This window comes from Rhamphochromis longiceps, linkage group LG15 (genome assembly GCF_057381845.1).
Source record: "Rhamphochromis longiceps isolate RC_006_pf linkage group LG15, R_longiceps_female_GT1.1, whole genome shotgun sequence".
Lineage (NCBI taxonomy): Eukaryota > Metazoa > Chordata > Actinopteri > Cichliformes > Cichlidae > Rhamphochromis > Rhamphochromis longiceps.
The window spans coordinates 37252366-37321879 of NC_140571.1; the positions used below are offsets into that span (position 1 = coordinate 37252366).

The 69514-nt window shown below is 41.3% G+C and overlaps 6 protein-coding genes across 17 annotated transcripts in view; 2 read left to right on the forward strand and 4 right to left on the reverse strand.

The window, feature by feature from the left end:
- The first annotated feature begins 2874 nt into the window (after positions 1-2874).
- LOC146653103 (angiopoietin-related protein 4-like) lies at positions 2875-6604 on the forward strand. Its single transcript, XM_085382966.1, has 5 exons — positions 2875-3356; positions 4642-5179; positions 5413-5520; positions 5614-5701; positions 6097-6604. The coding sequence occupies exons 2-5, from the start codon at positions 4739-4741 to the stop codon at positions 6273-6275; spliced, it is 816 nt and encodes a 271-aa protein (XP_085239092.1). The 5' UTR covers positions 2875-3356; positions 4642-4738; the 3' UTR covers positions 6276-6604.
- A 2362-nt stretch (positions 6605-8966) lies between these two features.
- LOC146653104 (dipeptidyl peptidase 9-like) lies at positions 8967-23364 on the reverse strand. 4 transcript variants are annotated; one of them, XM_085382123.1, is made up of 21 exons: positions 23204-23364; positions 20871-20956; positions 19587-19831; positions 17895-18007; positions 16556-16729; positions 15783-15951; positions 15307-15417; positions 14990-15118; positions 14776-14837; positions 14583-14683; positions 14296-14473; positions 13960-14119; positions 13677-13756; positions 12459-12629; positions 11971-12106; positions 11672-11817; positions 11248-11394; positions 10938-11090; positions 10354-10496; positions 9996-10107; positions 8967-9875 (listed from the first exon to the last, which is right to left on the reverse strand). In XM_085382123.1, exons 3-21 carry the CDS (start codon positions 19807-19809, stop codon positions 9783-9785), a joined length of 2601 nt encoding a protein of 866 aa, XP_085238249.1. In that variant the 5' UTR covers positions 19810-19831; positions 20871-20956; positions 23204-23364; the 3' UTR covers positions 8967-9782. The 4 variants fall into 4 exon arrangements, with proteins under 4 accessions (XP_085238249.1, XP_085238248.1, XP_085238250.1 ...); XM_085382122.1 differs by having other exon boundaries at positions 20866-20956; positions 23204-23363; XM_085382124.1 differs by lacking the exon at positions 23204-23364 and adding an exon at positions 21130-21241 and having other exon boundaries at positions 20866-20956.
- A 365-nt stretch (positions 23365-23729) lies between these two features.
- On the reverse strand, positions 23730-41765 carry dazap1 (DAZ associated protein 1). 6 transcript variants are annotated; one of them, XM_085381577.1, is made up of 14 exons: positions 41588-41744; positions 40427-40467; positions 38588-38754; positions 38118-38183; positions 36872-36979; positions 36592-36640; positions 32790-32872; positions 29832-29979; positions 29612-29644; positions 28928-29077; positions 28281-28445; positions 26047-26139; positions 25547-25594; positions 23730-24613 (listed from the first exon to the last, which is right to left on the reverse strand). In XM_085381577.1, exons 1-14 carry the CDS (start codon positions 41617-41619, stop codon positions 24441-24443), a joined length of 1356 nt encoding a protein of 451 aa, XP_085237703.1. In that variant the 5' UTR covers positions 41620-41744; the 3' UTR covers positions 23730-24440. The 6 variants fall into 6 exon arrangements, with proteins under 6 accessions (XP_085237703.1, XP_085237705.1, XP_085237701.1 ...); XM_085381579.1 differs by lacking the exon at positions 41588-41744 and adding an exon at positions 40916-41529; XM_085381575.1 differs by lacking the exon at positions 25547-25594 and having other exon boundaries at positions 28928-28987; positions 41588-41765.
- An 8165-nt stretch (positions 41766-49930) lies between these two features.
- On the forward strand, positions 49931-52954 carry gamt (guanidinoacetate N-methyltransferase). Of its 2 annotated transcripts, none has more exons than XM_085382732.1 (6): positions 49931-50207; positions 51472-51617; positions 51738-51801; positions 51925-51992; positions 52223-52333; positions 52799-52954. In XM_085382732.1, the coding sequence occupies exons 1-6, from the start codon at positions 50030-50032 to the stop codon at positions 52937-52939; spliced, it is 708 nt and encodes a 235-aa protein (XP_085238858.1). In that variant the 5' UTR covers positions 49931-50029; the 3' UTR covers positions 52940-52954. The 2 variants fall into 2 exon arrangements, with proteins under 2 accessions (XP_085238858.1, XP_085238859.1); XM_085382733.1 differs by lacking the exon at positions 49931-50207 and adding an exon at positions 50290-50430.
- Positions 52955-58026: 5072 nt separating this feature from the next.
- Positions 58027-65267, reverse strand: ndufs7 (NADH:ubiquinone oxidoreductase core subunit S7). Its single transcript, XM_085382460.1, has 8 exons — positions 65211-65267; positions 64331-64367; positions 62027-62098; positions 61808-61928; positions 60610-60789; positions 60248-60294; positions 59086-59174; positions 58027-58412 (listed from the first exon to the last, which is right to left on the reverse strand). The coding sequence occupies exons 1-8, from the start codon at positions 65224-65226 to the stop codon at positions 58315-58317; spliced, it is 660 nt and encodes a 219-aa protein (XP_085238586.1). The 5' UTR covers positions 65227-65267; the 3' UTR covers positions 58027-58314.
- A 1501-nt stretch (positions 65268-66768) lies between these two features.
- Positions 66769-69514, reverse strand: part of LOC146653108 (uncharacterized) — a 10198-nt gene continuing 7452 nt past the window's right edge. For all 3 annotated transcript variants that reach the window (XM_085382791.1, XM_085382792.1, XM_085382793.1), the window contains exon 5: positions 66769-69005. In XM_085382791.1, the coding sequence (XP_085238917.1) occupies positions 68774-69005 (232 nt within the window). In that variant the 3' untranslated portion in view covers positions 66769-68773. The remainder of the gene's footprint in view (positions 69006-69514) is intronic.

The window sequence follows — 69514 nt, forward strand, 5'->3', positions numbered from 1 at the left end:
TAAACAAAAAGTGAAATCAGACTTGATTTTTATGATGGAGATTTATCTTCTTCAGAAACAAATCGACGTTTTAATAAAGAGAGGTGCAGGTGAATAGACTGTTCTTGTACGTCTCGGTTTAACGGCATTATCTACGTCTCCTCATCTGCCACTCTGTCCTATGGTGTACCTCAAGGTTCTGGTTTGGCGCCCGTACTGTTTGAACTGTATTTATTATCTTCTGCACCTTTCATATCAACGTTAAGTGGATGATATCTAATTGTAAATGTCTTTTCTAAATATATCTATCCTTAAGAACTGGATGGCTGCTAATTATCTTTTACTTAACACTGGGAAACTGACTGGTCCAACTCATTGTTGAACTATTGTAATTCACTGTATCTGGGCGTCAGGATTTCATTGTTGGATCGGTTACAAAATCCAGCTGCGAAGGTACCTACCAAGTCCTCCGAGTGGTCCCAGGTGACACCTAATTTGTCGTTTTTGCGCTGGCTCCCCATAAAGTTCAGACTTCAATTTAAGATCTTGGTGATCCCTGTTCAAATGTCTGCAGACTCCTATGAAAATGCAGGCAACTGATGCCTTCTTACAGAAACCTGTATGCGTTTTGTATTATTTGTATAGGCTTGGCTTTAACTAGTGGATGTTGGCATCAGTTTAACTCCCTGCATATATATCAAATTTCAAGCTATTTCAGTAAAGTAAATTCATTGTGTAGGTCAGCATCAAGGTAAGGATAATAAATCTGGGGGGACTTCTGGTTACAGCCAAGTAAGAAAGAGCTCTTAACACATTTGACATGAAAATGGAAGAAACAGACCATATCCCAGGAGTGGAGGAGAATACCTTGAAATCTCTGAGCTTCATGGAATGATGGCAGCCATAGCACAATATGATAAAGAAAATAAAGGACTGGGTTTACCAAGCTGCAAATGGACAGCGCTTATTTAGGCTTCTTGTCTCATCTTTATGCCACTTACCTGACACCTGACCAGGGATTAAGACCCTTGTAATTGGCCACCACCATCAGATTATTTTAAAGTCTGAAAGCTTCCTTTCAGAGTTCTATGAATAACACTTTGCTGAGGTTGGTTGTTCGAGAATTTCCTTGTTTGAGTTTCCTGATAATTACTAAACAAGATAATGGTTACATGCTGATCCAGCTGCTGTGCCTCTGCCTGTTTTTAGAGGCTTTGGTTCAGAGTCCCGGCTCTTCCTCTGGGTCTCCCGCTGTGCATGTCTGGGCTCAAACAGAGCTCAGGGGGAATAGTATGGGAATAGTTCATGCCCGCTAGAGGCTGATGCAACATACCAGACATGTAGCAACATCCTGACCTTTCACACACTAACCCACTGGTGCCTGAGGACACCGTCTTCCTGCGATCCCCCGCTCTGGAAACTCATGCACTGTACATGTGCAGATCTGACGGGACATGCTGTGTGGCTGTAATCTGCACAGTTACCGTGCCCTCGTGGGTAATAAACAAAGGAAGGAGGTTTCAGGGCTTATTTTAGACAACAGAAGCTGTTTTGACTTCCTACAAGTTTGAGATTTTAAAACGACAGATGAACAGAGCCTGATGTTTGTGTTTTTTTGTAATCAGACAGACAGCGCTATCCAACCCTGTGATGATGGAGGTCCTTTCAAAGATAGACACAGTAAATTACACATCATGTAACAATTTTATCTTTACACAGCATTGATTTTTATGGGGGTGTCGTCATATAAAAGCCTAAAAAGAAATACACAGGGAGGCGATTACACTCTAGATTTGAACTCTGCCACAGTACCAAATTAAATACATGACGAAAGTGAAGTGTGCTATATTTAGTAATGATTGTAGCATTAAAATGTAAGAATTTTAACCAAATATCTGTGCTAAACTTACAAGCTCATAAACAAGATGCAATCATTTTTAATTAAATAGAAGTGAAATATAAAAAAATCAAAGGTTTATTTATTTAAATTATTATTCATTAAGGAAAAAATGTTTGGTATAAACTGAATATAAAGCAATCAAGAAAATTTAATTTCACCAGAGTCCATTAAATTAAATTAAACATTTTACATTCTACTTATGTAAATTTAAAAAGAATTACATCAAATTCGAGCATTTTTCACATAAATATGTTTTTGAGTCTAGATTGTGATTGTCCTTCAAAACAAATAACCTGGTAACTTTGACCCAAAGTAGTCTGTGATCAGCAGTGTGCTGTGTTTCATCTCATCATTTCTTGGTCACAATAATTTCTAGAACTCACACTTAAGCTCAGATCAAAAAAACCTACAAATGAAAAATAAATAACAAATCAAAGTCAAAAAGTTTAGTCAAGAATTTCATTTTATTTTGAAAAATCAAACTTGAGAAGTAGTGATACTATATGTGTAATTACAGTTTTTCTTATGAATGGTGATTTTTGAACATAAAAACAAAACTGTTTGACATGAAAGGAACACCACATGCGGCTTAAATCGAGGTGCAGCCTTTGAATTGCATTTCAAAGCGAGTCATCTCCCGTGCTGAAACATTAAATGTAACAGCACTAAAAAGCACATTTACCTCCTGGTACAAAACACAGTTTTGGTCTCTGTGGTTATACCTATTATTTTATAACTCATCCACCTGGAAAACAAAGTCAGGGGCGTAACCATGATGACTGTCAGGTGTCTGCTACTGGAGCCTTCTGGAGCGTTTGAATGGATTATCTGACTGATATCAGGAGTCGCTGTGTGGTACAGAAGCTTGTTCTTGAGTTTGGGTGAGTGAGTAGCTTATTAGTCCGTTACTTGTAACTTCTGGCTTCAAGAAACTAACGTGGTGGTGGCCAAAATACAAATGTGCGAGGCTTCAAGTACTTTCATTTTTACAGATGATTGCCTGCTAACTAACAGAAGTCGGAAAGCTTGGCCTCTTTTGTATACAGTCTGTTTTAGTTCCCAAAACGCTGAGTGAGTCATTCCAAAGTGAAGCACAGACTGACTGGAAAAACTGGTTCCCAGTTTACGCAGGTCCTCCTCCTGTGTCTGCTGGCTGTGCTGACCCTCCTGCAGCTCCCTGCATCACGCAGGGTCACATTTATCTCCTCACGGGACATGAGCTACATGCAAGCAGCACAGCCTCATGTTTAATGCGAACATAGTGTTCGGATAGAGCTGAGTAAGGACGGAGACCCGCCTGTGCATCCGACTGAGGACAATGGTCTGGTTCACGTAAGCTGAGTGCAGCGGGTTCGGAGGATACGTGCAGAACAGCAGCCTGCAGCGGGAGGGAGGCCTACGTGCACCGGGTGTCCAGCATCCAGGAAGTACCCTGCTCCCTGCAGAGGTTCATCATGTAAAAACTCAAATCCTGCTGGTACGAGAAGTGCACCTCTGCATAATGACACATGTGGATAAACAACAATTTTAAGGGTTTAAAAGAGGCTAAAGGAGAAACGCGTCTTTTTTATGATTGGACAGAATGTACAGTGGAAATGCAAGTTTGCTCTTCTGAGTCAGAGCGAGGGTTTCTTTCACTTTTACATGCAAGTAATTTTTTTCAGTATTAATTTTCCACCATAACAACATATTGTTACTTAGTGACTCCAGTCAAACATTAACCACACTGACCTTTTAGTTAAACGTGTAGTTGTTTGTTGTTGGCTGACTCTCTTATCCCTCTACAATACTCGCTGTCATTACATTTTCCAGCCTTTCTCTTCCCCGCAGCATGAAACCTCCCAAGTTTACTCTAATCCAGTGATACCTTAACATACAGTGAGTGTAGAAACATTTGGACATGTGCATTTCATCATATTTCTCGGATGGCTGCTTAGCGCTTTGAGAGAAGTACAGTATCTGAGCCTAATGTGTGATTAAATGTGAAACAGGAGCCGTGAGCCGCTGACACGTGCGTGTGTGAGTCTGAGCGCCTGGCAGGACATCAGCATCACGTTCCTCATGTCTGCGTGAGCGGGGTTTCTGTTGTCGGGAACGAGTGTGTAAAAGGGCCCGAAGGCTTGAACTTTCCCCTACTTCTCACAGTGACTCCTCAGCCTCTGTTGTTCACCAGCATTCCTGATTCAGCAACTGGCTGTCTTCACCCACTGAGGTCATTAAGCTCAGCTATCAGGGCTTTAGTCTTAAACGTGAAAAAATCCAAAAGGAATCATTGGTTTTTGGGTGAAACTGTTTTAGGGACAGCTTAAAAGCCAATCAGATGTGAAAATAGGGACTTTAAAGGACTTTTAAGATTTAATAAAACAGCCATCAAAAGAAAAAGAAATAACTGCTTTTAATGGCACATGCATCTGTGGGTCATTTCAAGGGAACATTTTATAGCCCTGAGCTGTTGGAAATTATCTGCACTTATTCAGATGTTACAGAAATAATAAAACAAATAGTTGATTTGTAAACGAATCAGCAGTGAGAACAGCGGGGAGTCAAAGTGTTTTTGTAGCAAATGAAACCAACAGAGTGGGAATAAGAGGCAAAAATATGACATCATCAGCATAAGACTAAACTAAGCCTCAAAACTAAAACTGTAAACATGTCATTTTTCTGCATCAGTGAGTGTATAACCAGAAATTCAGGCCCTCGTTGCATCATGTTGCTCACTGTGAGACTTTCCCCGCCCCCTCTTCCTCCTCCTCTCCTACCAGAGCTATAAAAAGCCTCAGTGCCTCTCAGTGAGCAGCACACACAACAGACAGAGACAGATTTCAGACGCAGCACTGACACCAGATCGGACCTACAAAGATGAAGATGCCTCAACTTCTCATCCTCCTCGTGACCATTTTGGTGCACGCAGCAGTTGGTTTCCCCACTGACAGGAGGGGCCGGGAGAAACAGGCCTCGTGGGACGATGTGAACGTGGTGGCCCACGGCCTCCTCCAGCTCGGCCTGGGGCTCAAGGAGCACGTGGACAAGGCCAAAGTCCAGATGAGCGACATCAACACCAAACTGAAGACCTTCAACGGCACGGTGGCCGAGCTGGAGAGGAAACAGCGGGAGCAAGATGAAGCTCTGAAGGCCAGAAGTGAGGGACCGGAGGAGAGTCAGAGGCTGGCGGAGCTGGCTGAGGAGGTGAAGAAGCAGACAGCGGATTTAAACTCCAGGATGGACTGGCTGCAGGGAGCGCTTACAGAAAGGATGCTGGACAGCAACGACAGCGGTCACTCAGGAGTCCCAGTGATCCAGGTGAGAAGGGGGAAAGAGGGCTTTTGTAGCTGCTCTTTAACCAGGTAGACACATGAGAGCAGTGCACGCCCATTTTAATAGACCTGAATAGCCCCTTTAAACCTTTTAGCGGCAGCCACTAAGAGTTCTCTCTTTAAATAATAGTTCATTCCAAATTTAAGCACCTCCCATCGCAGACCGGTGGATGTTGTACGTTGCATAAAGCTGATGATGTTTCTCCCTGTTGTATCCAGCTGCTGCTGGCTCAGGACAAACGCGTGGACCAGCTGGAGGAGAAACTCAAGCTGCAGCAAGACAAACTGGAGAAGCAGAGTCTGCAACTACAAGCACTGCAGAACAAGGTGAGCCGCACCACATCCACGAATTCACCCGTTCCCCAGCACCTGAGACGTTAAAGCAAAAAAACTTTAACGAGAAGTTTCTGTGTCCTGCAGATTTCGCATAAGAGAGTAAAGGCGCACAGGAGGAAACACGAAGAGATGGCACTGAGGGGCGAGGCTCAGCAGATCCACACAGAATCAGGTAAGATTTGTGCTATTGAAGTTTAAAGCCGTGCGTGTGTCTGTGCTGCTTTCAGAAGAGTTTAGACCCTCAGAGCACTTTCAGACATCAAGTCTCTTTTAAACAAAACCGGCAGCCTTGAGCGCAGACACGCATGAACTACATATGAATCATAACAAGTGACATAAGAAGTTCACCTTTGCGCCTGAGTTTATAGCGCTGACTTGTTGGCAGATCTGTGCGAGCACAGTCCAAAGATCAAGGAAAAGGAGGGCAGCAGCTTTAAAAACATGTTGACTGCACATACTTTTATTTCCAAGGCAGAGAAAGTTTCCCAAAGATTAATAACGAACGCCAAACTGTGAGCAGAAATGCAAAGTGCAGCCTCAAACTCATCACTCTTCTCTTCCTCTCAGGTTTGACCGGAGACGGTGATGATCTCCTCCTACGTGGGCAGCGAGCCAGCAGAGACAGGAGAAGCAGGAGGGAGCAGCTCAAGAAGCAGGCGGCATCCTTCTCCACGGCCACAGAGCAAGAGAGCAACTCTCTGAACGCCGGTCATCTAAAAATGACACCGCCATCCCCAAACCATTAAAGCAGAGCGCTAAAGAGAGAATGACTTTAACTTAAACGCTGAACTACTGAAGGACTGAAACCAGACTGAGTGTTTACACGCACATCATTGCTCTCTGCTGATTCACTGCAGGGTCAGACACATGGATGCTATGCCATGCTATAACTCATTGTCTCATTGGACATGTTCAGTCATATTGACGGGTGTAACTTTATTCCCTTTGTAAGGGATTTATCCATTTGTTTTGTTTTGTACTTAAATAATGTGAAGTTTCTTATTTTATAGATTTGTACAAAACTTTGAATATTTTATATGAAGTGGATGGAAATAAAACTTTTAAGTTTACCTTACCAGGACGTCCTGGCTCTTTGTTTGTGGTTGAAGAGGCTGAATGACATGACTCCAGGAAGACAGTCTAGACTTTGCTCTTTATTTTATATTTCAGTGTGATAAACAAATAGAATTATTCACTTATGAGGCATTCATTTCTGTCATTGTGTGTGTCTGTATGCAGTGAAACTTGGCTCCACAAATGAGCAGCTATTAAACTGCATTTAAACCCGACTATAAAAGTGAAGTTGAAGCCAAATTGAATTGAGGCCAAACAATTGGAGCTACACAAGTTTTTATGCCACCTAGAGGTGGGAGCAAAGATTTGGCCACTTTACACATTGCTAGAAGCAGGTTGGACACCAGATTTCCTTCAGAACGGCTCAAATTCAACAAGCTGCTGAAACCATTCCTCAGAGATTTGGTCCATGTTGTCCTGGCAGCATCACACAGTTACTGCTTGTTAGTTGCACATCCATGGTGTAAATTTCCAGTTCAGCAACATCACAACAGATGTGGGATTGGAATGAGATCTGGGGACTGTTGAGGTTATTTGAGTTCAGCGTATTTAGTGTCATGATCAAGAAACAAGTTTGCGATGACCTCAGCTTTGTGTCACAGTGTGTTATCCTGCTGGAAGCAGTGTGGTCATAAAGGGACATGATCGGACACAAGACTCAGGTAGGCTGTGGTGTTTAAACAGGGCCCAGTTGATACTAAGGAAGAATATTCCCCTCACCATTACAGCAGCAGCCTGAACCGCTGATACAAGTTGGGATGGATCCATGTTTTCATGCTGTTTAGTGCAAACTGTGACCACCACCCAAATGTCAGACCGGGCAACATTTCATCAATCCTTTGTTGTCCAATTTGTGTGAGCTGGTGTGACCCAAAGCCCCAGTTTCCTGTAGCCCATCAGCTTCAGCACGTGTCCGACACGTGCATCCAGAGGTGCTCATCTGTATACCTTCCCAGTAACAAGTGGTTATCTGGAGTCACTGTTGCCTTCATATCAGCTCGCAGCAGTCTGGCTATTCTCCTCTTACCTCTGATATCAAAGCAACAAGATATTTTCTCCCAGAGAACTGCTGCTCACTCGATATTTTGCTCCTTTTCAGGCCATTTTCTGTAAACCCCAGAGAAGGTCGAGTAATACTCAGACCAAGCACCAACAACCATGTGCAAAATCACTTAAAGTCACCGTTCTCATGCTCACTTCGAACATCACTGGGTTGCCTTGACCATGCCTACATGCCTAAATGGATTAGGTTGATGCCATGTGATTGGCTGGTTAGATATTTGCAGTAATAGGTGTCCCTAATAAAGTGGCCAGAGAGTTAATATTGACAATCCTGTCACCTGGGAGACTGAACAATGACCTTTTAAAGGTTTATTTTTCTTATCAGAGTATTATCTAATTATTACAGAATTGGAAAGTAAGCTAAATCACTCTGCAGCTCTGTAATAATGAAGCTGTCCTGCATTAGGTCTTCATGAACACATTTAAATTCAGTTTACTTAAAAATACCCAATGCACTGTTTAAGTTACTGTTTTAAGTGTTTTTAGTCCATTTTAATAATTGCATCCTAAGTTTAATAATGAACTGCCTTAAATAATATTCACTCTGCTTTGTGTGATGACTTTAATACAATATAGTTAAAATGGTGCTATGGAGTGCCAAGGTGGTGCTCTGGTTGAAAGCAACAGTCCTAACGTAGGTGTGGATATGAGTTGACAGCTGTTAGCCACACTGATCACAGTATAATAGGATGACTGAGGCAGCTCCTGTGTGTGTGTGTAACTGTGGGAGTGTTGAGGTTCTGCCTGTCTATCTGATGAAAGCTGGGCAGATCTCGTAATCACTCAGTCAGCAAAAATTATTTCAGCAGCACTTTAAGTGGCGAGTGCTGGAGCTGTTTTTAACTAATTTTTATACGAGTATATTCTATAAATTCAATTTCGCACTAAACGATCAACGAAACTCCTTTAAAAACACATTTAATCCGGTGAGAAGAGTTTGGAAAAGATTGTTCACTTCTGTTTATTTCTTCAATATCTGAGAGTACATTTAACCATGTACAGATACCATGTCATGGCAGCTCATCTTACAGATGTTCATCAGACACTTGAGGTACTCTAACAGGTTCCCTGATATGGGTGATGTGAGCGGGCGCTCTTAAACTCTTGCAAGGCACCTCAGATTGCCAACGGCTCTGCCAGTCATCATGCAGGTCAGCTTGTCGGCACCAAGGCAAACATGTACTGTGCAAAAGTCCTCAGCAGCAGAAGAAAAAGAAGCTCCAGAGAAAAGTTAAAGCACGTGACTGAGGGAAGCAGTGAAGGGTCGCTACGCATTCCCATTATGAATGATTAGATAACAATAAAAGTATAAATTTTATTAATACACAATAAAAATGTGGCATTTGGCTTGGCATGCCACACAAAAATCATCTCTGACAGCACATGAGAAAGAAATCTCAAAGCACAAAAAGACTACAAAGTGTGTGACAAGGAGGGTTAAGCGCTGTTTTGTTTGCTCTTTCAGAGCTTTACATTTACTAGCTTCACATCAGTGTTTATTCACATGGGGGGAAAGTGATATCTCTGTCAGTTGATACCCAGAAAAGCAGAACTTTAAAAAAAAAAAAAAAAAAAAAAAGGCACCAAAAAGAAAAAAAATAGACAAACCAGGTTCAAAAACTGGGCACTGCAGGTCCATTTATGCACTTTTTGCATTGCTGATGAATTGATTGTGTTGGTGCAGCATGTTCAGCATCAATCATCATTACTGTGACACTCTCTCACTCCACTGTGACTACAAACCCCAAAGCTACATTTCTTTCTGGCGAATAGCGCCCCCTGCTTGTTTTGTGGCTCAAAGCAACCGATCGTTCTCTCCCCAAAGCCTCCGTCAGCCTGAAGGCTACAAGAGGTCTCCTCAGTGCCGGGCAGTACCTGCCCATCGTACTGACATCTGCATATGATCCCTGTAATGATTTATTGATGCTAAAATGCTGAAGTGCCTTTAAGACAGATATCTGTCAAGGTGTGATGAGATTTGGCATAGCTTGCATTCAACAGATTATAAAAATCTAGGAGGCGACGCGGAGGTGGACAAATGGAGGAATGTGAAAGAGGAGAAAAGGGGAGGAAGGACAGGAAGCGAGGAGGGAAGGTTGCTGCGTCAAAAGGCTTTATCAGAGGTTCTGCTGGAGGAAGTGCAGCAGTGTAATCTCATAATGCTCTCCAGACTCTGGACATCTGATGCTGTGTCGTTCGTTGGGGTAAACCTGGAAAAAACAGAAACAACAAACAAGCGTTTCAAAGCTGCCGCTTCTTCAAACGTGCCGGTCTCATCGTTAAACAGTGCGCAGGTTTGAACCCCGCGAGACATCAGTCAGCGGCCATACCTGCAGGCTGTACGGTTTCCCTGCTCGGATGAGTTGAGACACGAGGAAGTTAGTGTGGAAAAAGTGCACGTTCTCGTCTAAGAATCCATGCAGGATCAGCAACCTGTTGGGCCTGTATTAATCACAGAGAGGGCATATAAAACACTGATGTGTTGCACCACTCGGAGAAATCAAACACCGAATAGCGAGTCTCTTCCTGTGCTGCTTCATACAGAATTTTATGAATAACTCAAAGTATAATATGGTACTGCCAGAGGTAATAGTGCATTATAGTCTCAGCTGCCTGATGGATGCAGCAACATACAATAACTGAATAATAATGTGTCATAAATGCACTAAAGCAGTAACTGTTTCTCACTCATTGGGAAGCTTGTCGACGTGCAGAGCGACAGAACAAGCTTCGTATCCCCTCTGGTTTTTTTCGGGGGTGTCCAAATATCGCTCCGTGTAGCCGGTGTCATAGGCCATCCACAACGTCACCGGAGCGCCCGCGATAGCAACCTAACCAACAAAGAGATCACACGGGAGACGGCGTCATCATTTCTGCCTTTCACTGAAAGTGAAGTTCCAGGTCTGTTCTCTAACAGAGGCGGCAATCACTCTGCATGAAATGTAATTATAGAAACTGCCTAAAGCACCAGGATTATCAACATCCATACAGCTTTTTTATTTTTGTAACGCTCACATCCTTAGAAAAGATACGGTAAATGTATCTGATGGAACAAATAATTTACTCTTAGGGCTTTAAAGAGTTATTTATCAGGTGATGGAGACCTATTTTTTTAATTAAACAACAAAGAGAGAGTTTTACAAATGTGTGTTTACATTTTTTAATGGGTATTTCTGTTTCCTGGAGCAAAGAGGAAAAACTGAACTGACACATCAAACTTCTAGTTTTCGGCTTGTTGGCTGATCTAAATCTGACAGTAAATGTTTTTTCACCTTAAAGATGTCGGGTCTGTGGATGAGGCCCATGAGGGACAGGAAGCCGCCGTACGACCAGCCGTGGATGGCGACGCGACTCAGGTCTACAAACTTGTACTTGTCTGCGATGTAGTGCAAACCCTCCACCTGGTCTTCAATCTCCACCTGACCCTGGACAGAGGAGAAAAGATTGAACTTGGCTGTTTTGTTTCTACAGAAGAAAACTAAGAAAAGAGGCTAATGTGTTCCTGAATTTTAGGAAACCTAGGAGAGTTTGGAGGGAGCATCTTCATCTTTAACCCGTACACGTTTGTCTCGAGACATTTACCATTCTGTCCTTCACAGCTCCTTCAAACTTGAGGCCTCGCTGGCAGGAGCCCCGCCCATCGATAACAAGCACAACGTAGCCCAAAGAGGCCAGCGTGCTCAGCCGTAGGTACTTCACCCCTTTATAAGAATTGTTCACTAATTGCACCTGGAAGAAAATAAACTTGTGTTTATGTCACTGTGACATGACAAAATGTGGAACAAATGAAGTGCTGTGAATACTTTCTGGATAAGTTGTGAGCATTTTTGTGGAGTTCCTTTGTTAACGTTGAAAAGAAATTAAGGATCAGGTCATATAAATGAAGCGTGCAAACTGATTTACTAGCATCTGCAACAGGCAGTTTATTGCTAACTGCACTCACACACCATTTTGACTCGTTTAGTAAATCTGGCCCTATGAATGGGGTGGGAGTTGGAGGGCAAACCTGAGGACCACCATAGACAAAGACGACGGTGGGGTGCTTCCTCCCGGGGACTAGCTTCTCCGGTTTGTACAGCATGCCGTACAGCTCGAAACCCGACTTGCCCGTGAAGCTAAAGATCTCTGGAGGTGTGCCGTCAAGTGGGAAAGCTGGAGACGACAAAAAACCCCAAAACAAAATCTTTAAGTTGTTGTCCATCTTTAATGAGCAGAACAGGAAAACTAAACAAACAGGGAGGCAAGGGTGTCAAACCATCTGATAAAAGTGTAAAAATCTGTTTGATTTTAAGGGGAATTCAGTACCAGAAGATTCCATCATGCTCGCCCAAAACTGGGGCTCTTTGTGCAGAGGGTCGCTGTCTGAGCCATTCAGCTTGTAAATGTGGACACACGGTGCAGTGGTCAGGCTGCTGTAATGGCTGATAAACATGTCAAAGGTCTGTGTGAAAGAAAACAGATGAGGCAGAGTTAGAAAGCATCGCCAAGGTGTACACAAACACTTCATACACATATCTGAATGTGAAGTTTACTGCATTGGGTCATGCTCTCTCATGTGCATTAAACTATTGAATACTGTTAAAGCCTCGCTCACTTAAGAGAGCTATTCAAATGATAAAACAGGAAAAAGCAGGCGATACATAATTTGTGAAAATTTCTACAGGAAACAGCAAAAAAGGAACGATGAGACAGTAACTGCTTGTACTCTTAGATTTTAAAAAAGTAAAATCAGTTGACAGGTGTAGAAAGGTCAGAGGAGATTTGGCGAGGAACACGAGTGTGTATTCAGGTACCTGGCTCACAGAGCAGCTGTGGGAGAAGCCAGGTTTGGTGAGTCGGACGATTTCACCCGGCGAGTCGTAGCTCACCACGTAGAGGTGATGCTCCAGAGGAGAGTCTTTGGTTCCCTGAAAGTAAACCAGCTTGGCTGCCTCATCCACCCAAATCTGAGGGCTGGATGAACGCTGCACAAACAAGAAAAAAACACTGTTGGAACATTTTGTTTACACACAAACAAAAAGACAGCTGAGCTATGACACCAAACAGTAAGTAAGTATCTCCTTTATTAGGTTGTTCTAATCTGCATGAGAGTCTGTGTGTTATTAGTCTTTTTTAAGCAAAATGTAGAAATATTACTCTCATATTCAGATACATGCTGATGCAACAGTACAAGAGAGGTGAGGAAGAGAGCACAGGCAGGGTGGAGCAGGCCCGAGTGTCGAGGTGACAGAAGGGAGAGCAAGAGTGAAAGGGAAGGTTTACGAGGTTTGGAGACGGTGCGGCTGACAAGACGACAAGAGGATTTGTGTTCGGAGTGACCAGGATGGACAAGATTAGAAATGAGTAAATCGGCTGAGCTCGATCAGGGGGTGATTTTGGAGACAAGTATGAGAGGCGAGGCTGGGATGGCTTTGTGTGTGTGCAGAGAGAGTGGATCAATTAGACAGAAGATGCTGAATATGGAGCTGCCAGGCTGGAGGAAAAGAGGAAGAACAGACAGACAGAGGTTTGGTGTATCATTGGTGCGATGGAGGAGAATGCTAGGGATAGGATGAGATGGAGGAAGATGATCCACTCTGGCGACCCCGAAACAGAGCAGAGAGCAGCAGCAGTAGAAGAAGATGCGACATAACAGTTACAGGAGCAAAAAAACATAAAGACGACCAACTCTGCTCACAGCGCTTAATTAACCGACTACTTATGTGCTTACATGTGACGTATGCTGTGTCACTACTGTTACATTAATGCTGCTGGTACCTTGTTTCAAATTAGGCTGTGTGTCGTCAATGACAGCAGCTCATTGTAAAAGAAGGAAAATGCCCTTCATTTACTTGCACTTATAAAACCTTCAGTATTTTTATTCTATATCATTGATTATATATCACATTAATATATAATAGTGACACTACATTGCCTACCTCTACTCTATGTACTCAGCACAAGTTATTTTGTATAAAACTATAGTTTTAAGTGGCTGCTGTGAATGTGGGAACCCATGTACAGGGCTTTACCTTTGCGCCATGATTGGCCAGCACCTCCCACTCCCCGCTGGTCACCATCACCTCCTCTTTGACTGGACACTTGAAATCATCTGATGACAGAGGAGCAAATGTGTCACATAGGTCGTGTGAGTGGCACGGTAAGAACAACACAGTAAAACTATGTTACAAACCCAGAAACATCCCAGGAATACAGAATTGTTCATAAAATAAATAAATCTCACTTAAAACCATGTCAAAGATGTTCTGCATGAACAGTACAGATGAGTTAGTGTGTGTCTGCACGTGGTGCTACCTTCAGAGTGCGTGTAGCCTTTGGCCCAGTGATGGCTGCCCCGCTGTAACACTGAGGTGATCTTATACAGGTGGCAGAAGCCAGTTTTGGACTCGTTTACTGTGATGAATGTGATCTCGTCCTCAGTGGTTTGGATGAAAGGATGGAAGATGTCATGGACCTGTGTAGGAAAGGCAAACAAAATGTTTTTGATCCAAGTCCAGAGTAGGATTATATTGTATATTGTAAACTTCACAGCAAACATCTGCCTCTGTGCCACTCGGGCTGATTGAAACATGAGGGGAAACTAATCTGAGAAACAACCAGGCTCGCTAAAGACGTGCTGCTGGTGCTCACATTGATCCAGATGTCGCTGGTCTCTTGGTAAACGATGAAAGGGTGGACCGAGTCTCCGAGGGCCTCCAGGCTCTCCTGTCTTTTGGCTTCGTCCTGATGCGCTGGGATGAAGAGTTCAGGAGGCAGCAGGACCAGCTGGAGATTCTGCTGCCGTCGGTCCATCATCACCGCCCACGCGCTGACACACAAACACAGGAGAGCTGTGATGCAACGAGAACATGTGCCCTCTACTGACAAGTTTACTTCTGGGCTTCCTGTTTTTAACTATTTATTATTTTCTGGCTTACAATCGCCCGTCTTTAGACCATCCGGCTCTGGTAATGTACTCTGTACGTGGGAACAGGCTGGTGAAGGGAACAGGTAGCTCCTTTTCCTGTGTGCTGACAATCTGAAGAGAGAAAAACACCAATCAGACCAGCTCACATCAGTGCTGCGTTCACTGTGGGGGGGAAACCCACTGAACTCTGAATGAGCACTCACTTTGCCTTGACTGTCTGTTCGTATTTCTGCTATTTTGAGGGTGATATCAGGATTTTTGCTGCCTGAAAAAGAAAGTAAGCTGATTTATGTACCAAAATATAAGCAAACATTTTACAGGAGCACATGTATAAACACAGGCTACACCCAGCATTAGGAGTTAAGCCATGTAGAAGTATATGTAGAACTTTTGTGTAAGTTTCTGCTGATTTGATACCTGCGTGTGGGTATCTGTACACATCTGTCTTGCGCTCTTCCAAAGCCGGAGACGGAACGTGGATGATCTCTACCTCAGACTCATCCACCTCCTCGTAGAGAATCTGTAGAGTTTTCCCGCCGTCTGCCTCTAAACCAATGAGAACAGCCAGAAAAGTAAGCAGCTGTGAGGATTATTTAAAGGTCTTTGGAAGAAACTGAACATGAAAGCTTGTAGAAATAATTTCATGACGAAGCGACCGGGCTCACAAAAACTGTATTAATAAATATTGTGAGTCATTTTCTAATGAATGATAACTACGAAATCAATGTACTCACCTTCTTGAGCAGCCGGACACCACCAGTATCCAGTGAAGCGATCAAACTCTTCCTGGGTGACAAAAGTGGCTACGCCGGCAGATTTAGGATCCTCTTTGGGGTTATCGATACCTACAATAAAAACACCCGAGAGACAAAACACGAGAGTGAGCTTACATTAGGCAACCTGTGCCATCCCTACCAGGGTTTGACCTCCAATTTAAGTTTACGGTGCTGTGGCTGACTTGAACAGCCGCTGTTATGCTTCTGTAAATATCTGGTGCCATCACTGGCTTCATGCACCACAACTAACAACGACTTATTTAATAACTAATATAAACGACTGTCTCACAGTCCCAAACATACCATAAACAAAGAAAGAGAGAAAAGGATGAATTAAAGATGCTTTTGAGTCTATTTAGTTGGTTTAAGGGAACCATTTCAACTACAAGAAAGGAAAAAGTTGAAGGGAACTTGATAAATGTCACAGTTCACACCTTTGTGGCAGAAGGTGAGTCTCTTCTCTTCCCCCGTCTCAATACTAGTCACCCAAATGTCATTGTTGTTGATGAACCCGATGAAGCTGGGGTCACCGGGGCAGATCTTGGGGTCCATACGTGTGCCTGAATTCTGGCTCGTAATCTCTGTGGGATTCATCGGAGAAGTCTGGGGAAGAAAAAGAAAACATTAATTATAAGATGCAGAGCCACCTCTTCTTCCTGTGGCAGCTGAGGTCTTTTGGTGTGTGTGTGAGGAGATGCTGCATATATTTTAATCACACTGTGGTGGCCAGTGCTTTCTTTTATGCTGCTGTGTGTCGGGGGTAAAGCCGGAGGTTGGACTTAAGACTGTGGTGGAGAAGGGCACATCTCAACTTGTCCCCACTGGAATAGGACTTTTTTCCTGTTTATATTGTATTTTTATCACTATTACTAACATTATTTAATTAGATGATTTTGTATTTTTGGCCAGAGGGATGTTTTTTGGTTTTTTTTAAATAAAGATGCTGGATATTTGAATTTCCGCTTGGGGAAAAGTAAAGTATCGATCTGTCTATTATCATGGATTTATTTGATCCCTGCTGATGCTTTGCAGGGTTGAGGGGGATGGAGAAAACTTCAAGATACATGGAGTGAAGGGAGACTTCAACTTTTTATATTTAGTGATGCACAAAAATCAGATGTCTTTCCCAACTAGCCTCATCGGGTCTGTAATTTTCAGCCTGTGCTCTGCAGCAGTGAGAGTCCTACTTAACTGGCCTTTAACTCACAATGAAGCTGCTGTTCCCACCATCACGGCAGTAGTACAGGCTGCTGTTGGCCTGGAACAGGAAGAGGCCGCTGGGTCGGTGGTAGTCATAGGAGGTGATGCCAGACACCCCCAAACGCTTCCTCTCTCGCAGCAGCTCTTCTTCCCGAGAGAAGCCTCCGTGGTGAGGGCTGGCCTGAGGTCAGGAGTGACAAGAGAACACACAACGTGACAGTGACCAAAGTCAAGGTCAAAGAAAGTCGTTCACGCCGTGGAAAAACAAAAACATACAAACAAAACATGACCAAATTTCTAAATTACAGAGAGCATCTCTGAGGACCAGGAAATAAAAGCTGTTCTCTCGCTTCAGCAGGAACACGCTTTGTTTGTGAAATCAGTGCAGACCAGCTGGATAGCAATTAACATCAATCATGTGGTCTCATGTGACCTGAGTGTTCGAGTTAATTTGTCTTCAGGAGAAGATTTACAACAGCAGTTTTAAGCTCCATAAGGAGAAGTGCAATTATTTAGGAAATGGCTCACAATAAACCTCTAAATAATTAAATGGTCCTAAAGGGGAAATATCAAACACATTTCCAGGTCTATAGTTTTATTCAGGGGAAATTAAAAAACACATCACATTAATATTTCACAGGTCCTTTACACAGCCTCTCAGACCAGACGCCGTCTGATAAAGAGTCCGTTTCATCCAGCATTCCCTCAGCTGACAACAGCAACATACAGCTCTAGTCAGACTCATTCATTATATTATGACCGTTTTTTAATCAAATGTAAATTCCGCTGCACATTCCCTCAGTTGTAGCTGGCCCTGTGACACCAGTGACCATCCCTCTGCTTTCTGGCTGCACTTGCTGCTAACTGAGAAGGTGCACGGTCAAACCCAGCGGATCAGTGGATTCACCTGGTTGGTGCTTGACTTGAGCCCGACATGAAGCTTCCATGCATTCACACTGTAAAGTTTTATGCAAGTTAATGGTGTTTATGAGGTCAGACAGTCTTTGCTCTCAACTTTTAAGAAATATTTTTATATAAATTCACCTGTAATTCTTAAACGTTTTACCAAGTACAAACTTTAAAATCATCACTGTAAATAAAAGGCAAAAAAATCAGTAAGTCCCTTTAACCTCCTGCGACCCTGCATCCTCATTTGGGGACATTACCTTTTGGCTCTTTTGCACCTTCTACTTCATTCTGCTCAACAGTGTTTTATATTTTGTTAAAGAATGCCAATGTTATTAAATAAATGCACTGTTCAAATGACGGTGCACAAAAACACGTCTGAAACGAATGTCAAAACATCCGATTGGACAGCAAGATGAGGACTAAAAATTCTTCCTCACCTGAAAGTGATCCAGCATTGGTTTCCAAGACAAAACCAACAGGGCATCTTTGCGGATCTTCTTGGGAATGTCTGAGTAGAGTAACGCATTTTCCCTGCTGGCGTAAGGCATTCCTGTCAGGAAACATACCACAGAAGGCATCAGACGAAGCAAGGCGAGCTGGTCTTTTTGTAGGCGCTCTGGTTCGGCCGGCATTCGCAGCAGTAGTGTTGGCTTACACAAGCTTCTTACTGAGGAACATACCGCACAGAGTGCCAAGATGAGCAGGCAACCCTTGGGCCATAGGGCTAATGCAAAGGCCCAGGTTCAATTCCGCCCTGAGGCAATTCACAGCACGTCTTCCCCTGTGCCTGCAGTAAGGTCTTAAACAGAGACAGGTTTAAGACTGAATTCAATTCAGTTTTATTTATATAGCACCAAATCACAACAACAGTCACCTCAAAGTGTTTTATATTGTAAGGTAAAGACCCTACAACAATACAGAGAACACCCCAACAATCAGATGACCCCTTTAAGCAAGCACTTGGTGACAGTGGGGAGGAAAAACACCCACAGTGAAGGCTAAGGGAGGGTCCGCCATCTGCTGCGACCGGTTGGAGGTGAGGGGAGGGAGACAGGATAATAATAACAAGACAAGACCCTTACTGTCTTGTCTTACATGATCACTCTTCAAAAAGGTTTGTCCATGTAAGTGCACAGTTTGCTTTTTGTGTGCAGCTGTCTTGTGGCTGCATAAAAAAAAAAGAAAAATGGCAGCTGATGTTTGCCATCACAGATGTTTGACAAAGACAACACATTTGTGTGCTATAAAATGTTCTAATAATCCAACTATGCAGTTCACAGAAAGGAAGGAATAAAACATGGGTAAGAAGCTATTTTAAAAGCATGAGGTAGGTGTTTTTGGTTTGTTTTTTGTGCGGCTAGCTATATTTGAGACTGAACAACAAATCTATTAAATCAGTTTGGGAAGGCTCTACAGCAAAACTATGTAACTTCAGCTAAATGACAGTCAGGGGAGGCAAACAGCAATTAAAGGATGATGGCCAATGCAGCATAAATACACCACGAAGATAAAAAAAACAGGCATGAGATCAACATGTACCACACACTTCTGGTCACAGTGAAGGTCTAAATATAAAAAGAGCATTCAGACCAGGCGGTAACTGTTAAGGTCTGACTGGTTATAACGGACAAAATAACCAAACCATCAGCTATGGTTAGCAGTTATAGCTGACTAAATTAGTCAACATTACACAGCTTACTATAGCCAGGTATCAAAATGTAAAACTCAGAGCAACAAAAACTAGCAGCCATTTTACAAGAATCCTGTGTGCTACAGCTGCAAGACGAGGGGGGGGGGGAAAAAGCAGAAATATGTCCACAATGCAAAATGTTGTTCCACATTTTTTTCCAGCACACACTAAAGCCAGTGCAGCTCTGTGGAAATCAAATGAGCTCGAAAACAGGTGCAGGCTGGCAGCTCTGACTCACCAGCTGCATCCACAGATTTTTCACAGACGTGTGCTACCTTTCAAAGAGACTGAACGGAAGCCACTGAATCTGCAAGCCAACAAGTCACGGCCGCTAAAAAATGCCTCTGTGAGCTCGGGCTTCTTACAGCGCTTGTAGAAAATGACATGTTATTTCAGCCATTCATGTGTCAGACCTCAGGTTTCAGTAACCGCCGCTCACCAAGGTAGTAGATGCGGTGAGAGTGCGGGCTGCTCTCGTCTTTCTGGATGAACTGGAAGTCGTGCGGTGCCTTGTTGATAACCACGCCGGTGTTTTTGCGGCTGTTGTGGATGATCTTCCGCAGGCCGTCCCACGTATGTTTCTCCACCTGGAACTGGGTGGAATTCACGTCCTCCATCTCCACCACCTCTGTGCTGTCTGAGAGCTCGTCCACCCCGGTCATGCCTGCCAGTGCTGCTCTCACACTGTCGACAGACATTTATAACGATTAGTGTGATCTGCCTACGCTCAGCCCACAAATAAAACAAAACCATTAGGCTCCTAAATATATGAAACACTCTAAACCACAGATGTGAAATTCACCTTACATCATGGGCCCTACACAGACCCCTTTGATTGTAAGTGGGCCAGATCACTAAAACTCCCCTTTCTAAAGATATTAAACTAAGCATTTAATCCCTGAATAATCTCAATGTAAGAAAAATAAATGTAATTTCTACGGGCCCGTTCTTTAAACGACCATAACTCTGCTACCGCTTGTACTAGAGACAAAATTCAGGAGAAGAAGAGAGTATCGGGGTTATTTGGGAAATCATGGTGGAGTAAAACATTCACAAGGCACTGCTGCCTGAACACAGACAGAAAATTTGGCTCCTCCTAGATTTTATCATGTATGCTTCCCAACTTCTCCTGAATGATTTGAATAATTTTGTAATTTTACAGCCCAAATTACATAAGTCCAAGCAGCCTGTGTGATACTTGGGTGATAATGATTACATGAATGAAAATCCTAATCAGCTGCAAAACCTACAGTAAAGTTAAACAACTACGGACTGCTTCACGTCTTCCAAAGCTAACCAGGGGGCTGGACTGGATCGCTTTGCCAGGCCGATTTTAGCCCCCAGGCCTTATGTTTGACACCCATGGTTTAAGCAGTTGAAATAAATCCTCTAAGAGATCTTTTAAAGTCAACAAATGCTGCTATTAATTGGCATGAAATTCAGCACCGACGTTAAAGACTTTGGTGTTTACTGGTCCATTTACCCCACCAGCAGGTCAGTATTTTAGCTTGTGAGATAATTCAGTCTGTGATCAAATATCTACAAAGCTAATTAAATTAGTCAGAAAATACTTCTATTCTAATGATGAACATGTTAATCTTAATACTAGTTTTAAGCTATTTTAAACTTTTTGTTCATTAAACCTGTGAAAATGGTTACAAAATGATTTGACTGAGCTGAAAATTCAAACCAAATGACAGTCAGATAGCTTCACCTACCTTACCTCGCCGTCTTCTGTTTTGTCTTCAATTTTCGGCCTCTTTACTCTGTGCATTAACTGTTCAACCAGACTGAACCAGACCTGACACCCTGTAAAACACCAGGCAACCGAATAAAAACTGGGAAACTTTCTTTCCAGATCACAGAAATTCAACAGCATGGCGACAGCTCGTCTAACTCGGTCTAATAACAGAAGCAAACAGAAACGACAGCAATCCATAAGCTAAGCTAAGCTCACAGGCTATGAACAGTGAAACTGTTACTGGGGTTGAGGCCCCGCTCTTCTCCCACATCTCTGCACTTCTTCATGGAGAAGCTGCTGTTCTTCAGCTTGCCATATTCCAGCTGAGCATTTCTCATGTGAAGCCTCACCGAGTGTGACTCAGCTGCATGACTCGAACACTACAGCGTCTGTGTCATAAGTGTGGCAAATTTCACACCGCAACTCCGCATTTTACTGCAGCACTGTAGGCTGTTCTGCTGCCTGGATCCTTAACATAGTGTACAGCACACACGGCAGTATTTTTCCAGAAGTTAGCCAACTTCAGGGATTTTGCCACACTGGGAATAGTAAGAATGATATACAGTCACTGGACACCTTTTCAGGTACACTTGTTAAACTGCTTGTTGACACTAATCAGCCAATAACATGGCAGCAACTCAGACCATCAGAATGTGGAAGAAAGGGGATTTAAGTGACTCTGAACATAGCATGGTTACTGGTGTCAAACAGGCTGGTGTGACGATTTCAGATATTGGTGATCTACTGGGATTTTCCTCCTGTGTGGAAAATCCCCACACAACCTCAACTGGGGGTTACCAGAGAATGATCTAAAAAAAGAGAAGATATCCAATGAGCAGCAATTCTCTGTGTCAGAGGTCAGAGGAGAAGGACCAGACTGTTTCATAAACGAAGGCAACGGGAACTCAAAAAACAAACAAACAAAAACAAACAAAGGTTATAGTGCAGTAGAGCATTTCTGGATTCACAACCCCTTGAAGCAGAAGGACTACAGCAGTAGAAGACCACACATTTACCACTCCTGTCAGCTAAGAATAGGAAACTGAGGCTTGAATTTAAATGAGCGCAACAAAATTGCACAACATAATATTGGAAAAACATTGCCTGGTCCGATGATTCTTGACTGTGGAAGAAAGCATCGATCCTTCATGCCTTGTAGCAATGCCTCTTGCTGGTGGTAGCCTAATGGTGTGGCAGATTTTTCCTTGGCACATTTAGGGCCAATTTGGTACTATTTGACCATTGTTTAAACACCACAGCCTACCTCAGTGCTGTCGCTGAGCATGTCCATCAGTGTACCTGCTCTACCAGGATAATGCACTGTGTCACAAACTTCTAATTATCTCATATTGGTTTCTTGAACATGAGTTCACTGTACTCAAATGGCCTCCACAGTCACAGATCTCCAATAGAGTGCTTTTGGGATGTGGTGAAAGACTTGCATCATGGATGTGCAGCTGACAATTTCAGTCATGTCAATATGGACCAATAATATCTGAGAAGTATTTCCAACACCTTGTTGAGTCTATACCATAAAGATTTTAGGTAGTCTTGAAGGCAAAAGGGAGTCCAACTAGCCCGGTGTACCTAAATAAATGTCCAGTGAGAGTATACAAGTCAAGAAAAAATAACATAGCTTGATGATGTAAACATGTATTACATATGGTTAAAAAAAACCCAAAAAACTTTAGTGCCTGATAAATGGAGACAATGAGGTGCTTAAAATACCAATTACACGTTTACAGTCCTCAGGCTAAAATGTTACTGAATATTCCCCAACACCTGTCAGGGCATCAAGAAAGTGTTGTGTCACTGTATTTAACTTCTGACTGCTAGCTTAAATGTAGATTAGACTCATTTGACTCCACAAAAGACACCGTGAGAACCTCGCGTTTCATTTTTGACATCCGTGTCCTCTACATCTGTACATTTTTATGTTTCACTGACACCATAAAAACGCAGATTCGCGTTAGAAACAGCGACTCAGTTTCACTATTTCTGCCCAGGCTGACACTTATGCTAGTAAACTTAAAAGGTCTAAGCTAATAACAGGCTAACAGAAAACTTCTGGCAGAGTGTGTCCTAAGCGCCAAACTTTGCAAAGCCTAACCATCCAATAATTATATGCATATATATATTATATCCAATAACAAAACTCACTGTGGCTGTGATGCGCTGCTGGGAGCTAACATGTTAGCCACCCATTAAACAGAACAGAAACGAGCAAGCTAGCTATTGGGTAAACCAGAAGAGCACAAAACAGAAAACGTAAGAAACAAAGCAAAACAAAATGTAACCACTCGCTTCCATCTTACACTTTCTGCCCGGAGACCTTGAAGCTGTATCTCCTTTTGTCGAATAGACGTCTGTGTTGAAAAGTCGTGATTAATTAGAGTTAACTACTTTTCAGAGACCAGGTAGCTTGATGCTAAAACGATAGCAACGCGGAAATAGACTGTGAATCAAACCCGAGCAACGTTAGAAAATTACTACCTTTAACCCGGATATACTCGATCCGTTTGTTTTTCGTGTCTTTCAGCGTGTATTTTTCCTTTTTTACTGGGCAATATTTCAAACTTGAACCTGCTATTTTAATTTCGAAGAACCCAAAATGATTTGCTTCCTTGTCAATGTGACAATAGCCAAATGTGACCCCTTCATTTAAAAACAATCAAAAGATACTTACATCAGTCCTTTTTCAATTGTTTTACCCCCCCCCACCACCTCCTCCTCCTCCTCCTCCTTTAAAAAAAACAAAAAAAAAAAAAAAAAAAAAAAAACACAAAACACAAAACAAAACACCAGATAGAAACACAACTGAGATCAGCGAGAATGATTTTATCCTTAAAACGTTTATTTTTGTAATAATTTTTCATCTTTACTTTTTGCATAAGTGCAAAAATGCACCCAAAACAGCCACCTGAGGGAAGTCTACATCTTTAAATAAAAAAACAAGCAAAGTGTACATTTATAGTACAAAATTTTTTTTCCTTTTTAAAAAATTGCACAGTTTGTGTATAATATATATATTCATAATCTCCATTTTAAACAAACTTTAAAGGCTCAGAAAGTAAACAAAATTCACCAAATGAAAAATAAAAACATTTTCCCTATAATTTAAAGCTGAGGAAACTTGAGACCCTGTTTTCATTTGTGTCCACCATAAATATACATATTCATAGGCAAGTCTCTTTACATATAGTCTCTGTGCTAGTGTTTGACCAGACAAAATTATTGCAAAGTAGTTTATTTCTACTATAAAACATGGGTTGGGGGTGGGGAATAAAAGCTTCTTTCTGCTGAATGTTTTTTTTAATTTATGCAAAACGAAAAAATAAAATAAAATAATTTTAAAAAAAGACAAAAAATACCCTTTTAAATTTACTGGAATCCCTGTTTCACAAACTGTGTGCATTCAACATTCCTAAAGAACATCCAGAACTCCAGTTTTGCATTTTAGCAAGAACACAGATTTCCCTGACTTCTTATTTTTTGTTTATTTTTGAACTTTACACAGCGGTCCTGCCTGGGAAGGGGTGATGGTGGTGGTGGTCAGCGTCGATACGGGTGGAAGCCCTGTACGTTGTGGTTCTGCCCTCTGCCGAATGCGCTGGCGGCAGGCTGGGGAGCAGCGGCGGGCTGTGCTGTCGGTGCACCATACGAGGCTGTCGGCTGGCTGGGGTCTGCGAAGCTGTGGCCGAAGGCTGTCAGGTCCTGACCGTACCCTGAGGTGAACAACACACAGGACAGGTGCAGACAGGACAGAGGGGGTGACGTTAATGTCAGGTTCACCGGATGGTGTTTCGATAGAAGGCTAATGCCTTAAATCCTTTTACTGAATAAATTTAATGTAAAATATTCACAGTTTGTACTTTAAGGAAAAATCTAACACCAACTGCTTCTTATTGTACTCACACTGCTCCCATATTCCAAATATTACAGGACACACTGCTGTGCGTGTTGCTTGGTGCAGGTGCTACATTTGCAGCTTTGAAGCAGTTTTGTGCAGCTCTAACCAAGCAACAACAGGGGTTTAGAAACAGAGTAAGCACTGCTTGACAGTAAATTTAAGTTTTCTCAGTGTTTCATGGTGGATTTTTCCAACTAGTTGTGTAATCCTTCAATGAGCCTTTTTATGTCAAAACCTGTGTACGTTCAAACAAACAGTAAAAGGAAAATTTCAGTTGAATTTAAGGGACATTTTTAAATGGCTTCATTGAGGAAAACATTGTTTGAGACACTTAGGATGTTCTCCTACACACACACTCTCGCGTACGCACACGCACGCGGTGGCACCATCTCCCTGCAAATACACGAGGGAACCACAGTGACTCCCAGGGAAGGAAACCAATCTTATCAAAAAACAGAAGCACTGCTCACACTGCTGAAACCTGCTCATGGCGACTGATTATTTTCCAACCCTGGTAAAAGCCAGTCAACAAAAGAGTGAAGGTATCAATGTGTCACCAAAAAAAAAAAAACAAACAAACAGAAAACAAAGCATTTCAGAGATAGTTCTGAATAACTGAATTGAAAAGAGAGAAAGAAAATGGTGAAAATTGGAAAATACAACAAAATTTCATAGGAAAAGAACTAAAACGAGGAGTGATCCCAACAGGACCGTGAGACAGAACAATCTGAGAGAAATTGAAATTTACTGGTTTCGTGGCCTTCTTTAAATCTTCTTTCCTTTCTCACCCCTTTAGCTAAAATGTGGAGACAGTACATGGGGAAAAGAAACAATGGTTGAATGGACTGCTGATGCATAGAGATAACTGAACCATGAACACATTTTCTGACAATTAGATCATCCTTTAACAACCAGCAAAGCAATGCAGACTGAGAAAGTGAACAAAAAAGGAGGATGTGGTCAGTCTTGGTATAGTAAAGCTACAGCTGCTGAGGGAAACGGCAGGCCTACGGCTAAGCTTGCCAAATTTAAATTTCTTTCAAATCCACTCAGCTTTGGGGCTTGCAATAGCTTGATTTTACTATACAAGAATACACATAGTAATTTGTATGTACATGCAAAATGTACATGCAAAATACTCAACACAGAGCAAAAGAAAAGAGGCACAGAACCAAGTTGCAGCTCTAAATACTGTATTACTGAACAAATGCTGCTTTTGTGGTTGGAGAAGACGATGCTGGCACCTACCTGAACTATATCCTCCCTGCTCATCCTGACCATAACTGTGAGAAGGACGCGTTGGTCCGTAGGCAGAGGGGTCCTGAGGGTAGTTACCCAAGCCTATCAGGGAGATGAGGAGACCAGGTTGACTGAACCCACATACGGCTGGCCGACTACTTTACATAGTTCCCCCTCTTACTGAGCTAACAGAGCTGTACATTTATACTTATTTAATGGGTCTGCACTATGCTCCGCGATGCATTTCTTTTCAGCTTCGCCTACAAGTCAAAACACATGTGTGAGCTAGCTGCTAGCACACCTGACTTTATCATGCCAGCCTGGTCTCGCAAAATTTTGTGAAATGTGCATTGTTCTAAAAAAAACAACAACAAAAAAAACCACCAAAACAAGTAAGAAGCCTGAAAATACGGGTAGGAAGCAGCTAGAAACAAGAAAGAGAACCATTGGTCTACCATGATACACATTTCTAGGCTTGTTTCCCATCTTTCAACACGCCACTTGGAGTCTTTGTGTCACGGCTGTGTGCACTTTTCATCTCTTTGTTTGGTTACTTGAATAACCCCAGTTCTCTTAGAAATCGAATGCACCTTGGCAGTGCACTCAAGGGCATTTCGACAACTGCTGCTTTTAAGACAAGCATCACTTTAATAAAAGCCAAACTAACCATTTGCTAGTTTTACACACAAACTTATCCAGTATCTAAATCTTGCGTCACTTTTGAGCTCCGTGTTTTATGCTCATTTCACAAAACCTTCGCAAGGCTCTGCTGTTTCTACCAACTGATAAGCAGACAAAGTGCCTGAACAGTAAAAGCAAAAAAGCTGGATGGAGGATAAGCACAGGCACAAAACACTGAACAAGATGGGCACCTGTCATGACTGGCAGCAATCGCAGGACTGCTGTAGATGTGGGATTAAGCAGTTGGAAGCAGCTGGAAGCCAAGTCAGAATAATAATAATGATAATAAAAAAATAAAATAACACCAGTCAGCCAAGAAACTGGATGGAAGCTATGAATGAGCATCTGACTGTTATCTGCCTGTGTGGTTATGTAAGTGAATGGCTCGGTGTTGAACAAAGACAAAGACTGCTCCTTTTCCATGGATGCTGGTTAGTTTTTATCTCGGCCTTTTGTTTCACATCTGAAAACTTCCGGCCTCCATTTGTGCTCTCAGCGTGATCGCCGGTTCTCCATCGTGCATTTACAACATGTGATTCAGGCCCCTAACAGTCTTAAAATCATACAAACTACAAATCATTGTTTTCTACTAAAGTGGATTGGCGAACTGTCTCATTTTCAAGGCACTGAATGCTGACTGAAATGTGGCAGCAGTTTCAGAGCTCAGTCGAGATCCAGGACGAATATTTATTGTGGTCCGACACGATCTAAAGGTTTTGTTAGACTGGTCGACAGCACTGTTCAAAGACCACAAAGACAGAAACCACAAAGTACAACCTACAGACACATTAGTCAAAAATGACTAATCCAGTACTCCAATATCTCTATGCATTTACAACACAGAGTGGAAAAAGGTCACATTCTGCAGACAAGCATGCAAAGCTCCAGTGCAATAACAATGATGAACATGGTGAAAAAAATCTGATAGGTGGCTTGGCAGATTGGACACGGCATATTCCAGAAACAGTGTTTCATAAGATAATATTGTCATGCTGGTGCTCTTCTATGGGAATCGTGCCAAGTCTGGGAAAAGAAGCCAGCAAAGTCATCAACATGGAAGAGGAGGAAGGGTCGAAGGGATTAACTGAAAAGCAGGAGTGCCTGAACCAAATCAAATCAAATGGTTTGCACGTTCAGGCCAAGTTTGGAATCCTTTTAAAATAAAAACAAAACAAAACAGGAAAAACAAACATCGCAAGGCAGGATGATCTAATTCAAACCTACCAAGACCTACCAATCTTTTATCAATCCAGGGCCCGCCGGAAACACTCAACTGAAATGACTGCTGAGGACTCCTGGGTATGGCGAAACTTCAGCAGTGATCTTCTTGGCAGAGCCAGAGGGGTTCATTTATGCAGAAAGCATGTATGCATGTGTAGCCGTTCAAGCTAAATGGTACCATCAGCAAGCTCCTGCTCGTCTAAGGGGAATACTCATGAACCTAAAAAGGCTGTAGCTGCACCCAGTAAAATAACCAGGGAGACGGGCAGGACCGAGAGGTGAAGAAAAATCAACTGGGAGAGAAAAGAGGCGGCATTCTTTATGCACAAAGCCCGTCTTACCATACTGGCTATAAGTGAAGTCAGGCTGCCCGGTGGGAGCTTTGCTCAAATCCTGAGTCGGTGTGGTGGCTGGTGCAAAGCCCAGCGGTGCAGTTCCTGGAGTCGTGGGTGGAGGAGGAACCTGTGGAGCATACTGGTCTGCTTGTGGTGTGCCGAAACTGTAACCTGTTGGAAAGACATATCATGATTTGTATTTGTTTTTCACCCCAAAGAACGTTTTCTAGCGTTGCTTTAGCATTTTATACCATTTGTGTGCAAAAAAGGAGAAAAAAAGTGGATGATTTCTGACACCATTACCACCTCACAAAAAACACTTCTAGTCAAGGCACTAACTACCATTTATTCACCTAATATCACTGTCTAACAGTCTAAACCTAGACCACATAAGGGGTATAAGAACCAAAGCTCTGTGTGGCCAATACATGTCTTTCATAAATATAAACTGTGATTGTTACAAAAATGACTTAAATCATTGTTTCAAATTTTCTTCTCTTTTCTTCAGTGACGCTGCACTAAACATGTTTTTTTCAAATGCTTTAAAAATAAATAAAAGTCACCGTCTACTGGCCTCCAAACTATTAACTTATTTATATACACAGCATTACCAATCAACAGTAGTAAAATGTGACTGAGTTAGTACGACTGACCAAACTGAGGTGCGGTGCTGTAGCCCTGCTGAGGGTAGCCCTGAGGTGCAGCAAAGCCACCTGCCGGGGTCGTGACCAGGAATGCGTTGAAAGGCGACGGAGGCTGGGCGGGGGTTCCCCGGCCTGTTGGCAACGGAGGTCCATACCCGCCTACCCCAACACAGAATAACAAAGACTAATGAGACTTGAGCACAGTTGACAATAATAGGATACATATGAACTGCATCAAACAGATTCTCTGATTAAAAGTGTGCACAGAGAAGTTGTTTAAAGACTGAAGCAGACGACTATCTGAAACTGAAGGATCTTGCGAGCGAGCACAGAGTCGACACTGCAGCGAGCGCTGCAGGTTGACCCGGAGGTGGTGATATGAAGCCGAGCCTGACCAATAGCAGAGGGAGGCCCGGAATCCATTCAATGCTGCCATCTGTCTCGAGCAGCAAATTATCAGCAGCCTCAGCCTTAATGAATCAGTGATAACATGTACTGTTAACTGTCATCAGTCCATGGGCCACACCGTGTGCGAGCCCTGTGCTGTCACACAAGCGTTTTGAGATAAGCACATGATCACATGGCAAAAACACATGTATCTGCAGTCTAACAGTTACACAACATGCAAGAAAGCCACAAAAATAACAAAAAGAAGACAGTTTTTGTGTTGTCAAGTGGAGGACTAACACCTACCTATGGGCTGGCCGGTAGTTGACACCCACACTCCTTTAGGAAGGAGAAGGAAAAAAAAAAAAAAGATTAGACTGAAAACATAAAATGTTCACATAACAGTTAAGTATTCAAACTGTCACACATACATACAAACCTAATGTTTAAGCAGAGGATTAAACATTGGATTTTCCTCTGAACAGTGAGCTTCTCTTGCTCTGCTCTGGGACTTGTTCCCACTCACCCTGTGGCCCATAAGGCTGTTGCCAGCCCTGAGCAGGCTGTGCTGTCCAACCATTAGCTGCACTCAAGATGCCCCTGGGCGCCCACTGGCCAGGGCCAAGCTGGCCAGGAGCTTTGCTGTCACGAGGTTCGGCCTTCTTTACTTCCACCTGGACAAAGGACAAGGAGGGCACATTTGGCAACACCAGTAAAAAGTCCATGAAGCCCCTCACCTAGACAGACCTGTCCTAGCTCTGATACTTAATCTCAGCAATTTGGGCCAGTTTGAAATATTTTACTTTATGTTTATTTAATTTATGTGGGCCAGCTATATATAAATTAATATTACTGTGTAGCCAGAAGGGCTGTATGGCTATGTGTCTCAGGTACTCTGTGTTAATCGGGAATTTCACTGGCCAGGAAAAAAAAAGAAAAAAAGAAAATCAAAGAGCCAATCAATGATCCAAGATCTGAAAGGTACCTGAGAAACATAGATGTCTGTCTTTTTCTTTGTCATTAACTACCCTATATAAAAGATAAAGACATCTAATGGAAGGTCATGACTTACCTTTCTCCAGCTAACGCTTACAGAGAATTTCATTTGTATTTTGTTTTGGTATAAGTTTTAAGGGGGAATGGATGTAGATCGGTATCTCAGCTCTAACAGAATATAAGGTAAACATGCAGAAACTACAAATGAACAGTCTTTTTTTTTTTTTTTATTCAATCTAAATCTGAATCTTCATACTGTGTCAAAAGTGAGAAAACAGTTTTCAAACTGGATCCCAACAATTGTCCATAAATTTGACAAGTTGTTTCTTCATTTTTGATAAAGACGATGTTAATTAAATGCCACATTTGATTTAATTTTAATTATATATAAATATATATAAAAAAAATTGGGTGACCTTGAGTCAAGTATGAATGTGTTGACCCAATAACAAAACTTCGCTGTCTATAACTAGGCAAAGCTGCCAGCACTTAACCAGAGCAAAGAAACAGGCTGAGACTAAGGGGGAGCCAACCATAAATAGACTGAGAGGTTGAGTTATTGGGGTCACCTTGCGGGAGGAAAACGAATTGCAAATTCCTCCCTGCTTTAAGGTGTTACCACCTTCCCCAGCCTCCCCTCTTCCTTCTCTGTCGACCTAATTACATGCACATGTTTCCGGGAGTGGCCTCGCCGCCGGTTACCTGAGCACTTTCTCCCTTGGGCATCTCAGCTACGAGTGATGGATACCGTGACTTCTGTACAGTCCCCAACAGCAGAATTGGGATTTGTTCCACAGTTTGATGTGCTCCAATTTCTAATTTTGTAACTCATATCTCCCAGCCTCCCTCAAGTCCCAGCGTAAGGTAATGTCAAGTCAAGAACAATGGATTAAGTTGAGCCCCCAATCCTACAAGAAATGAGGGCAAAGTCAAGGGGAGCGGGTACCAGCAGAGAGTATACAGGTTGGGCTGGCAAAATTGGATTCAGCTCATCTTTTTCATGTAATAATCAGTGACATCTGAATGAAAATCTGTTGCCGTTCTAAATTGGTAAATAATAAAATCCATTTCAGGGAAGCTTTCAAATTTCCTGGCCTTAGGTATTTTCTGGAGAAAATTAACTGGTAGTTAATAATATCATTTAATTTGTGGTTTGGACTGAGGACTCCAGTTGAGGTCTTTATTGAATGTCACATCCAATTCAGAGTGGCGATCGGTTCGTTTTACAGCCATCTTGTCACTGTTCGTTCTCCCTCGAGTACTTATTCCAAGTCAAGTTTGACAGAGAAAAACATCTAAGAAGGGAGACACAGAGAGGTGTGTCTCTCCAAAATCATTTTAACATACGTTACGAAAGATCTTCAACGTGTCAGCTACTATGGACTGACCTTGAAACACTAAAACCACATGTGCAGTAACAGGATATGCATAAGTGGATGTAACTGTACTGCGATCATTTTCTCATGCCCACAACTCATTACTATTTGCATGGAGGGCAAGGAGGAGGCTGTCTTCATTTACTGCCTCTCCGGGGTGGTTTTCCTAGGGAGCGGATAAAGTCCCATTTTAACCCAAGTCAATGTCTTTTTGTTTGGTTGTAACTCAGGTGAGGTGTCAGCTGGATTGTCCGTACAATGGTACAATCAGAGGTGTGGCAGCGGGTTAAGAGCTGTGCTTAAATATTACAACACAGTAGACTTACTGTTACTTTACCGGACGGACAGCCTACCTGACACTATCTGAACTGACTCTGTACACTAAACCTCATCCATCTGCTTCACGCGCCGAGTTAAAGCAAACACTGTGAAGTGGCAGACTTTCATTTGGTAGATTTAAAGAATTGACAGACACAGTATGGAGATTCTTCAACTGAGGTCACTGAGTTGAGCTTTTCTTTAACTTTTCAAAAAGAAAAACAAAGAAAATAAAACATGTTGACGTGTAAGTGACCTGCCAACAAAACATTAGAAAAGAAAACAACAAAGAAAAAAAGAAACAAAGAAACAAAAATAGAAGTGACTCGACCAATCCTTTAGGTGAGTTAAAATCTCAAGAAGACTGCTGGATTTAAAGCCTTGCATTTCATTCATTTGGTTTCCATTTTAGCACATCAAGAGCCAGAAAATTACTGTAATTGAAATTCGTAGAATACAATTTAACTTGTTTAGACATCCTAAAGGAGTGGTCAGTTTAAACAAAGCCTTGGGCGACAATTTAAACTGTAATAGCAGCAAGAGAAGGATGAGGGCTTTTAGAAACTATGAAAGCATAAGTGGGAGATAGGCATGTAATGTGATGAAAAAAATATTACGTACATCAATTTAAGATATTAGACACTTAATTTTGAGCCGTATGATGCTGCGTTCACAAATAGGAAGCCACTAGAAAATTAGCTCTGAGCAATAAAGCAGCATCACAGTACAGTTCCTGCTCTGTCGCCCAAGCCTCAGTTTGATCTTAAGGGTAAAATAAAACTACAACTACACACTTTTTTGCCCATGATGTCGTGAAAATGCATGTTGACAGCCTGGTCCACTGATTGTTCGGCCTCGAAAGTAATAAATCCAAAACCTAGCCAACGACCAAGAGTGAATCAAGGTAGCAGGGGGGTTGTGACAACACAAGATGAAGAACAGTATTGGGCTTCAGCAGAGTGAGGATCCGTCAAGACTGAGCAAGAGGCTCCTGGGGTTCGGATGACATCGCAGACAATACAAATCCAAGACTAACGCCTGGGGAATTAAAGGAAACTTTACTGTGCAGAGAAACTTTTGGTGAAGATTAATAATGGAGTGCTTAAATGTTAAACATGAAGGGTGACAGGTTTGATTTAAAGTGAAATGTCACATAAAAAGGTCAAACGTGTAGCTGATGAATTCCAATTGAGCCAATATTACAATTAATTACTTCATGCTGTTTCATCCAAACCCCACCTTGATCTGTCCCGTGGTATATTGCTGTGGAGCACACACTCGCAACAGCCATTGTTAATGCATCACAAAAAATATGGAGAAACACAAACTGTAGAATGCCTAAAGCTTTCTCCAAGCTTTCCCAAATTCAGTATTTTACTTTTGAGTCAGCCAGGATAAGCCTAAAATGGACAATTAAAATATTGCTCACAACGGTAACACAAAGATATAGGCCACAACTGATCGTCCGCACTGATGAGCAGGGTGTGTTTTGTTTCATCAAGGGAATACACAAAGTGCATCAACAAGTTCGACAACTTTTTGACCACGCCGGCTGTTCGGGAAATTATTTCATCTGATGATCTGAGGCAAAACCCTGCAGAGCCAACAAGCTGCTGCGTGCTGCAGTGATCTACTTTCAATCTGATTAACTTTCCGCTGTGGCAGAATTGGGTTGGGTGTGCATCTCTACTTGGGGACCTAACCTGAATCCAATTAAATGTCCTACAAGACAACTGAGATTTTCAGAGACCTCTAGTACCCTGCCAAACATTCCCAAGACTCGTGATCTACTGCTATTATTAACATCTGTCGATGACCCGTTCCCCGACCTAAATGTAAAACCAAGTTGGCCCATTAAAGATTTTGACATATGGTGTCATTGGTAAGGATTTTACCCAGCCTAAAATATCAGCTAACAAACTACAGACCATCTGGATGGAGAACTAGAACATAATTTGACATTTTCAAATTATTGGCTTACTAATTACCAAGATTTGTTATATTCAAGTGACAGTTTAAGTATTTTTAATGCAGAAATGACACAAATTTACTGAAATCAAGTATTTTTTATCAGAGTAAACTTTATATTACAAATTTGTATTATTGAAAATATTTAATGATAAATTATTACTGAAGTTGTAATTAGTTAGACTTTTTTCCCAAGGCAATATTGACCTTTTGGGGTCACAATTAAGCAAGATTGGTCCACACAGAGTCTGTGTTACATCTTATATATATATAAATCTTTACATCTAAAATTCATTATATGTAGGGAAAAAGGTTATTATTTATAATAATTATGCTGCAGCATCATGTGATCACAACCGTGAGACACTGTTGCGACAGGACTTTCCTTAAATTGCTCTTAAGCTTAATAGAGTGAAATCATCAGTCAAGTCCAGGCAAGCATAGATGCAGCTTTGTGTACACCTCATTTTTTACCAAGTTAAAAAGAAAAAAAATAAAACAAACGGATAAAATAAAATAAATTGGCTGCATTTACGTTTGGCCTGTACCTCTGTGCTACCCATCAATACACAGTAACCTAAAGGAGAAAAGACAAATCTTAAGAGACACCGTTAATCACATTCAAACCATTCACAAGAAGAAGGGGGACAGAAGAAAGAAAAAATAGAAAGGGCTTACTTACAAAAATACTTAACTTTCTACGTATGGGAAAACACATACTATGCCATTTAAGATACAAGTATCAGTTACTTCTAAATAAAGGTAAAGAAAACTTATTCCAATGATCAGCATCTAACGGTTTTAGTAAAAGAAGGTTTACACTATTAAAGATTATGTAATGGTTGTTACTTGTGCAATAGATCATGTTAAAATCCAATGGCAAACTATTCTGGGTTTTTCCCCAACAGAGAGTGAACAGAGAGTGGGTTCTGAAGGGAGAGGCGGGGTGCGTGTTGTGGATCAGTGACCGCTTCATCGTTTCTATGTAGGACAAATGCAGATGAAGCAGCTGTGACTGTAACTCGGTGGGCAGGGCCTGACACCATCGCGTCCGGTGGCACGGGTCTGATTCCCAGCGAGGCCATCCGTGCTAAAAGTGTCGACACATGTCACACACTCATGATACATTTATGACTTAAGTGGGTAAACATAAAAGGTCCTTTCTGAAGTTCAAAATTAGGTCTCTGAAAGTTTTGAGGAGTCCAAGGGAAATAAAAGGGTTTAAAATGATTCCATTGTTCTCCAGACAACAGGCTGCAACCAGCCTCTTTGAAGGACAAACCCCCCCTTCACACGCTCAAAGTGTTCTCAATACGCCAGTTGCACAGTGTGATTAAGTACTGTGTTTTTTTGAGCACCTATTTTTCCTGCAAAATGTCTCTTTTTCAGTTAGTTAGTCTTAGCTTGTTTCCGAGATCATTTTTAATAACTAGTGGAAACAGTTTTAGTAAATAAAAAAGATAAAATAAGTCATTTTACTTCATGGTGATTAATTGTGGTTTTCAAGACAAATTTGCATCCTTAGTATGCGTTGTTTTCTTCTTCTTTTTTTAAGAATATGTTTTTATACCTTTTATTTCAGCTATTTGTAAAGAAAATGACAAAATGCACTAGGAATGGAATATTTTGACTAAGCTGTATTAAAACTGCACAACATATTTTTTCAATGTCATTTTGAAGGCCAAATAATGCTGGGGAGGTTAACTGGTAATTAAATATCACGTTACATTTGATTGGTTATGGACAGCGACAGCCACAAAACAAACAAAACGTTTGATACGTAAAAATCTAGTGTCAATATTTGTTTTAAGGTGTATTTGTTTTTCTTTTTTAAAAACTGAAATATTCAGCAGTTCTTAAGTGTCTTTAGTCCTCCTAGTTACACTCACTATGAAGAGATCTCTGCTTAAGCGGTTCCAGTTTAAAGGTCACTGCAGTGTCAGATTTTGAAAGATACCAACTTTGTTTGACTTTTTTAGACTCAAGTTAGCTCCAAATAAACAAGGACTGTGGACTTTGCTTCCATCTCTCACACTGAAAGTGAAGTGAATACGAGCAAGAGGAAAAATTACACCAAAAAGTAGTTTCCTAATTTTACTTCTTCATTTTACCCAACTATTGTTTACATACTTGAAAAAGTGAAGCCATCACTTACACTAAATGCTAATGAACTAGTTACGCTCATGATAGCCAGTTAATTTGCTCTTATGACACCAGTTTGCTAGACAACCTATGCAAAATTCACATATTCCCACTGTGATAATGTACAACACAGGTTGAGCTAAAGTTTTGCGTTATTATGTTATAAAAATACATATACGAATGCACAATTATTGCCTTCATTTATCTTGAGGAATTTAATGCAGCCTCAGCGGGCAGTGTTTTTTTCCACAGCAATAATAAAAACTGGTTGATATTGACTGTAGTAACCTAGTATGGGTTCCAGTTAATGCTTGTATTTACCATGAACAAAATTCCCGTTCCAGTGCATTAACTAAACGAGATCGCTGGGGCTGAATGGGATTTTTTTTTTTTTTTTTTTGGGGGGGGGGGGGCAGAATAGTTTGTCATTAGATTTAATATGGTAAGGTATGGAGAGGGGAGGGAAAGGACAGGATCAGCTTTTACCTCGGGGCCTCTGCTTCTCCGCATCATAGATCATTACCACCTCTGTGACCTTGAATGGGACAAAGGGAAACAGTGGCTCAGCTTTAGAAATCTGGTAAGGGTCCGTTCTTATTCCAGTTAAATACTCTTGCTCAGTTTGGAAAAATAATGAATCGTCCTATCGCATCTCGCCCCATATATTTTTATGCTGTAGTACTGACCCTGTTCAATGTCACATCCATTCAAGCACTCTTAATGACAATAATGAACTGACTTGTATTATGCACTTGGCAATACTCACCACTCCGAATCTATTGAAATAGTCCCTGAGTTCAGGCTCGCCGCAGTTATGGGGGATTCCACCTACAAATATCTTCTTTGATTTATTGCTATCAGCTTTGCTGCCCTTCTGAAAAAAAACAGGGAGTGTATGGATTTCAATGTCTCTTACAGGATCACTCTGGGAAGGGGCCAGTTAGCCATCATCTATTCAGACAGTGCAGAAGAAATTAGGTTCTCCTCTTGCCCTGGGGTATAATTCTTAACATGTCATGTCAATGCAAAGACTAGTCTCCACAGATCAGAGAACACGGCTTCTTCCACTTATTCTCAACCACTAAGCGTTTCGCCGTTGCTGTACACTGCACTCATGCCGTAAGGGCTAGAGGCTGTTTACAACAATGATTTCTAACAATTACATCTTGTGTTTACTTAGTAAAACATTCAGTACCAGCTGCATGACTTAAAGCCAGTGAAAGGGGCTCCAGCAGCAGCAGCAAGCAAAGAGCCGCATTTCTAAAAGCTTCTGACATACAGTCTGCTTACAGCCAAATAAGCAACTTATGAAAACGTTATATTGACAGCAAAACTAAAGTCCCCGCTGCCCAAAGGGACAAAATGGCTATAATAGGTCTGCAGGGGTTTGATAAGCATCGTTGATCGACCCACAAATTATCCGAGCAAGAGCGGAGATTTCTGCCTTTCAGAAAATTTGTTGCTGAGAGCGATGCACCACATTAGCCAACTCATGTTCAAACCCTCCTTAATAATACCTCGATGTGTGAGGGCAATTACAAGAACATCACATTTCAGATAAGACGGCTAGGAAAAAAAAAGTTAATGCAATCATGCAGCTGTATTTTAATTTAGTGTCGTTATACAGGAACATTTTAAAATGTCACAATTCTATACTTCAATTTCAAATAAGTGGAAGCTGTACCAGAGAGTGGCTGATATTGCTGCAGTCCCTGCAGTAAGAGATCGAAGCTGACAGAAGTCACAGATTGTTTAATGTTTCTGTGAGTTATCCAGACCTCAAAGTAATAAAGGCTGTGTTTTTGTCACGATGGGGGGAAAAAAGAAAATTATTATACTTTAAAGAAAAAATATATATAATTTACACTTAAAAGCTCAAGGTCGCCTCATTAAAACAAGCTATAGCCTAACCTCCAGAAGAGGAGGGGACGGAGAGGCTGGGGTCTATTCCAGGTTTATTCCAGTAGAAACAGCTAGCCTAGCATCCCCAGAAGAAATCAGATTCCTCTTACCCAGCCCTCCTTGGTTCGAGACTTTTCAGGCTGCATTCCTCTGGGAGTACATGGCTTCGGGTCAATCTAACAACAGAGAGAGTTTTCCATTAGCCTAAAATAAAGGCACCTTCAAATGTTCCTCACCCCCCGCACTGTTTCTATCAGCACAGCAAACCAAGAAAAATCTCACGTGAATGAAACTGATTTGATGCACGTGGGAGAAACCCATCCCTATTTCAATTTCACTCATTTAAACAGGTAAATCTTGTCGGGCAAACTAATGTCAGTCTTTCCAAAGTGCATCATCTGTACTAATGGTTCCAGGCATGTATGGCCTAAAGAAAACCTGTCCTCTCCCTTAAATAACTTCTAACTGGTGGATGATGAAATACAATATGAAGGTTTTTTTCTCAGTTTTCTCACAGAAAGCGCCGGCAGATTACTGCGTTTGATTCAACCATCTGCTCTTCTGTTGTTAAAATACTTACATTTCTTCCATCGAGATTATGTGGCTTTGTCTCCAGCACTGTCCGTACACAATTGGGGTCTTTGAACTTAACAAAGCCGAAGCCTCGCGACTGATTTGTAGTTTTGTCCTTCATGATGACACAATCTACTACTTCCCCATACTGTGAGAAGTAGTTTCTCAGTGTCTCTGAGAAGAGAAGAGAAGATAACAAAGCAAAAGCATTGAGCCACAGCAATTTTCCTCATGAAGAGAAGGAAGTGCAGTCATTGTTTAAATACTAGATGACTTCTTTATGCTGAAGGACACCATAAAAATATCTGTGACACTCCAACTTGGACCAAAACCTGAGAGAAAAAATTATTTTTCTGTGGATTATACTGGCAACACCAAAAGGTATTAAGGAACCTTTATTGTTATGGAAGAATATCTGGTATTGTGCTATCCATGCGAAAACATAATGTTACAGTAAGTGACACACTAAAACTCCTCAAGAGCAAATGAAGCATTGACCCACTGTCATCTTGCATTGCACTAAATATACAACCAACAAATGTAAGGCCCGCACACGCCCACGGAGGCAGGACAAGCAAGGCGTGCAAGTTTGAACAAATGAGGAGTCACATTGGAGAGCATTACCGTAATTGCTTTTTCTCATTGCTGAGAAGCCCTGAGGCATCACCGTAGAAACAAGCTCAGAGTTACGTAGCCCTGTGGTTCAGTGCTGGTAGCACAGACAAGCACCCGTGCAATGTTACACAATGGCCAATCTAGCATGAGACAGTGCAGGGCTTTCAACAAGCAAGACAATCTCCGGCTCGGACTGAATGAGAGGACAGTGTAAACACACACCCAACAGAGACGTTCATATATATATACACACACGTGGATATATCAGTTATATTGCGATGTGAAAAGCACATCAAAAGTCACTACAGCATATCAAAAAATTCAATAATACCGAGAGACACTTGCTACAAGCAAACCATCAGGGACACTTACACTATCTGCTTGGAAATATGAAAATTAAAGGCTCATAAATGACAGTTTGAATGAAATCATAGTAAAGCGTGAGGCGTTACTATGCCTACTTTTTATATTCCTGTTCTTTATAACAGACAAAGCACATTAATGACCACGGAGATTTCAATGACATGATTTAATATCTAATAAATGCTGCTACTAACTATACGTTCCTAGTATGCTGTCAAGTCTATGCATATTACAAAGTCACTACACCAATAATATCATGCAAAACTTGTTATTATCTGTAATTACGGTTACTGTGAGTGTTACATAGTCTGCTTCTAGATACTCAAGGCTAAGGACTAATTAAAATGATACACATGCTTTGGTACACAACAAAACAGTGCTCATAATAACAAACAGGAATGAGCAATTCCACCTTGGCAGGTTATGTTTTACAAAACCTCGCTTTCAGGTGCTCATTAGATAAAAATTACATGATATTGAGTTTTGAAGGGTTTGACATTAAAGGGTCAAAAATGTGTAATTAATATTAACTACATACTCTTAGCAATCATAAGGATAAATTTACTGAAACCTCAAGAGAAACTACTTCTCTACAGGTCTTCACATGACTCAGTGACAGGTTATCAATTAAATGCAAGCCCCATTAGTCACTGTCAGTATATCATCATAATACTGATATTAAAGCAAGATTTTATTTCATTATTATCTCTGGAAATCATCTCTGTATTGCTACTGACTTGACCTGACCTGATCTATATGCTACATTCACAACTAATTTCTGATACACAACCAGGCAGCGTGAACAGTGCAATGCAGAAAGGGTTGAATTATATAAATAAGCCTTCATGGGTGAAACCGTGTGACATACCTTGTGTGGTACTCCAGTCCAATCCACCCACAAAAAGTTTCCTGAAAGGAGATGTGACCATTAAGTGAGCACTGATCATCACTTTGAGCCAGACTAAATGATAATCTGGAAATCGTCAGGACAGAGTCACATATGAAAGGCATGATTTAAAAAAAATGAAAGCTCTCCTGCACAGGCTGAAAGCACAGCTGATTAAACAGCCAGGAACACAGCTATTACACAACATCAGGCAAGCCTGCTACTAATGCAGCATCTGGTTATATCCACAGTACAGCTACAGTTAAAATGTCCGTGTTTAGTGTGACTCATGTTGAGGTCTAGTCCTTGCTATGGATGTCACTTTGGTCTTCTAACATTCAAGGCAATGGCCTCGACAATAAAGGGCTTTTTATAAACCTCCTGCCACGTAAGTTACCCGGGACAGAGCCCTGGCGTCTAGCAGGCTAACACAAACTGAGTTCCGAAACCACGACAGCCCGTGTCTATCACCTTTCAACGCTGAGATCCGTATTTCCATCTATGAGCGGAGCAACGAGCGGTTGCTCGGCTCTCCGCATGCGGACCAGTGAACTCGGATGATGCCTGCATAACTGGAAGTTTAGCGGCAGTTCAAACGGTACTTCTGTCAAATGCGCTAGCGAGTTCGTTAATGTGTGCCTCGGATCACTGCTGAAACACACAAATGACAATTGTAACGACCGTGGGAAAAGTGAAGACTGGCTACACACGAGGATGCTCCATCCTCCAGCAGTGCCCGCTAAATGTCCTCGCACCGACGAAGTCAGGAACGGAGACTTTCGCTTCGCTGGCAAGCGTTAGCTCAACTAGCTCAGTTGCTTGGAGCTAACCGAAAACAACACAGAAATAACTAACTACAATTCCGTGTACTCGTCTGACAAGTGGTAGCACTTCACACAAACATGGTAAATTTCTCCATGAGCTGTGGCACCAAAGGCTGAGCTACTCTGAAGACTACTTTCACTTTTTTGGCCGCCTTTCCTCAGGCTAGCGACTTCGCTAAGTTACTCAGGCTAGCTTAGCCTGCTAGCTAACGTTAGCTGTCAACTGACAGCTTGACAACACAGCGCTCTAACAGAAAGTCACAAACAGATTCACGGTTCCGCATGGATGCCGTGCACGGCTCTGTTAAACCGATCTTACCCGACTTCATCTCCGACTAAGTTGTTGTTCATTTCTGAAGCTAAAGCGGGGGGACCGCGGGAGCTGTGACCGGCTTATTGCTTCAGTGCTGCCCCTCTCAGACTGAGAGCGGAGGAAGGTCACTCCGCTTTTTGGTTCAAACTGCTCTGCGCAATGACGACGCTGCGGGGGGCAGCGCTCTTTAAAGGAACATTACACCCAGCAGCACCCACTCACCCGTCAATTCTAATGAGCCCCGAGGGGGCAGCTAAACGCTTTAAACAACGATTCTTATTTCACAGTTAGTTTACTCAGCCTTAAAATGCTCTGATAAGGGCAACATTAGCAAGACACAGCACCGAATGATAATCAAACAGAAAGTCAACTTTACGATTGATACCCCATGTTTTTTCTTTTATTTATTTATTTATTTATTTATTTATTTATGCTCATTCAAATGTAAAAGCTCCACCAAAAGATCCGTATGTAATAATAATAATAATAATAATAATAATAATAATAATAATAATAATAATAATATCCATGAATGACAGTGTTTTTCTATCGAGGTATGCTTTTACGGCATTGGCAGTCTGTTTGTGACTATTGTCATGCTGAAAAATTGAGCATTTGCCAATCAGACAGATGTTATTGCATATTGGATCAAAATCTGATGCCGTCATTATTTCATCACTTTTGACAAAATCACCAACATCACTGGCTGAAATGCAGTTCAAGCCATGAGAGCATCCACCATGTTTTATAGATAGCTATAGACAATCACCTCCTGAACTCCTGCCTACACAAAAACGTAAGACTTGTTGTTACTGATTTTCAATCCAGTTCTTTAATCATTATTTTAGCCTCAGACAAAAAAAATTTATGCCCATCAAACTGTATGTATTTTTTTTTTTTTTTTTTGCTAGATTTAACTAAAGCAATTGAAACAAATTGTGTTTTTATGATAGGTTGCTAATTACAAGTGCCTAAAGATAGTTGTCTATTATGTGTAGACACAACACCAGTTCTCTGAGTTAAGTGCCCATTACACTTCAATGATCCATAGAACAGTGTTGAGTGGTTCAAAAAATGGTCAGATATGAGAACTGGACTGAAATAAGTGATAAAGTGACCAATGTCCAAAGAAAAACTTCGAACCCTCAGAAATCCTATTACTTATGACCACATTAAAGTCTGACTCCTTGGAAGTTGGCTCGAGACATTTACATACAGTGCTTTAGTTTTTAAAAACTGTAAGCTCAGCCTCCAGCACTGTTACAGCAAAGAAGAGGCCCAAAATCAACTTTCCTCCTTGCAGACAACAAATTTTATGCAAATTCAGACCTTACTTCAATATTTGTGCCTGATAACCAGATGGTGACGTGACAACGGCTCTTTAAATAAAACCACACACAAGTGACAGCAGTGACAGTTTAAACATGGAATGCAAATCCAAGTGTCAGGGGTGATGTGTGATTACATAACACTTTACATGCACAATGCCCATTAATTTTTTTTTTTTAATGATTGAAGTCTTCTGTGTTCTGAACAGAGTGTGCTTATGCTGCCAATAGTACTCTGGCAAATTAGACTTATTCTACCCTCAGTAATGTATTATGTGCTCCTGTGTGTGGTTGTAAATAAACTAACTCTCTGTATTTATATCCTTGTTGTATGTAGACATGGTGATATTATTCAGTGCTGTAATAACACCATTTTCCCACTACAATCATTAACCACCAATCAGACAAATCAGGTTTTTGTTGAACGTATTATTTTGAACCTCATTAATTTTCTGGGCATCATTACAGAAAAATATGCTTTATGAGAACGCCAGACTGTATATCGTATAACTCCCCATCGCACATTTATTCTAACACTCTCTGAAGGATCAACAAAATCTGCATCCAAGTCATATCGGATTAAATGGAAAAACTGTCAGGAGAGAAAAAACTCGAGCTCTTTCACTATAAAACATAAAAGTACTTCATGTACATCTCATAATTTATACACATGCTGCCTCCTTTACTCTCATTGAAGGCATTAAATTGTGTAACTTGTAACATTCAATAATTGAAGAACTAATTAACAATGAAAATAGAGACACAGAGGTGTGCAGATACCCCCATGTGGTTGTGTTCCCTGAACTTTCCTAAAAATTCTTGTGGGAACTGTGAATGTCAGAGAAATTCACCTTCTCACTCAGTCCTTGGAAGATCCTCTCTCTCTCTCTCTCTCTCTCTTTCCTTTTTGGAGGACAAAGTGAGGTTACAAATCAGCATGTCAAGATTTATAACACACTCTCCGCTGGGACTGAAGCCAATTTTTCTTTCAAATTGCTTTGCATGTGGGGGGGAAACAGCTGATCATGTTTCTCAGAAGAAATTGGCTCGCTTGAAATGGGTACTGTTATGTTAACAGGGAGTTATAAAAGACCAGGAGCAGGAGATGGTGATATGCAGAAAGCATACTCACTCTGTACTCACTAATTATTAGTCGTCAGTAATCTCAGAGTGACTTGAACAATGTTCAGCTACATTCTGCACGTGCATTTATGAATAGTTTGTGTTTTTTCTCATTTGAAGAGGATCTTAAATGGGGAAAATGATGATAATACAACACATCATGTCATCATCACGAGTTTTGTTAGACAAATTAAAAGTCTATTTGTACACAAAGCAGTGCCAATAAAATGCAAAGTCAGTGGTCTCTTGTGTAACTGCAGCCCTTATCTTTCAATCCTAAAAGGTCCAATATTTCCTGGTCTGTAGTGTGGCTACATTTTTGTTAATACTGATCTGTAGTAGTAGCTATAACCAGCTTTGCAGCACTGCAGTCTTTGTGGAAAGGCTGTCATGAAGGTCAGTCTTGCATCATTCATTTCTGACAGTTGCCATAATACCGTAAAGCCCTGCACTGCTGTTGCCTCTTTCTCACAATAAAAAACAAGACAAAACAAAGCAAAAGATTCACAGTCATTCCTGCTGTGTGCTGCAAAAGCAAGAAGGGGTAAATGCTTTTGTTGGTTACCACTGGCTGTGAAGTTGTGCCTCTAACCTGCTTTTGACTGCTGCCACTGGGACACTGGTTGACCATGAGTTATTACAGCGTTGCTATGGAGATATTATTTATGAGATACTATCATGATAGATGTAAGCATATATATATATATATATATATATATATATATATATATATATATATATATATATATATATACATATATATATATATATATATGTTCATTTATTTATTTATTTTTTGTCCTGTTGCCTTCCCCTCACCTCCAACTGGTCCTGATCCTGCCCAGGGAGGGGCAGGATCAGGACCAGTCGGGGGCCAAAACCAGGCCCCTCCCTGGGCCTGGTTTTGGTGCAGGTTTCTTCCTGTTAAAAGGGAGATTCTCCTTCCCTCTGTTTCCAAGTATTTTGCTCACAGGAGGTCACCTGATTGTTTGGGTTCTCTCTGTGATATTGTAGAGTCTTTAACTTACAGAGCATCTCCCTATTTCGACAGGAACAAAGCACAAACTGCTTGACAGAGTAGAAAAACTTCAACGGCACGCTGTAGTGACATTGGAAAACATGGCGAGAGAAAACAGGTGAGTTTATAAGAAACGCTCAGTGCATCATGCAAAGTCCCCCAGCACACCAAGCCTATAGCAGTATAATACAAAGCTTGTAGGATTTTGTTAATTAATGTATTTATTCATTTTTGCATTTATTAAAATAAGGCACATTCTGATCAGTCCTGCTGCCAATAGTCAAATACCTGTCAGTAACTGTCACTGCCACTAGAGGGGCGGTTTCCACAGTTTGTTACAGCTGGAAAAGTATTAAAATGCACATAATCATTTTAAATAATATTATCTTGTAGTTAATTTCTACTTTTTGCTTTCATATGTTTGGTTGGAAAAACTGTAATTTATGTCCATGTCGATTTTAAATTTATAGCACAATTTTTAAAGCAACAATAGATTTAATAGAAAAGTTTAAAACGTAAGTTTAATCTTATAAGTAAGACCTATAAGATTAGATTTCATAAGATTTCTGTTTTTATTAATGAATAATAAAGGATGTAAGACAGAAACGTGTTAATAAACGTTTGTTACACAAAGAGCAACACCAGCCTGATTCTTGAGATGCTTTTTAAACTTTCAGCTGTGATTTAATCTGACCTAGCATCAGAGCTACCTTCCCCTTTAGGTTCTATTTTAAAACGCTGGACCAGTTAGAAATTTCTCATCTGCTCCGCGGCTGCTGAATGAGCTCTCATCTGGGACTCTCCTCAGCTCTTACTGGGACAGTGGCGCGGCTGCCCCTCTGTGGGTCTTCCTTGGTCTCTTGTGTTCTGGGTGCCTCTGGATGTCTGGAGTTTTGATCTCCTCCATACCTGCTTGATACCATAGAGGACAGGGCTGTGGCTCCCCACACTCTCTAGCAGATCATTACATGGAGAAACCTTTGGAATGCAAGCATGCTGATCCACACAGGTATGCACACAGGTGTACACATGGGTATTCACAGATGCGGACTACAGCTTTCTTGGCTGCTGCCTCAAAGCACACTGTGCGCTGTCTATCTTGCGTGCTGCACAATATCGTTTATTATTTAGTAACTATTGATATCTATGACTAGCTAGTTTATTGTGATGGTGCTTTTTTTTAATTATTATTATGTTGCTCTTTGTTGTTTGCTGTCTCCCCTGTTTTTTTTGTTTTTCTTTCTCTCCATACAGGTGACCCAGGAGTTTTTTTTTTTTTTTGTTTGTTTTTTTCTCTCTTCCCCCCCTTCTCACCGTCTCTTCTCCCCTTTGGTTTTCTTTCTTCCTCTCCCCCTCTTTCTTTCATTCTTTCCCCCTGTCCTATTAAAAAAAAAAAAAAAAAAAGGATGACAAAGGATGAACTGAAGCTCCGCCATCACATGATGTCACATGCTGCTGTTTCTGATGTCACTTCCAAAAAAAAAAGAAAAAAAAAAAAAAAAAAAAAAAAGAAATTTCTCATCTGAAGATATGAACGTGTTTGTATTGACTGTGAAAATATGACGTTTTAAAACAACCTTAACTGACATCCGCTCTTCACTGCAATTCAGTACCTACACCACCCAACCAGAGTGGGACATTTTGGAGGTAAATCTCCTGAAAAGTTCTCTGGTGGGTCCATGACATGACTGCATTTTAGTGCTGCAGAATAAGAGTAATGTTGTATTGTTTCACATATCAAAGGCTGAACAAATCAAGTGCCTCGTGTGAGAAAGAGAGGTAGGTGGATGAAAACATGCTGTGGTGATGACTCTCACCGAGGAGCCAGCCCCTCTCTGCCTCACCTAATGGGAGTGAAGTGGATGATGAGCAACCTGGGCAGAGGGGCCTGACCAAAAGAAGACCATCTGCCTGTAGTGACGCTGGCTAACACAGGGTTTATAAGCTTGAAGTTAAATGGAAGTCCTTGGTGGGAAACAAATGAATGAAGATCCTGAAGTTATTCCCATTGTGCTAATCAGGAGTTTTATGATAAATCCATTGCTATTACAGCTGCAACCTATCTTCAGTCGATTGCTCTGCTCTTCACACTCCCCAAAAACATCTTTGTTTGACCAAAGGTGCAAAATCCAAAGATTAAGACTCACTCAGATGGAAAACACTCACATTACAGGAACTGCATGAAGCTGCTGAATTGCCACATTTATCAATAAAATTGTTATTACTGTTATTATTGTTGTTACTGTAATACTCCTTCACAGCATGATGTGTCACTGTTAGTTAGCTCAATAACACCATCGTACTCCTATAATATAATTTACAATGTATATAACACATACATAACGTATATGGAGTTGTGTTTTGGACACAATATTCTGTCAGTCATAACATCAAAGCTCCAGTGGAATGGTAAATGGTCTGTATTTGTATAGCGCTTTACTAGTCCCTAAGGACCCCAAAGCGCTTTACACATTCAGTCATCCACCCATTCACACACACATTCACACACTGGTGATGGCAGCTACACAGCCACCCTGGGGTGCACTGACCCTACTTGGACAGTCTTGGTCGTTGTGTCCTTGGGCAAGACACTTCACCCGTTGCCTACTGGTGGTGGTGGTCAGAGGGCCTGGTGGCACCAGTGTCCGGCAGCCTCGCCTCTGTCAGTGCACCTCAGGGTGGTGCACTGACTGGTGGTGTTATGGTTGGCGTAATAAGCAAATGCTTCAGCCAATACCTTTTGATTAGCCTTGTCTCATGCTTTCTTGCTTTGTGGTAGATCTTTGTTCTGTTTTCACTGAGATATTTGAATGCTAATCAATAAAAATCAAATCAATCAAATGTATAACGGTCAAGGCGAACTCCCAACTCTTGAGCCATGATCGCCCCACAACGGCAACATGTGAGTACTATTTGAAAAAGAGCTCCTGCAGTGTTTGAGTTTGTGAGCAGAGCTGGCAAAACATCTGGGGAAGTGTATTTACTTGATCATTTGAAGGATGCGAAACAAATATTAAGCTCACATTTATAATAGTACACTGTTTGCAATGCAGGAGTAAAGGCCTAACTACTTCTTAGAGTAGTGGCTTTTAATCTGCTTATCCCTTTGACTGAACTGTTCCAATGTTGTGCAACAGGAGCCAATGTGCAGCATTTGTGATTAAGAGCAAATGGCAATGGTTAACTTCAGCATGTCCATTTAGAGAGCAGAGCAAAACAAACACCTCTCACTCTGCTGATAATTCTAGATCCAAGGGATCCCACAGGTTTATCGCTGCTTTTGGAAATTAGATTTAATGTTAAGTGTGTGCTGCTGAATAACAATATCACAATATCTGCCTGGCTGAGTGTGGTGGAAAAGCGCTGCATCAAAACCTTGTTTTATGACATTTATTATTTCTATTTCCTTTGCTCAAATGGTGCGTGTCAATGCTGCTGTCAATTTTATTGTAAACAAAAAAAAAAAACCAATCGTACTGTAATTTCTGGTAACTTACATTACTATAAAATTTATAGTAACCTGTTTAGAGTAGGGATTGCACTTTCATGTATTAGTCATTATTTACATGTACAGAAAAAAAAACTGTGACTACAAACTAAATAATCCCCAGATTATGGGGGAAGGTTTCGAGATTGTATTTCTACAAGTGCTTTTCCCCTCAGCATGGACTGTTAACTTGCATTCAAACAAAGCCTGTTCAACCCCAAACACTACTCAGTACTACTTGAATTACAAACTGAAACCAAAAAGCTTCCAGTATGTGTAAATAAATCTGTATATTCAAACTGAGACATGCTGAGGTTTCAGAAAAGGAAATCCGGTTCTAGGGGTTAGTTTAACTACACATTTAGATAGACATGTTAATATGAGAAAACAAAGATGAGTTTCAGTAGTACGTCTCAGTTTTTCTACAATGCTGCTGTAGTAAATAAAAAATAAATCCATCAGCATGGCTCTTTGAACTTAAATTCTAAGAAATTCATGTGTCAAATTACAGAAAAACTTCTGCTAGCTTATTGTCTAGACCAGGATGTCCAACTCAAGGCCTCAAAGGCCGGTGTCCTGCAGGTTTTTGATGTATCCTTGATCCAACAGAGCTGATTTAAATGGCCAAATAACCTCCTCAACATGTCTTGGCGTTCTACAGAGGCCTGGTAATAAACTAACCATTTGATTCAGGTGTGTTGACCCAGGGTGACATCTAAAACCTGCAGGACACCGGCCCTCGAGTTGGACACCCTTGGTCCTGACTGTAATTGTAAAACAGAAGGGTTTTCTTAATTTGAAGATAAAGTGCTATTTTTTCCATTTTGGATCCACTGTGAAAAACATGCATTTCTAAAATGATAAAGAAAAACAAAAAATATCTCTATCATTTGTTTATCTACGACTTAATTACTTTGGTGTGGTATGGATACCCTGGTGCAGGTGTCCCCAACTGCAGGCCTCGAGGGCAAGTGTCCTGCAGTTTTTAGATGCGTCCTTGATCCAACACAGCTGATTCAAATGGCTAAATTACCTCCTCAACATGTCTTGCAGTTCTCCAGAGGCCTGGTAATGATTCAGGTGTAGACCCAGGGTGAGATCTAAAACCTGCAGGACACCGGCCCTGGAGGCCTGGAGTTGGACACCCCTACCTTGGTGGATCTTGATCAGCAGAAAAAGCTGTAAACGTTATAAGAAAAAAAAGAAGTCCAAAATATATGTCCTCATTTGCAGTTTCCAAAGCCGGTGGCCAAAGGGAGTCCCTGTTGGACCGATTCTGGCCCCCAGGCCTTAGGTTTATTTCCCAGTGAGTGAAACATCTTGTTGTCAGAGGATCTTGGGAGCTCTTGTGTGTGCGCACTCCAAACTCTCAAACTCCCGTCGAGTCAGCACTTTAACCCAGATATAAACCGCGACCTCCCGCCTTCCCCTCCTTCTGTGTGGAGACCCGGCCTGTCAAACCGTTCACCAGAGCCGAACTGCATCAAAACAAAATGACCACCTCTGCTCAGCCCATATTCTCAAAGGGAGAGGACTGCAAGGCCACCTGGCACGACGCTAGCGCGGGCTACAATGAAGCCGACACGCACCTGGAGATCATGGGAAAGCCTGTAATGGAGCGCTGGGAGACGCCGTATATGCACTCCCTGGCCACTGTTGCTGCCTCAAAAGGTAAAAGCGGTTACTTGTATGAAGTGGCTTGTCCTTTGTCGGACACTGTACTCTGCGTCATGCGGTTTGTCCGATACTGGAGTCAGAAGGCACCGTATGGAGTCGGCGCAGCAGGCACACACGTACTATTTGTACGTCCAAAGGATACTATATGAAAACAAACTGTGGTCAGATGAATGAAAAATCATGACATCACGTGGGAGAAAACCAAACAGGGGGAAATGTATGTTGATATTATTTTTCAACTATACATACATGTTACTTAGTTTGAATGGAGTTTTCACACATATTAGAGCTTTTCTCTTCATTTACGGTTACTGATCTTGTGAGCACATGTGGCAGTGTGGTCAGTACTGGTGAGTACTACAACAGCTGTTACTTCACTCCAGGGACAGAGCCAAGAAATCAGTCTGGGGGGGTCATCCGCTTTTAGCTATATGTGAAAATAGACTGATCCACATGACCTCACAGACAACATGTGCACACAGCAGTCTGCAGAATTTTGCAAAATTGCACAACTTTCTCACACTTGAAAGTGTTATTATTTGTTTAGGTGATTCAAATTGTTCTTCTAATGAATGCATGCTTTAATCAGTGTGACTTCCATTGCACATTGCACAGCGTTGTTAGACTGGGGTTGTTTTACATTTACACTGTAACTTTACCACTTGTTTTACAAAATGACTTTACCTGTACGTGGAACAGTAGCGCTTCTTATGTTTTCACCTGTCAATACAAGTAAAAATCTTATTTTGCACAGCCCAGATACTTTTCATTCACTTTCACTAAGTTTTATTAATATTTTTTTTAGATATTTTTACCTCATCTGCACACATTGTTCTGGGACTACACAAAAACGAATACATTGAAAAGTGTGAAAATAACACTCAGCTCCTCTGATAGATCTTCAAAAATACAAAAAAAAATCTCCTATGAAAGGGTCAGGCAATAACTAAAAGGCTTCAGCCCACATCTATTTATATTCCACTCTGAAAGGAAATTAAACCCTTTGGCCTTTCTGTTCAGCCACAAGTCTGAGTGTTATCATGAAAATCAACTTCAGTACTAGAATTATCACAGACGTGTCCTGTAAAGATACCACATGTAAGAAAAACGGTAATATGATAATGGCTTCCCCGTAACCTAGCTTAGCTGGAAAAGACATTTTGACAGCACATCTGTGCAGTTATGCAGAAATACTTTGACAGCCAAGTTGCTGAATCTTTAGCAACATCTTTTGTTTCTGTTTTGAATGTTTTGGTAGGCGGTCGGGTGCTGGAGATTGGTTTCGGCATGGCCATCGCTGCCACCAAACTCGAGTCTTTCCCCATTGAGGAGCACTGGATCATCGAGTGCAACGATGGAGTCTTTGGCCGCCTGGAGAACTGGGCAAAGGCTCAGCCACACAAGGTCAGTAGGTCTGATGAATCGATAGGACACTAAGACATCAGCTGATCTACCTGCATGCAGGACTAGCTTATAGTAAATTTTACTGTTCCTGGCCTTACATGCTGATTAATGTTGCTGCAGGTCGTCCCTCTGAAGGGCCTCTGGGAAAATGTTGTCCCCACTCTGCCAGATAACCACTTTGATGGTGAGACAGATGAAGCTTAAGCTGTTTTCATATTTAAGAGTTATATTTTGTTTTTGTTAAAGGATAAAAATGCATTAAAAAGTGTGATTGACCTGCTGCTAACACACTGTCCTCCTCTCTCAGGTATCCTGTATGACACATACCCTCTGTCAGAGGAGACGTGGCACACTCACCAGTTTGATTTCATCAAGGTAGGTAGTTGAACCTACCTGTGTGTACTTGTAAATACTTACAGTAAGTTACACACAAGGAATAAAGTAAAGAAAGTAGAACAATTTGAATGACCTATGTTTGAAGAGATCAGTTCATCTGTAGTGTGGAGAGGCCTTTGGTCATATAGCCTTGTATGCTTACACACAAGGAAGGGCTGAGGGTTTTTTTTTTTTTTTTTTTTTTTTTTTTGTGTGTGTGTCTTCTATAGGGTCATGCTCACAGGCTGCTGAAACCCGGTGGTGTCCTCACCTACTGCAACCTGACCTCCTGGGGCGAGCTGCTCAAGACTAAATACGACAACATTGAGAAAATGTTTGAGGTTGGTGCAGTTGCTAATAGACATACTGACATTTAATGAGATATAATTGCGTTGCCTATCAGTTTCTAATGCATTATATGCTTAAAACGAGCAGTGCAGAACCGGGAACGTTGTTGCTGTCAAAGTATCTGCAAGCGCTATGTTGCAAAAGGAGGACGAGCACATAAAAAAACAGATGCGTGTAATTTCAACACGATTTACAAATGATAAATTATTGATTCATAAAATGTGATTTTAATTTTAAATGCACATCAGCTGAAGATTGAACCGGTTGGTCCACTCATAAACACGTCTCAGGCCTGTGAGTCTAGGACTCGATTAATTCGTCAGTGTAGCACAGCACCTGGATTGGTTGAGGCAATCTCTGGAAGGTTAATGATAAACAGGAGCGTTCTTTAGAGGCCGATAACGCCGTGAGACGCCTCACGCTGACCGTCTCTCTCCCCTCCCGTTAATGATTTCCAGGAGACCCAGGTGCCTCATCTGGTCGAAGCAGGCTTCAAGAAGGAGAAGATTAGCACCACCACCATGGACATTGAACCACCCAGTGAATGCAAATACTATTCCTTCCGCAAGATGATCACTCCCACTGTTGTAAAAGAATAAAGTATAAAGACACCAGTGTAGCTTTTTTTTTTTTTTTTTTTTTTTTTTTTTTTCCTCTAACGTGCCTTTTCCTCTGACCTCTGCCATATATATATATATTCAATAAACTCCATCCAACTCCACTCCTTTACACATCCTTGTAATTACTTTGTCATGAGTTTGTCTCCCTGGTTGGTTTTAATATAACATTTCAAACGACTTCTGGAGCACAGCGTCGTTTTTAGCTCCAGTTTTGGGGGTCTGCACAATCACCTAGCTACAAATATATTTCCGTAACAAACGTGAGACAACGGCAGAGTTACATTTACACCCCACTGAGACTCACCTGTTTCAGGTCTTTAATCACACAGCATCTCACACCATGCGTAGCCCAGTTTCAGACCAGCGAATATATCGCTGCATGTTCAAAGACATGCTTTGTAATGAGTTTCACAAAAGTGTCCACCATGAAAAGTCTGTAAACTTATATTTATGTGAAATCTGTCTTTATAATGCCAAATCGGTGCAAAAGTTTCCAGTAGTATTTCAGAAGTTATACTGTATGTATGCACTCATTGGCCACTTTGTTAGGAACACCTGGTCACTTGCTCGTTAAATGCTGATATCTAATCACTACTGACATGGCAGCTGCTCTGGTGCACTTAGACATATAGACATGGTCAAGACAACATGCTGAAGTTCAAACTGAGCATCAGAATGAGGGAGAAAGGTGACTGAACGTTTCAGAGTGTTTCAGGAACTGCTGAGATTTTCCCCACGCAGCCATCTCTATGGTTGCCTTGTTGAAGTGAGCGCTCAAAGGAGAAAGGTCAGACTGCTTTGAGCTGATAGGAAGACAACAGTAAATCAAGTAACCATGAGTTACAAACTAAGATATGCAAGACCACCTCTGAGACTTTTGGATGGTAGGGTGAGACCCTGGCGTAAACGGTCCATGAAACCATGAATCCATCTTGCCTCGTATCCACAGTTCAGCCTGCTGGTGGTGTTTTGGTGTGAGGGGGATGTTCTTGGCACGCTTTGGGCACCATAGTACCAACTTAGCATTGTTTAAACACAGCCTGCCTGAGTATTGTTGCTGACTGTGTCAGTTAGCACAGTGTACTAATCGTCTGATGGCTGCTTGCAGTAAGATAACACACCGTGTCACAAACTCAGATCATCTCAAACTGCTTTCTTGAACATAAGTTCACTGTAATCAAGTGGCTTCCACAGTCACCAGATCTCAATAAACAGAGCACCTTTGGGATGTGGTAGAACAGGAGATTCACCTGCAGCACCCGTGCGATGCTGGTTTGTCATTATGGACCAGAATCTCTGAGGGATGTTTCCAGGACCTTGTTTAATCTATGCCACGAAGAATAAAAGCAGTTCTGCAAGCAAAAAAGGAGTCCAACCGGACACTAACAACATGTAAGCAATAAAACGACCCGTTGTTGAATATCATGCATGTTCACAAGAAAAGGCAAAAAGACTGAAACAACGACAATCCCATAAAAATCACCTGCTTAAAAGTGACATATTTCTAGTAACTGCACGTGTTAACATCCGTCTACATAATGAAAGACAATTGTTTAAAACAAGGTATCAGCTGTCAAAAAGTTCATCGAGGTTACCACAGAGTACACTGCACACTATGTTTTCATTTATGGTCTCAGATAACTGTGCACGTTATTTGAACATGTGGAAATAAGTTACCACCTGGCGCAGACTCATTAATCATTAGACGGATGTGATGATGCAACACCAAGCGGCAGTCAGGTGGGAAACTACAGCAGCTGGCAGATCTGAATCAGGACTTGTATTTTTGCAAGTGTGCTCGTGTGCAAAATGAAGAAGCAAAAAAACCAGACCTTACACCCAAGAGGGCACAAACTACACATGAGGACTGAAACTTAAGTGATATATAAGAAATGAATCAGTGCACATGCACTAAAGTAAATCTGCTTATTATAGTTGCCAGTAGTTAAAGGGGAGCAAACAAATGCTAGTTACATGCATGCATTTGTGGTACAATGCTGTGCAAAAGTCTCGAGCCACCTCTTCTTTCTTTATATTTTGTTTGGAAAATGGGAAATATGTGCCATAGTCCAAAGGACATTCAAAGCTCTTCTCTGGATGTTAGCGGCTCGTAGTTCTGTTCTCTGTCAAGATGATCCAACAATGCTTCAGTAATGATGAGGTCCAGGCCAGGGTTAGGTTTAAGCCAATCCATGACTGATTGGGTTCTTCGTGCATTTTTCTATCCAGGCATGCTTTTATTGCATTGGCAGTGTGTTTGGGATCTTTGGCATGTTGAAAACTGAAGCTGTAGCTAATCAGATACTTTTCAGATGGTATTGCATTCAAAATAAAAATGGTTAAAACCCTGTCTAAACTAACCTCTCGCAGTGAGAAGGAATTGAACCAGATATTTGAAATGTACATTAATCACTCCATCAGCCGTGTTGACACTGATCTTCACTCTTGTGTAACTCGGCAGGTCTCAGCCTTTTCTCCCTTTTCCCTTCCTTAAAAACAGCTTCCTGACAGCCACCCTCCCACTGAGACCATTTCTGAAGAGACTTGATCGAACAGTAGCTGGATCAACTGAAGGTCCAGATGCATCCCTCAGCTCTTGTGTCAGGTCTTTTCTGGATTTTTTTACCCCATTTCTTAAGAAGATGACTTTCAGATGCAGTTTTTTCGGCCCGTCACTTCTTTCATTTTCCACTCGTCCAGTTTCCTCAAAATATTCAAGTAAGTAAGTAAAACTTTATTTATATAGCACCTTTCAAGATAAAAATCACAAAGTGCTTCACAGAAGCTAAAACCTAAAAATCAAAATCAACCAAAAGCAAGTTTAAAAAGATGAGTTTTTAGCTGTTTTTTTAAAAGCGACCACTGAGTCCACAGATCTCAGGCTCAAGGGGAGAGAGTTCCACAATCTGGGGGCCACAGTTACAAAAGCTTTGTCGCCTTTTGTTTTCAGCCTCGTGTGTTGGACAGCAAGCAAGCCCTGGTCACATGACCTCAGGGACCTGCTGGGAATGTATGGATGTAAAAGTTCACTTATATATGTTGGTGCTTGTCCATGCAGAGCCCTGAAAGTCAAGGTCAAAACCTTAAACTGGATTCTGAATTTAACGGGGAGCCAGTGCAGCTGAATCAGCAGGGGTGTGACATGGGAAAACTTGGAGGACTTGGTCAGAAGCTTTGCAGCAGCGTTCTGAACAACTTGCAGACTCTCCAAAGAGGCTTTACATAAACAAGTAAACAAAGAATTACAATAGTCCAGACGAGATGAAGCAAATGCATGAATGACAATTTCTAATTCGGAGCGCGACACAATGGGACTCAGCTTAGCAATGTTTCTCAAGTGATAAAAACAGGAGCGAACCAGAGATTTTACATGGGCATCCAAAGTCAGAGCTGAGTCAATACTAACACCAAGGATCCTGATAGACGGTTTTGCAAATGTAGCAAGTGGACCCAAGTTTTCCATAACAACATTTTTAGGAGCACAAACAAGAACTTCAGTCTTCTCCTCATTTAGTTGATGAAAGTTTCCAGCCATCCAACATCTAATGGAGTCTATGCATTTTTGCAAAATCTGTAGGATAGGTGTTTCAAGATTTAATAATAATAATAATACATTTTATTTATAGGCGCCTTTCAGACCCTCAAGGTCACCTTACAAAAACACAATTTAATTTAAAATCATTTCTTTGCTGTTTTGTTTAGACACAATGTGGGTTCATCCCTCGAGTTAGGTGCCTTTTTTATGTTTGAATGATTCATAGGTCAGTGTTAAGAGGCTTAATCGATAACAAAAAACATTCCTCAAAAGAGTTGTCTACAAGGACTGAACTGGAGATGAATAAAAAAGCCAAAGTCCAAAGAAAATCTTTAAAAGACCTTTGGAAACCTTTGGAGAGCTATTGCTCAAGACCACTTTAAAAATGACAAAAAGTCTGGCTCCCTGGCAGCAAAATAAGTAACCTGCTCAAGAGCTTTACACATGATCACCCCCTGTAATATATCAAGGCTAGTATAGCAATTCAACTGTTGAGGATATTTATTTCAGAGCTTCCTGAAATTTTAGTTTTGTTTTGTGCTGCTGTAACTGTTGATGACTTAATAACTAAATATCAGATGAACCCGTGGACTACAACGTGTTTCAGCTCAGTGAGACTAAACAACACAACCTGCAGAAATGTTTTTAAATGGTTGAGCATCCTGCTGCCTTTTATTGAGCTTCATTATTTTGGTATACGTTATATAGATACACACACACAAAAAAAAAAAACCACTGCTCATAAACATGTAACCTGTTTTATTTTACTTTTGTGGAATTGAAACAATCAGATTAACAGAAGAACATAAAACAAAGATCCTGAAGTCACAGTAAAGAATGTCTGCATACTTGTGTTTTGATTGCACAGTGGTAGAGCGGTCTCAACAACCAGGTTGTTGGGTTTCCTCCCAGAGTTTAAAAACATGCATTTCAGGTTATATTGTGACTCACACTTGGCTGTCATGGCTGCACGGTAGATAACCATAAAGTGAATTCATGTTTGAATTTTTAGGAAAAAATTTAGGACACCTATGATAGGCGATTTTCACCCACGTAATTCTCTTTGTTTTAGCTTTAGAGCCATTTTATAGGTTACCTTTCTTCAGTTTATGAGATGTTGTAGAGGCAAAATAAAATAAGAGTAATTCAGCTAGACATGTATTTTAATATATACATTAAAATATTTAATGCACATAAGGGTTAAAAGGGTTATAAGGGTTCAAATATACCTGATATTAGTGATAGTGTTACAAAACTGCAAATTAGTGCTCTAGCGTTAATGTCAGCCTATTCCATTTTAGCAGTACATGCAAACATACACTAACCTTTTTACTCCTTTGTGTGTGTTTTAAAAGACCAAACTCAGAGCGAAACAATCAGCACACAATAAAAGTGCATTTTGATTCCAACCACTGCAGAACGTTCACAAACACCAGTGAAGGTCAGGGCTGGCGATCACAGGAGCCCCCTGGTGGCCGAGACTCGGCTCCGGCGTTCACAGCATCAGAAATGACAACAGCTGGCATGGGACTTCACGTAAGCTCAGTTTATTGAAAATAACACTTAAGATTCTGAAATATGCCACTCATATTCTATTTTCATGAATGACTGATGAGATATACAGTTTTTCTGATGGCTACTTGAAGACATGAATTCAATTTAAAGCTGTAATTTAAATACACAGCGTGTGCCGTCTGTAAATTACAACAAAGACTTTAATGAAGTTCGTTCCTGCAGCTCTACATTGAGGAGGAGCAGCGCTCCAAATGCAACCAGAATACAGTGTTTACAAACAGACGCACACACATATACAGATTGTTCACTTCCTGTACCAGATCTTTAATTTCTTCTCACGCTTGATTTTCTTCTGCAGCTGTAAAGTCCCGTAGAGAAGAGCCTCTGCAGTGGGCGGGCAACCTGCAAGGCAAAGGTACTGATAATGCATATTTCAACAGAAACACGAGGCCACATTACTGCACAATGACATTAGCACTGCGCAGTCATCTCCTATTTAAAACAATCAAACATCTATATTTGATTACTGCTGATGACACAATTACTAGTTTTCATACTGCAGCTACAGATCAAGTACAAGTGCTTCTCTCCCCTTCCCCAGCCAGCAGACTCCAGGCTGCCGTGTTTATAAATTATTACTATGAAAAAGATGTTGATCTGGACTAGTGTGGATGGGGAACACAAGACCACAGACTGAACACACCAACAAATGTGAGAACAACATCTCTTTGCAAAATCTTAATCTATCATTCAGCAGCAGAAGCACGAGTGAGGTCAGCCACTGGAGGCCTACAGGCGTTTTCATAAAGGTTGACTTGGTTTATTGGCTCAAATCTAACTGATTGCCAGTTCAGCTCCACTCCAGCAGAAAATATATGAAGATGGAAAAGGTCACAGATTGAAGAGGCTTGCAATATGGTAGCAGAAACCCTTAATTTGGTAATTCTTAATAACCAGACTACAGAAATGGCAATCCACAAATATCTCTCCACTAACTGGGTGTCTAGACTACATTTTCCACTTTCATTAATAAGAAAATGTGCAAATTTTATCCTTTCTCTGTAATAAACTCTACCTGGAACATAAATGTCCACCGGTACGATTCGGTCACAGCCTCTGACGACAGCGTAAGAATAGTGGTAGTAGCCTCCTCCGTTAGCACAGCTGGAAAAGAAAAGAAAAAAATCCAATCAGCTCTCTTTAAACGTTACACCACAGCAGCAACATTTCACGTCAACGTCACAGCAGTAATAAAGACACTGCCGAGTTTCACGTTCAGCCAAATTATGGGTTCCTAATGACACAGATGTGTTGTGTCCTAAAACCCAGCGTTGCTTTGATTGTGCTCGACCTTTTCCTCTGCAATCTCTGATTGTGTGATTGGCTGAGCCTCAGAATGCAGCTCAGTCTGCTTCCCAGCTGCTGTCTGAACACTGAGTGGAGACAAGCCCACTCCAGCTTTTCCACCACACTCATGTTTGCTTTATTTACATAAATCATCTCTCTCCTTTGATTATAGCGATAATCCTGTTGTTGTAATTAGTGTTTGTACTTACACGAAGTACTCATTTCACTACCTGGGACAGGCTTAGTTTTACCTGGTTGACAAAGTGTTGTTAGGTGGTTAATTTTATTTCTTTTCAATCACTTCTTCAGTTCTTTAGTGCTTTATTAGTCTTTTGACTTCCTTTACTCTGATTTTGCTGCAACTTTTTTGCCTCTTTCTTTGCAATTAAAATAAAACCTCTGCTAAGACAGCTGCTTTTATGCTTCTTCTCTCATTCCTAGCAGAGCTGATCATTAAAAAGCTCATTGTGATGATCCGAAGATGTCGGGATCCTCAAATCTTTTTTCCCCCCACCCACCTCAGCCTGCTAGTGTTGCAGTGAGGGTCTGACTCTACGACATCACAATTTAAGAGTGTGCAAGAGTAAAAATTACAAACGTGCCAGATTATTTGTCTTTGTAAGACTGAAAAGATGGGTGCACACACCAGCTTCTAAACATCGTTTATCGTTAAATCAAAAGTGAATAAATTGCAACTCAAAATTTCATAGGTTGGAACGAGCAGCTTCAGCACTTTGATCCTGTCTCTTTATCACAGAAGCCTAATATTTCTTTAACTGCCCCCCCCCCCCCCCCACCAAAAAAAAAAAAAAAAAAAAAAAAAAAAAAAAAGGAACGACTTGATCAGTGGTTGGAATAAAAAGATTAGAGGAGATCTCTTCAGGACTTACCTTCCCATGGAAATGACATATCTGGGCTCAGGCATCTGGTCATACACCTGTTGGGAAGAAGAAGCGGTTCAGACACTCTTATATAATGTCTAACTAAGTCTAATCTGTAGATACAGCTGGAGGCGGCTTCATGCCAGGCAGGCATGCCAATCCACCGGCAGGCTGCTCATAATCCAGCCAGCGTTTGCTCAGCTATCCTGCAGACAGACAGCACTGACTATGTCTACAAGCTGTGAGTGAAAACACATTTTTTGTTTCTCCTTCAATTCCCAAACCCAAGTCAAACCTCACACTTCAGCTAAACAGTTAAACTGCAGTTAGGTGAAAGTGATGATGATGATTAGTGGAGGCCCTTTTCTCACCTTGCGCAGGGCTGGAGCCATCTTATTGGTCAACGTTCCTGCCACGATCATGACATCTGCCTGCCGGGGACTGGCTCTGAATACGACTCCAAAACGGTCCATGTCGTAACGGGGAGCCGCCATGTGCATCATTTCCACCGCACAGCAAGCCAGGCCAAAGGTCATGGGCCACAGAGAGCTCTGAGGAGGAAACAGCAGTTATCGTTTGTGCAGTTTCTGGGCAATAGGCCGCAACGTTCACAGGGTTATCAAGTTTTTGAGGACGTTTACTGTCTCAATCTGTACTTAGCTCTGTATGTGCATTATGTTAACGTGACAGCAACAAGTCTGCAAGTTACTTTTGGCCCTTTAACCCCCATAGTCACGCTGTAGTGTCTAAATCACGTAACTGATTTAAGATGAAATAGCAGCAAGATGCAGCCTCGCTGAGTCTCTGTTTCAACTCGTTTTGAAAGCCTGGACTTCAAACTGTATACTAGTTTTTAAACTCTGTTGATAACCCAGAAAAAAAACAACAGAGTTATGATAAACAACTTGCACCATACTTTCTCCTGAATACTGTTGTAACAGATGTTGCATCAAGAAAAAAGGACAGCCCTCGAACAAAGACAAAAGAAAAAAAAAAAAAAAGGACACCCCCTTTCCTATTGGTGGGAAAATGCACCACATCAACCAAACTAAATTATATGACAACACGTGGCATTCGGTTGCTTAGAAAGAGGGGAAAGTTTGGGGAGTGACGGCAGAAAGCAAGAGCAATATTGATAGTGAGTTTTGAGTGTGTTTGGAGTGAATGGTTAGTGTGTAGTATTCTAGTCATTTGTTTGATTTTGTGTGGCAAAACAATAAGGTCACTGAAAATAAGAAAATAACTGAACAGAGAAAACCGAGGTTGTACTGAGACAAATGATATCAAACAAGACAAGCTCAATAGTTTTTAAAGGTGAAATATAAACAGAAAATCAGAAGTAGTCGACCCCAGGGGGTTAAGATCCATAATACCCCAGTTACAGTGTCACATTTACAACGTTCTTCAGCTGATGGTGGGGTCACATCACATGCTGACAGAGAACTTGGTTTTATTTCTAGATGTGTACTTTATATCAGACTGCTTTGTTCTCCATTTGGCATGTAATGAAAACACAGCGCACATACTCATGAGCATGTTAACACAGCTCACGGTTTCTCATCTACTCACCCTGCGAGCCCAGTTAACCAGGTCGTCCAGCTTGGTGATCACATACTCGCCCTTGCTGCTGGCTGCAGACGTCGGTTTGGCTACAGCCACCGCCGTGCTTTTCTCTCTAGCCGGCACCACGCTGCAGCAGCAGGAGGAGGGAATGAGAGAGAGTAGAGTTTTACCATGCGCATTAGTTTGAATGTATCTGTTACCACAGAATCTCTCTCATAAACTCACCTTGTGCTGTTGTTATCATTTTTAGCAGTGCTGTGCAGGCTCTTGTGCTGAAGAGCAAAAACTGAAATGGGCCTGCGGGGACAGAAGTAACAGTTAGACATAGCGGGATGTTAAATGTTAAAGCCACTCCTAACAATAAAATAATGCACCACAAAAGCTCTCAGCTTCACAAAAAGACAACATTTGAAATGCTATCATCATTTGATGGTACCGGGTGACGGACAGATGGGGGGGATTTCTTTGAGGGCGATGCGATGGCAATTTTGCCTGAGCCTTCAAAACCTGGTGGTGCTTTAAAGGATTAACTCGCAGGCTGGCTGCTGCTGCTTGCCAGTGTGGAGGAATAAAACCTAACAGCAAATGTTTCAGTCTTTGTTTTTTTCTGGAGGTTGCTTCATCTTGTTATTTTCTCCAATAACAAATTCAGAACGTTGAGAAGTAAAATCGGGTCTACTCCAGGCACGCGCAGAGGGGGGGGGGGGGGGGGGGCTAGAGGGGCTTGAGCACCCGCCCCTTTCCTGATGGGTGCCCAAGGTGCCCTTTGGTTGAGGCAACTAAAATTTTATTTATTTATTTTTAATGTGTGTGTGCGTGCGGACTCCTGTCTGTGCCCCTCAACAATAATATTTAACTATTAATCACAGTTTTGCTAAATACGTAAAAGGATCTGGCTTGCATCAGTCACATGATCACATTTAACCAATGATCGCCCTTGACGGCAGAACGCGCTGGTTATGAGCCGGGAACGAGCTCATAAAGAACACGCGCATTTTTTGTTGTCCGGAGCTGTAGGAGAAACACAAGTTTACTCAGAGACACAGACTGATGCAACAAAACCAGTAAGTAGGTGTACAGCGTACACTGTAGTGTATAGCACCCAGGAGTATCAGCTTATTACGTACACGTTGGTAAGCTGTCTTGTTGCAACTGACGAACTGAAACAAACGAGCGTGCTGTGTGTGCAACAGCGCGACAAACATTACCTGTCCTTTTATTAACTGCACAAGTAGTGCTGGTCATAGCTGCTGGCTACCTGTGTAAGGCTGTCATGGGTCTGTAGCTCTGTCACCGTTTTAGGGAACATATTTAGTTTTAAAGTAAGTTTCCGGGCTTTTCCTGCCTTTCTGGAGGGATTATATTTCACTAAAAAACGATCTAATATGCATGTCCACATAATTATGCATTATTATAATTATAATATATTAAAAAACACACGCTGTATTTTAAAAAACATACATTAAGAAGCAGATTATATTAGATTTATATTTTAAATAAGACAAAATTTGGATTTTACAGCAGTAAAATTATTGTATCTTTACAGTTTAAAAATGTAATAAGCTTTGCCCCTGCACAGAGTGGATAGTGAAACAAATGGAATCGTCATAAATACATTACTTCATATTTATTACTTCCCCCTCCTCATTGCTTTATTATTGTAGCTCTAGTAATAAATAATAATGTAAGGATTCTGGATCAGCACCGTGATGCCCATAGTATATACAGTATTCTGAAGAAGGTCTAAAATGTCACTGTGTGTGCGTGCATGTGTGTGTTTTATGTATATGGATTATTTTAAATTATTACTCATGATATAACATTGTCCAGACATGCCTGGTAAGGACATGAGGAGGAAACAGCAGGAGCTGTGTGAGGCTACTAAAGGCAGGGCTATAACATTTTTCTGTCATCATTTTATTATAGATTAAGTGCAAGAGTTGTTAGGTGTGGATAATTAAATTATAGTTTATTGCAATAGCAAGTTGTGCCTTGTTCTCAGATAGACAGCAAGTGGAGAGTGATATATGAAATGATGGGATGGAAGGAAGAAGAGAAGCAAAGAGTGATTCACAGGCAGAGCCTAAATTATTTCTCACAGTTTTTTTGTTGCCTTATGGTTCCAAGTGCTGTCACCAATCTTTGCATTTTGTTATTATCTCATGACACTTGTTTAATCAGCTACCATCTCTCCTATGGACTTTTTAATGTCTACAGTCTCAGATCAACACAGCCCTGCCCTCCCATATTAGATTCTTGATGAATGTGTGTTGTTATTCAGCCTGGTTCAATGTGCCCCTTTTTAACTTTGAGCACCCGCCCCTTTAAACCTCTCTGCACAGCCCTGGTCTACTCTATGTGTGTGACTACCTTTTGTTATTTGTTTTTAAGATGACCGCATACAGAATGCATTTGTACACAAGTATAAAGAGAACCTCTTATGAAGTGTGATGCTGTAACAGCTGTAAGCAGGACAAGGCCAGATTAGCATCGGTTTCAATACAAGGAACCAGATTAGAAGGTTCTTACCTTGTTGAAAAAGAGCCAAATATGGCCAGGCGAGGTGCTGCAAAATAAATACAGAACGCATTATTACACAAGGTGAAGAAACTTTAACAACTAGAGAGAGTGCAAGAGCTAGAGGTGTATAAATGGGGCCTTTGCTCAAACTATGCAAAGAAGGATTTTTGCAAGCTATAGGAGCAGCACCATGTCTGCACACGAAAAACACTTTCTCTGCATGCCAAACTACACTGCAACATCTGTTCACTTAAAGTAATGTCAGCACCCAGCTGTTGACAATCCACCAGAAACAAAGTGTAACACTTAAAAGTTATTATAACTTTATGGTTTCGGGGGGGATCTAGGAATAGAAATGTATTAGTTTTCTTGCTGTCTGTAACATATCAAATCAAAGCCGAAAAGTAGTAAATTTCTGCCTCTTTTCAAAAAGTCTTTAACTTGTGCTTCTCAAGCTGTGGTGATCGCAAACTCGGGTGACAATCCTAAAATTGTAAAGTTTTTACACCAAGTTTGGTTCCATGATCAGCACTTCGAACCTGTCGTCTTGCACTGGGAGGCACCAGCTTTAATCCAGTATGGAAGCAGTCGTTAGTAAACTAAAATAACAGCAGTCTGGGTGGTTTAAACACGACATTTGTCAAAGCCTGTTTTAATACCTGTTTAATGTGACTGCTGCACGCTAACATGGCTAGCCGTTATGCTAACACAGACAGAGCAAGGTCAGCGGCGCTTTCCTTAAAAGTTACAAACCGGCCGTCAAACGCAGCCAAGTCGCTGTGCAGTTCACTCCCCTGGGCTCATTTTTAAAATACTCAGAGCAGCATGAGTATAAAAAGACACCAACGACTACAGAAAAGCGTGTAGTTTCAGTCAAAACATCACTCACCTACCAACGCCGCCATCTTTGGAGGTTCTGGTTACGTCAAACGGGCTCTTGTCGTGTCAGAGCGCGAGCTGCTGAGGGCGCTACTGCTACATATTCGAGCTGCGCACTTTAAACCAGCTCAAATCCTCAGAGAATCATAATCAAAAACCAAAATAACAGACAAACAATAATCCCTAAAAGTACTAATACAATACTGGGGGAACATTTTTGGACTTTGACTTTTAGAAATACTGAATTTTCGTGTCTAGATGTCTATATATTATTAAATAGACTGATCACAGTTATTGAGTCTTTAGGTAGCTGTTTGGCGCCTCCAGTGGAGGCACATTGCTACTGACAGACTTGAACGTCTCCAAGGGTGATTTATGACTGTGGTTTCTCATGTATATGTGTATGTATGCATTTGTAAAAACCTCTGCGATGCTAAAGAGTATCCACAGATACTGTCACCGTGACACATTCAGACTGAGGTTAACTCACTGAGCCTCACACGTTTTCTGAAATGCCCCACATTTGATGCAGGATTTTATCAGTTACATCCCACCCACAGTGGCTCCATGTCCCATCACTGGGGCCCACCCCACAGTTTGAGGTGCAACTTAAGTTTCTGTGCAGAGGAAACAAAAAGTAAACCGTTTGAGGGACATAATTTATGTCATTAGTCAATAAAACATTTCCATTTTATTTAATTTATTTATTATTTTATCTATTTTTTTAGAGCAAAACCACACAACACATTTCTGTTTCATTACTGGCCAACTACACTGTACTTCAGAAATCGTGAAAAACACCAGTGGGGTTGTGGCTACTCTTACTTTGGAGATTATTAGAGTGCATTAACAGAGCTTTGACTTTCACTTACATGTCAGGTAATCAGAGCAGCAGCAGGAACAGCCTGGCTCTACTGGTTGAGCTGCATTCAGGAGCATGTTGTCATAACAAATACATTTATTAAATCAAATTTATCACACTCGAATAACGCTGTCATGTTACCAGGGCTGATTTATATCTGCTGCACTAACACATATGATTGTGTGTGTGCTTGATCATATTTAAAATATGTCCGTGTTGACTCTTTTTTTTATTACTTTACGATCACAGATGAAGTTGAACTTATTGTCTCCATTCATGTGAGTGTTGCACCATGAAAACAGAGCACAGCCATGCCAAAGGTTCGCACCAGCATGAGAGCACAATAACATCAAACACTGCAGGAGCGCCTGACTTATTATTGGAGCTGCTCAACGGCTGAAAGCAGCAGTCTGTGGTTTCAGTTTGATAGCAGAGAGCGAGAGGTCCTGCACGGTCTAACCTGTGTTTCATTAATCTCCTGATCCATCTCTGTAAACAGATTTAAATGTCTAAAAGTGTTTAAATGGTTAATATTCTGTTCATTTGCTGACCTAGAGTGATGGTTTGTTTCCTCTTGGTTCCATCAGGAGGAGGATGGAGATGATGAATGGGAAGCTAATCTAACATCTTTATGTGCAGATTTAAAATAATTTATCTCAAATGAAATGAAAGCAGAACAGACGAGAAGCAGCGCAGCAAGCAGATCGTCGATTAATCTCCAATTTATTTTACTATGAGTGTGAAAAAAGAAGCTCAAACTTGAATTACTTTGCTTGCCAAAAAAATCCAGAACTTCAGCTGACTCTCAAAGCAGCTTGCAGGAAGTTTGTAACAGATGAAGTTTATTCAAAGTTGTTTGGAAACATGTTGAGGAAATCCCCAAATTTGATGTTATATACAGTCCTGTGCAAAAGTCTTGAGCTAATTTCTTTGTATTTTGCTCGGAAAATGGGAAATAGGTGAAACATCTGCAAACATGCATGGAAATACAGAAGACAGAAAACAGTTTGTACAATTCTATTTGGTGTTGTCTCATTTCACTCTGTACTGTACCACTGTACATGGTTGATTTGACTTATTCTTCAACACAGTCCGAACTCTCAGGCAAACTTTCTTTCTTCTGGAATATTTCTCCAGACTTCTCAAAGCTCTTCTTTGGATGTCGACTTTCTTTCGTTCTGTTTTCTGATTCCATAGAGTTGACATACTTTGACATACCACTGCCTTTTCTTCCCGTTTCCCTTTCTTAAGAATGGTCCATCCTCCCACTGAGACCACGTCTGATGGTCAGTAGATGGACATGACTTCTTCTTTAGTCCCCCATTTGTCCTGTTTCTGCTCACCATGCCCAGTTTCTGGCTCGTGGCTCTTTGGGATTCACTTTGTTATGGCAAAAATGTTACTTTCTTTGGATTTTTTTGTGGATTCAACTAAAGAAACTGGAACAAATTATGAGTTATTGTAACATTCTGCTACTAAGATACAATTTCTTTGCCAAGTGTTACATTTAAACAATGCAGGTTCATCTGCTGAGTTAGGTGCCTTTTTATCACTTTGAAAAATGACCAGACAGTCTGGCTGCTTGGAAGCAAAATATTTTGAAGAAAAACAAAAGAGTGGTGGCTCAAGACGTTTGCACATTAATTTATAAGAAAGGAAATTAAAGGTCTTTTAATAAACAGTCATTTGTAAAGTAATTTCAGGCATTCACTCTGAAACGCATCAAAACGTCTGTGTTCCCCTCTCACCGTGCTCTGTGCTCAGATACCTTTAGAGCCGGTTATTTAGTCTGACGCTGACAAACCTGTGTGCTGGCTGTTTGTAACGTGCGTGAGTGTGGTTCAATCTTTACTGCTATTTGGAAAACTCAAATAAATCTCTGGATTTGACGGTGAAAAATATGCATTCAGATTCAGTGAATACCTCGGGTCAACACTGCTGTAATTATAGTAATCTGGATCCCTGGGTATTCTTCAGTTGAGTGTCAGTTGTCAGACGAAACGCACTGCGTCTCATCTCGTTTTTGTTTTGGCCCCGTTTTGGTGCCACAAACCGAGCAAGTTCATCAGCAGCAGCGAGGACGCCAGCAGGGTGGAGATGGAGCACGTTATTATCACATAATGACAGTCCCAGCTCTGAAAACGCGCGCCGCCGTCTCTCCAGGAATAGACGCCCAGCCAAGGCAAAAGCAAAGAGCGGTCAATGGAAAACCAACAACGGGAAGACATTTTTTCATTTGGTTTTTTTTTTTTTGTTTGTTTTTTACAAAATGGCTTTTATTCTGTCTTCATCATGTACAAACTTTGTCAAATAATAATAAAGTCTGACAACTGCAGCTGCTTTGCTCGTGTTTCGGTCAAACCAAATCCAGCCATATATATGTATGTATATATAGCTTTTAAGTATTTAGAGTTCAAAACATTAAATGTAGGCACAGGAATAGCTTAAAAGGACAAATGTTTTATGACTACAGCATTGTTCAAAGGCGTCCCCAGCCACTAGCAGGCGGAGCTCTTGCATTTCAGATAATAAGCATGAATCCACATAAAAGGTTGTGTATAGGGAGGAGCAAGAAAACACAAGTCAAGCCGTCACAGAGTTGGAGGTTGCAGTGGCAGCACGGGTAGCTGTGCTGAACTGCAGACCACAGGAATGGGCTATTTTTGGAAAGATCTCCTCCTCTCGGAGAAGGAAGCAGGCAGCTCGCCTCTTCACTGAGCGTCCAGGATGTCTGGTGTGGCACTCGGGCTCTGTGATGACCAGGAAGAGGGGGTGACCTGATTATAGAGGACGTCCTGAGAGCCAAAAAGTGGCTCTCTGAGATGGAGCATGTACACAAGGAACAGATTAAGAGCCACCATGGCGAGGAGTGGGAAGACGCTCAGGCCGGAGCCGAAGCCTCGCCAGGAGACGCACGTGTTCAGGGCGACCCAGTAAACAAGCCTGAGGAGCACGAAAAGAAAACATCAAACAGGAAATCAGACACTCACAGCTTCCCCACCAGCGTTACCTCCAATCGGCTAAGCTCAGTCTGCCAGACATGTTTAATAACTCCATATTTTTAAATAAAGTCTCCCAAAATACATATACGCCTTTCACTGCACTGCAATAAATGTTGCTACAATCGATTTGTAGGCTCATAAATTGACCTTTTTTTGGGAGTGGGTGCAATAACACAAACAGCTCTCAGCAGTTTATAGCAACTTTCGAAACCACAGTTTTACTGGGGTTTTTTGTACTCTCGTTTTTTACTGGCCACAGCAGACAGCTGCTCAGCTTTAAAAACCAACTGAGTAATACCCGTCCAGCATCAAACAGCAGTGCAGACGCAGTCAGCGACGGGCTGTTTAAATGAGCAGGTTAAGAGACAGATGCTGCATTTCACTCAGATCTTAGAGACCAAAGTAAAGGAGACAAAACTTCAGGAGGTCACAAATGAGGCCTAACTAATA

What these genes read in the sequence shown, in the direction of transcription:
- LOC146653103 (XM_085382966.1), top strand. Translation starts at nt 4,739, where the DNA reads ATGAAGATGCCTCAACTTCTCATCCTCCTCGTGACCATTTTGGTGCAC. An exon ending in TACAAGCACTGCAGAACAAG is followed by an intron (nt 5,521 to 5,613) that starts GTGAGCCGCACC and finishes TGTGTCCTGCAG; the next exon opens with ATTTCGCATAAGAGAGTAAA. An exon ending in GCAGATCCACACAGAATCAG is followed by an intron (nt 5,702 to 6,096) that starts GTAAGATTTGTG and finishes TCTTCCTCTCAG; the next exon opens with GTTTGACCGGAGACGGTGAT.
- LOC146653104 (XM_085382124.1), bottom strand. Translation starts at nt 21,226, where the DNA reads ATGAGAAATGCTCAGCTGGAATATGGCAAGCTGAAGAACAGCAGCTTC. An exon ending in ACAGAAGACGGCGAGGTAAG is followed by an intron (nt 19,832 to 20,865) that starts GTAGGTGAAGCT and finishes GTCTGTCGACAG; the next exon opens with TGTGAGAGCAGCACTGGCAG. An exon ending in CAATGCTGGATCACTTTCAG is followed by an intron (nt 16,730 to 17,894) that starts GTGAGGAAGAAT and finishes TCCTGACCTCAG; the next exon opens with GCCAGCCCTCACCACGGAGG.
- dazap1 (XM_085381579.1), bottom strand. Translation starts at nt 40,983, where the DNA reads ATGCGGAGAGCCGAGCAACCGCTCGTTGCTCCGCTCATAGATGGAAAT. An exon ending in ATTTCAATAGATTCGGAGTG is followed by an intron (nt 36,641 to 36,871) that starts GTGAGTATTGCC and finishes GTCCCATTCAAG; the next exon opens with GTCACAGAGGTGGTAATGAT. An exon ending in CAGCACCGCACCTCAGTTTG is followed by an intron (nt 28,446 to 28,927) that starts GTCAGTCGTACT and finishes TCTTTCCAACAG; the next exon opens with GTTACAGTTTCGGCACACCA.
- gamt (XM_085382732.1), top strand. Translation starts at nt 50,030, where the DNA reads ATGACCACCTCTGCTCAGCCCATATTCTCAAAGGGAGAGGACTGCAAG. An exon ending in CACTGTTGCTGCCTCAAAAG is followed by an intron (nt 50,208 to 51,471) that starts GTAAAAGCGGTT and finishes ATGTTTTGGTAG; the next exon opens with GCGGTCGGGTGCTGGAGATT. An exon ending in GCCAGATAACCACTTTGATG is followed by an intron (nt 51,802 to 51,924) that starts GTGAGACAGATG and finishes CTCCTCTCTCAG; the next exon opens with GTATCCTGTATGACACATAC.
- ndufs7 (XM_085382460.1), bottom strand. An exon ending in AATGATAACAACAGCACAAG is followed by an intron (nt 61,929 to 62,026) that starts GTGAGTTTATGA and finishes CTGCTGCTGCAG; the next exon opens with CGTGGTGCCGGCTAGAGAGA. An exon ending in GGTGGACATTTATGTTCCAG is followed by an intron (nt 58,413 to 59,085) that starts GTAGAGTTTATT and finishes TTTGCCTTGCAG; the next exon opens with GTTGCCCGCCCACTGCAGAG.